Here is a 72089-nt window from a genome sequence, read left to right as displayed (position 1 = left end):
GCAGAGGCACAGAGAACTTTGGAGGCAGCTATTTCTGTCAACCTTCCCCCAGTCTTTCCAGTCCTAACACTTCCTAATTGATACCCAGTGGCTCATTCTCTGTCTGATCTCCCTGATCTTGCTGGTGACCAACACTCCTCCCTAAACCTCTCTCCTCCAGTTGGTTTCTGTGACTCTGCACTATCTTCCTTGCCTCTGGATTACAACTTTTCTGTTCTCACACCTCTGAAATGATAGCATTCTCCAGGGCCCTGTCTCAGGCTTCCTGGGCTTCTCTGGCACATGCCACCCTCTGACTAGCATGTGGACTCTCAGCTTAGAGCATCCCTGCCTATGGTTACCTTAAGCCTTTGCCCTGAGGTTCAGGCCCTGACTTTCCAGACACTGCTCCTGACCTACCCCATGTCCAGCCTGACATTTGCTCTGGAACTCCTTCGTCTTCCTTTCCCTCTGTCTTGATGGACAGTTGTTATTTTGCAGGCCCTTCCTTGTCCTGGAGATAGCCTGGCCAGTGTCGGTTGTCTGGTGCTTTCTTGTTGCACTGGCCTTCATTCCAGAGCCTGAGATGGGCTCTCCCACTGTGTGCACTTGTCCAGTTCCAAGTCCTGGCTCTTCCTGGTCCCGCTCCTAGTCATGCCTGAGAGGTGATATTTTCTATCAGGTTTTATATTCTCATTTAACATTGTAGTCTTTTTAACCTAGCACACTGTCTTGCATATAGTTTATTTTCCGATAATAGTTCTATTTGATTAACAAAGATTCAGCAAATTGAATTGGAGCTATTATTCACTATACCAGGATAGCACCAGGTAATGTGTATAGAAGATTCTAGAAAGAAAGAGTGGGAAAAATTAAATTTGGTAGGAAAATGTCACTTAAGCGCCTCTGGAAACTTGTTTGTATTATGTGGAGAAGATTTTGGATCTGTGTTTTTCATGTAAGGATGTGAGGATGAAGAGAAGTCAAGTAAGTCACAAAGTTTGGTATTTTTCCTCATTCAGAAAATTCATCTTTTAACTAAGTATGATTCCAAGATTAAATTATTAACTGTGTAGAAAGAATCTCTCAACAACAGTGTTCCCTTTTCCTCTGCAGGAGTTTTCCGGGCAAGTTGACATTTTATACTGCACAGTCTGGCAATTGCAATCTAACATTTTTTATTGTCGTAGTTTTCCTTGGTTTTTCTGATTTCTCTTCATTATCTGCATGACTATTCAAACTGATATTCGCTAAGCATTTAATGGACCTGATTTTTTATTGACATTCATTTTATTCTAAAAGAAATTCACTTACTAAATTATTTCCTCTGGTAGAAACAGGTCAATGTTGTGGAAAAAAAATCTATGAAAACACTTTTCTAATTATACTCCACTAAAAAAAATTAATTAAAAACACTTTTCTGTAGTTCTGTTCTCTTTTCAGCTCTCATTTATGATTTTCTAAAGCTGATGTACCTTCCTTGGGAGACATATTAAAGATTTGAAATGTGTATAAAAATAACCATCTGTTTTTCCTAAATAGTTCTATGTCATGCATCAAATAGTTTTCAGACATTGCTGATTTTGAGGACTGATTTCAGGCAACTGTCAGTGGGCTGGCTTGAGACTGTAGCTACTTTATGCCACTTGCAAAAATATTCAACAGAGACATGTATTCCTGGTGAGGAATTTTATTTTTTTAAACTTCAGTCATTGGGACTGCCCAAATCAGCAGCAGTGGAACTAATTTACATTTCCCTGGTGATGTGGGTTGTCATGTGTGGATATCATGTGTGAATTAATTTCCAACCTATTTCAGTGATGCTTTGGTGTCCGTGGTGAATTGACATCCTCTGCAGCTGGCTTGTCTCTTGAATCTGGCTCTAACTTCACCTTGGGTCTCATTTCTGTACTCATTCCTCCTTCGGGACAAACATTCTTTTTCTTCCTACTTGTACTTTGTCTTTTCTCCTTCATAATTCACCATGCCTCCCTTGACGTCTTCGATATTTTGACAATTCTTCTTAAAGCCCATAGAAATTCTCTTCTGTGACAAACCTGTATTAAGGTCTCTGTCCGATTCCTGATTTGAAGTTGCCCCACCCATAGCCATTTCTGAGGCCACGAGACCCCTGGTTCTGTCCAGGACTAATTGAACTGAGTGACAGTCATAGCCACCTGATTCAGGGAAGCCACAGGTAGAGTGGATGAACCAAAGTGATTCTCTCTCAGAGGAATTTAGAATTGTAACTCAGGAATTGAGCCAGTAGGATGATGGCAGACACTTGTGCAAGACCAGGTAAAGTCACTACCGGTACCCAAGGTGGGCCATGCAAAGCAAATGCAGCCAGACTAGGAAAGAAGGAAGGGAACTGGAGAGAAGAAGAGAGGGGAGAAGCCACGTGCTTTCTGAGATGATGGTGACTTCTGTATTTGGAATTCAGTCTATCCTTTTCTTGTCCAAACATGCTTCAGTTTTTCTTTTGATGTTAAGAAATATTACCTTTAATTAACTTTACCTTTCATTTAAATGACCTTGAGATAATTTTTATTTCTTTTAACAAAATATCATTTCTTGTTTCTGCCATCCTACCTGGCTGCCGGAGTGTCTTCTGGGGCTCAGCCTTTTTCCTCATTACCTGCTCCATTTGAGGCAGCAACATTGCCATAGGGAAAACATGGGTGACTGAGGGTCACTTGCCCACTTTGTTAATCAAAGTAATTAGTGATAACTGCAACAGTGCTGTGTGTGTATTAAATCACTTCAGGCATGTCCGACTCTTTCTGACCTTATGGATTCTAGCCCGCCAGGCTCCTCTGTTCATGGGATTCTCTGGGCAAGAATACTAGAGTGGGTTGCCATTCTCTTCTCCAGGAGATCTTCCTGACCCAGGGATCGAAACCACATCTCTTGTGTCTCCAGCATTGGCAGGAAGGTTCTTTACCACTAGCACTGCCTGGGAAGCCCGCCTCAACAGACAATCCCCCCAGTACACCAGAAGTATATTTCTCATTTGCCTAAAATCTGATGTGGTTTTAGAGGCCTTCTTCCATCCAATAACTATATAATCTGGAACACAGGAACATTATGGTTGCCAAAGTAGGAAAAGAGACAGAGATGGAGGAGGCAGAATAACTCATAATTGCATTGGGTTGGATTGACAAATGCCATTGGGGCCTCTAATCACAAGTCATTTTACAGAACTCATCTAACTCTGTGGACATGCAGGATGCATAAAGGGGTACACAGAACACTGGATGAGTCCCAGATGTTTATCCTGTACTCATGTTTGCCTACTATATCCAATGGCCTGGTCAAATGCCCTGACAGCCTGACTGTGGGGAAGCCTGGTGGGTGAGACTTCTTCTGGGTTACTGCAGACAGTATAGCTGTTCAAGGAGATAGCAGGGGAGGCTGCCAAGCCTAGCAGGTAAGAGCATGAGCTGTCAAGGAGCCAGGCCAGACTGGCTTGATTGGATACTTCTTCCCCAGGCCTGGAAAGCTGCAATGCCAGACTTCTGATATACACTCCCAGGTCACCCTGCATTTGTCCACCTCTTAGTCACACTTTCAGCACAAATGTTGTATGGGTCATTCAACAAAGGAATTACTATTAAAGAACATAACTTAAAAAAATAAAAAGTTTAACAGAATTTACAGTTTGAAGTGGTTGTGGATCAGAGGATAATACAGCAAATGATTGTGAACATGGCCTTTTGTATTGGGATCCTTGAGTTGAAGTCTCAGCTCTGCTATTTGCTAGCTATGTGACCTCAGGTAAGATTTTTAACTTCTGTGTGTCTCATTTTCTTGTTTTCTCAAATTTAAAAATGACAGTGCTTTCCCCTAGGTTTGTTGTAAGAATTAAATGGGCTAGGATATACAAAATGATTAGAGTAAAGCCTAACACATGGTGTGATTTTTGCATTATTATTATTTAAAGCAGACATGTTGGGAGGCTGTACAATTATTACATTTCTGCTACTTTGATGTTGAAGTACATTGGGAAATCCCTCTAAGTAGTTCTTTCAAATACAAATCATGATCATATAAGATTAGCATCTCACAACTCTTTTTGAATTGATTAACTGAAGGTGTCATTCATCCATTTGACAACTGTTCTCCTTACATGTTAGGCTCAAGCCTAACTAAAGTACTTCCCATTCTTTCAAGGCACTGACTTCTGCTCTGTCCACTTCCATGTCTCTGTGCCTGCAAATGCTACCTTTTCTCCAGTTACTATGAGAGACTTGCTATGAAAGAGCCTTACTCCTATCTACAGTCAGCTTGTTTTCTTGTGCCTCAGATCCCATCCCTTCTCATCTTTTCAAAGGCTTTGCTTCTTCAACCATCAGTTTCCCTTGACTACTTATTCTTTTCTACTAACAGTAAAATATTTTGTGATATTTCCTATCTTAAAAAAATCTTTCTGGACCCAAAATTTCCCTCTAACTAATACTTCGTTTCTCTGCTTTTCTTTGTTGCAAAATATTGTACCAAATTATCTATATTCACAGTGTCCACTTTCATTTCTCCCATTTTTCCAGTCTAGTCAAGCTTTTGCCCCCACCACCTTACACAATTGCAAAGACCACCAAACAACTCCTTGTTGCTACAACCAATGACCAAGCCTCAGTCCCCATCTTAGATATGTGACACAATTGACAAATTCCCTCCTTTCAGAGATATTTTCTTCAAATGGTTTCTAAGTAATACTCTTGTGGTTTGCACTTATTTTCAAGTGCCTTTGTTAAAACCGTTTCCTCTTCCCAATCTTTACTTATGGCTGGGGTGGGCTAAGACTTAGTTCTTAGGTCTCTCTTTATCTACTCTTGCATCCTAAGTGATAACATCGAGACCTATTTCTCTAAATGCTCTCTTACTTTGATGACTTCCCAATGTATACTCCTAGCCTTGACTTTTCTCCCGAATTCCAAAGTTGCATATCCTAAAAAGTAGCCAAACACTGATGTTCAGTCGGTAACTCCAACTTCACTTATCTAATGTTGCACATGAATGCCAGTCCTTCTCCCTGGTGCTCCCAGACCTGTTTCTTCTTTTCTGTTTACTTCAGTAGTAATAGCAGCCATGAAATTAAAAGACGCTTACTCCTTGGAAGGACAGTTATGACCAACCTAGATAGCATATTGAAAAGCAGAGATATTACTTTGCCAATAAAGGTCCATCTACTCAAGGCTATGGTTTTGCCAGTGGTCATGTATGGATGTGAGAGTTGGACTGTGAAGAAAGCTGAGCACTGAAGAATTGATGCTTTTGAACTGTGGTGTTGGAGAAGACTCTTGAGAGTCCCTTGGACTGCAAGGAGTCCAACCAGTCCATCCTAAAGGAGATCAGTCCTGGGTGTTTATTGGAAGGACTCATGTTGAAGCTGAAACTCCAATACTTTGGCCGCCTCATGTGAAGAGTTGACTCATTGGAAAATACTCTGATGCTGGGAGGGATTGGGAGCAGGAGGAGAAGGGGACAACAGAGGATGAGATGGTTGGATGGCATTGCTGACTCGATAGACATGAGTTTGAGTGAACTCTGGGAGTTGGTGATGGACAGGGAGGCCTGGTGTGCTGTGATTCATGGGGTCACAAAGAGTCAGACACGACTGAGCGACTGAACTGAACTGAACTGAATATCACCATTTACTCAGTTGATTATGTTACAAACATTGACATTTTCATCTTCATGTATTTGCATCCTCAAGATATATCCAGAATCTGACCTCTCTGTTACAACCTTAATCCAAGCCATTATCACTTCTGTTTTGTGATGGTTTAATCACATCCAAACTTACCTTGTCATCTTCTTATATGTCCTGAGCACCACTTCCCTTGCTTTACATAGTACCAAAAGCTATCTTTAAAAAAAATTTTTTTAAACCAGTGTCTATAAAACTCTGTGTGGTCTAGATCCAGGCTACTTTCCTTACCTCCAACCCAACCACATTAGTCTTCATGCTATTCCTCCAGCACATCAAGCATGCTACTGCCTCAGAACAGTACTGTTTATTCCTTCAGGATAGAACACACTTCACTCAGAATATTTTATTTTGTTCTTATGTTATTGTATTTTTAATAGAAGTATATGTGGCGCTAGTGGTAAAGAACCCGTCTGCCAACGCAGGAGACATAAGAGATGTGGGTTTGATCTGTGGGTTGGGAAGATCTCCAGGAAGAGGGCTTTGCAACCTACTGCAGTATTCTTGTCTGGAGAATCCCATGGACAGAGGAGTCTGGTAGGCTACAGTCCATAGGATCTCAAAGAGTTGGACATAACTGGAGTGACTTAGCATGCATGCACAGCACATACTTGATTTAAAATATTATAATAGTTTCTGGTGTACACATAGTGATTCAATATCTTTATAAATTATCCTCCATTTAAAGTTACTATAAAACAATGGGTATATTTCCCTGTATTATACAGTATATCATTGTTGCCTATTTATTATATATATATATAGTTCAGTTCAGTCAATCAGTCGAGTCTGACTATTTGTGACCCCTAGAATTGCAGCACGCCAGGCCTCCCTGTCCATCACCAATGCTCGGAGTTCACCCAAACTCAAGTCCATTGAGTTGGCGATGCCATCCAGCCATCTCATCCTCTGTCGTCCTCTTCTCCTCCTGCCCCCAATCCCTCCCAGCATCAAAGTCTTTTCCAATGAGTCAACTCTTCGCATGAGGTGGCCAAAGTATTGGAATTTCAGCTTCAGCATCAGTCCTTCCAATGAACACCCAGGACTGATCTCCTTTAGGATGGACTGGTTGGACCTCTTTGCAATCCAAGGGACTCTCAAGAGTCTTCTCCAACACCACAGTTCAGAAGCATCAATTCTTCAGTGCTCAGCTTTCTTCACAGTCCAACTCTCTCATCCATACATGACCACTGGCAAAACCATAGCCTTGAGTAGATGGACCTTTATTGGCAAAGTAATGTCTCTGCTTTTGAATATGCTATCTAGGTTGGTCATAACTTTCCTTCCAAGGAGTAATTAGTTTGTATCTTTTAATCCCATACTCCTATCTTACCCCTCTCCCTGATGATAATAATGGTTTCCTTTGCTGTACAATAGCTTTTAAGTTTAATTAGGTCCCATTTGTTTACTTTTGCTTTTATTTATTTTGTTTTGGGGATGGATCAAAAAATCTTACTATATTTTATGTCAGAGTTCTGCTTATGGTTTCTTCTAGAGTTTTATCTTTTCGGGTTTTACATTTAGGTCTTTAATCCATTTTGACTTTATTTTTGTATATGGTGTGAGAAAATGTTCTAATCTTATTGTTTCACATGTAGCTGTCCAGTTTTCCCAGCACCACTTACTGAAGAGACTGTCTTTTCTCCATTATTTATTCTTGCCTCCTTTGTCATAGATTAATTGAATACAGGTGTGTGGGTTTACATCTGAGCTTTCTATTCTATTCCATGATGTATGTGTCATATTTTGTGCCAATATCATTCTATTTTTATTACTGTAGGTTTGCTGTATAGTTTGAAATCAGGCAGCATGATACCTCAAGTTTTGTTCTTCATGTGCAAGATTATTTTGGCTATTCAGGATCTTTTGTAGTTCATACAAATTTTAGGAATAATTTATTTCACTTTTGTGAAGAATGTTATGGGCCTTTTGATAGGGATTGCATTAAATCTGTAGTACAGTTTGTGTAGCATATAAATTTTAACATTATAAATTCTTCCAATCAAAGAACACAGCATGCCTTTCCATTTCTTTTTGTTGTTTAATTACTCAGTCATGTCTGACTCTTTAAAACCCCATGTACTACAGCACACCAGGCTTCCCTGTCCTTCGCCATCTCCTGGAGATTGCTCAAACTCATGTCCATTGAGTCAGTGATGCCATCCAACCATCTCATCCTCTGTTGTGTGCTTCTCTTCCTGCTTTTAATCTTTCACAGCATCAGGGTCTTTTCTAATAAGTCGGCGCTTCTCATCAGGTGGCCAAAGTATTGGAGCTTTAGCTTCAGCAGCAGTCCTTCCAATAAGTGTTCAAGGTTGATTTTTTTTAGGATTGACTGGTTTGATCTTGCAGTCCAAGGGACTCTCAAGAGTCTTCTCCAACACCACAGTTTGGAAACATCATTTCTTCAGTGCTCAGCCTTCATTATGGTCCAACTGTCACATCCATACATGACTATTGGAAAAGTCATAGCTTTGACTAGATGGACCTTTGTTGACAAAGTAATGTCTCTGTTTTTAAATGTGGTGTCTATGTTTGTCATAGATCTTCCAAGGAGCAAGCATCTTTTAATTTCATGGCTGCAGTCACCCTTTGCCCTGATTTTGGAGCCCAAGAAAATAAAATCTCTCACTATTTAAATTGTTTCCCCATCTATTTGCTATGAAGTGATGGGACTGGGTGCCATGATCCTGGTTTTTTTGAATGTTGAGTTTTAAGCCAGCTCTTTCACACTCCTCTTTCACTTTCATCCAGAGGCTCTTTAGTTCCTCTTTGCTTTCTGCCATAAGGCTTGTGTCATCTGCATATTTGAGGTTATTGATATTTCTCCTGGCAATCTTGATTCAAGCTTGTGAGTCATCCAACCTGGCATTTGTCATGATGTACTCTGTATATAAACTGAATAAGCAGGGTGACAATGTGCAGCCTTGACTTACTCATTTTCCAATTTTGAACCAGTCCATTGTTCCATGTCCATCCTTCTTGACTTGCTTACATGTTTCTCAGGAGGCAGGTAAGATGGTCTGGTATTTCTATTTCTTTAAGAAATTTCCACAGTTTTTTTGTGATCCACACAGTGAAAAGCTTTAGGGTAGTCAACAGATGGATCACAGCCTTGTCTAAGTCAATGAAACTATGAGCTATGCCATATAGGGCCACTACTTTTTACCATTTTCAAATTCCTTCAAATTCCTTTCAAAGTTTGAGATGCATAGGTCTTTCAACTCCTTGGTTAGGTTTATTCCACGGTATTTTATCCTTTCTAGCACAGTTTTAAATGGGATTGTTTTCTTGCTTTCTCTTTCTACTGGCTCATTATTAATGTACAGAAAAGCAACAGATTCCTGCATAATAAAATTGTACCCTCCAACTTCACTGAATTCATTTCTTGGTGTAATTTTTTGGTGGAAATTTTAGGGTTTTTTATGCACAGTTTTACCTCTTCCCTTCGCACTTGGATGTCTTTTATTTTTTGTCTGATTGCTGTGATAAGGCTTCCACTACTAAGTTAAACAGAGGTAGTGAGAGTGGACATCCTTGTCTTATTTCTGATTTTACAGAAAAAGCTTTCCACTTTCCACCATTGTTGTTGTTCAATCACTAAGTCCCATCTGAGTTTTTGCATCCTCATGAACCCCTGAAACATGCCAAGCTTCCCTTTCCTTTACCATTTTACTGCATTTGCTCAAATTTGTGTCTATTGAGTCAGTGATGCCATCCAACCATCTCTACCTCTGTTGCCTCCTTCTTCTCTTGCCTTCAATATTTCCAAGTATCAGGGTCTTTTCCAGTGAGTCAACTCTTTGCATCAGGTGGCTAAAGTATTGGAGCTTCAGCACCAGTTGTTCCAATGAATATTCAGAGTTGATTTTCTTTAGGATTGACTGGTTTATTCTACTTGCTGTCCAGGGGACACTCAAGAGTCTTCTCCAGCACCACAGTTGAAAAGTATCAATTCTTCAGTGCTCAGCCTTCTTTGTGGTTCAACTCTCACATCCTTACATGACTACTGGAAAAATGATAGTTTTGACTATATGGACCTTTGTTGGCAAAGTGATGCTTTTTAATACACTGTCTAGGTTTGTCATAGCTTCTTTTCCAAAGAGCAAGTGTCTTTTAATTTCATGGCTTCAGTCACCATCTGCAGTGATTTTGGAGCCCAAGAAATTGAAATCCGACACTGTTTCCATAGTTTGCCCATGTATTTGCCATGAAGTGGATGCCATGATCTTAGTTTTTTGAATGTTGAGTTTTAAGCCGGCTTTTTTACTCTGCTCTTTCACCTTCATCAAGAGGTTCTTTCGTTCCTCTTCACTTTCTGCCATTAGTGTTAGCATCTGCATATCTGAAGTTGTTTATATTTCTCCTGGAAATATTTATTCCAGCTTGAGAGTCATCCAGCGCCGCATTTTGTATGATGTACTCTGCATATAAGTTAAATAAACAGAGTGACAATATACGTTTTTGACATATTCCTTTCCCAATTCTGAACCAGTCTGTTGTTCCATGTGCAGTTCTTGTCCTGCATACAGGTTTCTCAGGAGGCAGGTATGGTTCTTATATATCTTTTAAGTCCAACTTCTCTATTGCGTCATTTATGAACACTGTTGCTTTACGGATATTCTGTCTGGATAATCTATCCATTGATGTAAATGCAATGTTGAAGTCTCCTATTATTATTGTATTATTGTCAATTTCTCCATTTATGTGAGTCTGAGTGAACTCCAGGAGTTGGTGAGGGACAGGGAGGCCTGGCGTGCTGCGATTCATGGGGTCGCAAAGAGTCAGACATGACTGAGCGACTGATCTGATCTGATCTGATCTGATCTGATATTTGTGGCATAGGTTTAGGTGCTCTTGTATTGGGTACCTATATGTTAATAAGTGTAATATCCTCTGTATTGGTCCCTTTGTCACCCTATAATACCTTTCTTTGTCTTTTGTGATAGACTTTAAAGTTTATTTTTGTCTGATATGAGTATTGCTGCCCCACTTTCTTGCCATTTCTATCGGCATGAAGTGTATTTCTCCATCCCCTCACTTTCAGTGTTTGTGTCTTAGCCCTGAAGAAAGTCTCTTGTTGGCAGCATATTGAAGGGTCTTTTTATTTTTTTAAATTTTATTTTATTTTTAAATTTTACAATATTGTATTAGTTTTGCCAAATATCGAAATGAATCCACCACAGGTATACATGTGTTCCCCATCCTGAACCCTCCTCCCTCCCCATACCATCCCTCTGGGCCGTCCCAGTGCACCAGCCCCAAGTATCTTTTTATTTTAATCAGCCACTCTACCCTTTTTGATTGAAGCTTTTAGATCGTTGACATTTAAAGTAATTATTGATAAGTATTTACTTATTGCCACTTATTATTTATTTTTCAGTTGTTTTTGTTATTTTTTTCTGTTTTTTTCTTTTGCTATCTGTTTCTTCCCTTGTTCGCATATTTTATTTATTTTTTAATTAATTTATTTTAATTAGAGGCTAATTACTTTACAATATTGTATTGGTTTTGCCATACATCAACATGAATCCACCACTGGTGTACATGTGTTCCCAATCCTGAACCCCCCTCCCACCTCCCTCCCCATACCATCCCTCTGGGTCATCCCAGTGCACCAGCCCCAAGCATCCTGTATGTGGTACTTCCATGGATTTCACTTCATTTTCATTAATTCTTAAGCCGATTTATGTCTTATCCACTCAGTTCATTCAAATTCTTAGAAAATGTCACCTCCTCAAAGCTATCTTCCGTGATGAGTTTTGTCTAAAATATCAGTCCTCAATCTTTGTGTTCCTCTACTGTGCTTTATTGCACTTACTTCCTAAATTTACATTATGTGTGCTAAGTTGCCTCAGTTATGTCTGACTCTTTGCCACCCTATGGACTATAGCCTGCCAGGCTCTTCTGTCCTTGGGATTCTCTAGGTAAGAATACTGGAGTGGCTCACCATGCCCTCCTCTAGGGGAGCTTCCTGACCTGGGGATCAAACCCATGTCTTCTATGTCTCCTGACTTGGAGGTGGATTCTTTACCCCTAGCACCACCTGGGAAGCCCAAATGATCTAGGAAGAGATGAAACTCCGTGAAACCATTCATATGGTAGTAGATAAAGCACACAGATTCTCTACTGATATGGATACTAGCTAGGAGAATGAGGGAGAGAGAAAAAAATATATATATGTGTGTGTATGTGAGTGTGTATTTACATGCATAATGTAAATATATATATATATATATACACACATCTATATATGTATAAGGAGATAGAGAAAGAATATATGCACACACACACACACATATATTTTTTCTTCCTCATTTTCTTAGCTGGTATCCATATCAGTAGAGAATTTGTGTGCTTTATCTACTAATATATGAATGATTTGCACAGAGTTTCATCTCTCCCTAGATCTTTCCTTTCTCCAATTTTTCTTCTGCCTAGCTCCTTCTCATTCTTAATAAGTCAGTTAATTCACATTTTTGGGGAAATCTTCTTCAGGGTAGAGCTAGGAAAGGATTCTATGGCTTTATAAAACTCCATTTTCAATCCTTATCATGGTACTCATCCCATTATACAGCGGTTTTCTGTTTCTCTAGCTGAGCAGCACACAGGCATGCTTTCTGGTGCTTGGGTATGTTTTCCTCTGAACCATTTCTCCAAGAAGAGTCCTTGAGAAGAGCTCCATCTCTGCAGATAGGAAGAGACTATGCCTTCTCCTTCCTGTGGAAGAAGAGTTGCCTTTTTCTTCTGTGGCTAAGAATCACAACTCTCTGCCAGAACTCAGCCTTCCAATCCTCAGAAAAGCTGGATTTTGTCTACCATATTGCAGTGACTGTCATATGAAAGCCTGTGAAACTGCAGGAAGCGGTAAACACCACGGAACTGTGAAGGGAAGGAAGAGCTGCCTGGATATCAACGCTGTGGCTACCGTAATGACTTACATTAGAGCAGAAGGAAACTCCAGTCATGTTTTAGTCTGTCAGTTTTTCTATTATCCTCAAGACTGAGCATGAAACATTCATTATAACACATCCTCATTGATTCAACTGATGAAAATATATTGATATTAATAACATGAAGCACTAAGGCACTGGAGATAATAAAACAATTGATTGAAAATATAACATGTTTCAGAATATTTTTATGTGGTAGTTCCATGCATTTCATTTCTATTCATAACTAAGCCAGCGATTAGGTAATTTGGGAATTGCCTCATCAAGCTATATAACCACGTTTATTTAGTACTTATATGATTACCTAGAAGAAATAGTTTGATTGGTTGTTACTAATAGAGTTCAGTTTGAGGTCCAATGAAGAAAATCTGTTCAAAATGACTAACTTATTAAAATCATGGAGCTGGGGTTTTAAATAGCTTACATACAGTCACTAAAAATAATGTTCTTTTGGGGTATTTTTAATATTGTGTCCTCTTTGGAAATTTCAAAAATAGAGCATCCTTTGTTTTGCTTGGGGATCTAACTTAGGTCCTTGTCTTTTGATATTTAGATTATTATGATAAGGCATAAGAAAAGAACTTTTTTTCATGTACTTTACTTTGTGGCTTCGCTTTTATCTTGGGAAACATTTTTTTGAATTATTTTCTTGGCTTATATTCAATAAGATGAGATTATCAGCAATAGTGAGCTCACTAAGATATACAATGTCAAAATATACCATTGTTTAATGCATTGAACAAAATAATTATAAAAATTATGATTTAAAAAATCTAAATTTTAATGACCTTCAATCAACTTCTCTCACTTTGTCATATTGTTTTCTGTTTTTATTTCTATGTGTACCTATTTTAGGCCTTCATATTTAGAATGTCATAATGTGTTTAGAATATGTATTTAGAATGGCATTCACAGAATTTTGTATTTTGCTCTATTGTTTTATCATTTTACAAATTTTCTTGCTTTTGTATTAATTTTATAATGCCAACATAATATTTCATATAGTTCTATAGTTGTCTCTTCAATTTTCATCTTGTAAATAATATTGCAATGGAAATATGTATGTCTATTTAATAATATATAAATTATGTCTATTTAATATACTACATGAAGTATAGTTTCACATACTTTATTTTTTTATTAAGGTATTCCTGTGAGTAATCTTGCTGAATCAAATTTTATGAAATTTTTTTAGCCTTATAAAATATATTTCCAAATTACTTTTCAAGAGGATTTGACAAATTAAATTGCCCCTGTTGGTGTATACAGTTAAAAATATATTGATCAGGATTATGGATTTTACTTAAACTATTTGTTAATGTTGTGTGTGAAAAATAATGCCCTGTTTTGGTATTTTTGGTGGTTTCAAAGATATTAAATGCTTGTTTTGCAATTGTGTTTTTCTCTTATGTGAATTATCTTTTCATATCCTTTGTTAACTTGTTGAGGTGTGGGTACTTTTTGTGTCAAATTTTATGTACCTTCATGCTTCCTGGAAATATTTTCTTAGTCTTTTGTTTTCTTTCATATTTTAGTTATGTTAGTCTTTATTGTACCAGGGATTTAAATATTTATTCAATTGAATCTATAGATTATTTCTTGTTTACAGTTGTCATTCCTCCAAAGATGGGTTAAAATTTTTAATCCTATAATCCATTGATTTTCTTTGATTAAAATTTCATATTTGCCTCAATATGTGAAATTTGTTTTGATAAAGGGATGTGATTATTACTTTATATTATGGACTTTTATTCTTACATCAATCATTAAATAACACAAGATCATTTAAAATGCCCTGTTGGCAGTATTAAATTTTTAAAGCTTATTTGATGATATGCATTGTTGTGTCAGTTAATATTCTAGGCACAAGGAAATGAAAAATGATAATAGTGTCATTTTGATCATTAAGGAGTTCAGAGTTTAAGCAGGAAGGAGGTCAGGGAACAGTTCTTACATAGCAATGTTCTGTATTTCACATTGACCACTGAGTCACAATGCTGGGAAACAAAACTCTGTTCTCCTCCTCTTTTGAGTTTCTTCTCTTTCTGTCACTCTCATTTGTCTTGCCTTTGCTCTTTGTCCAGCTGCTCCTGCATGTTCTTTGGCTTGCTTCTCTTCCTCTTATCCTCTCCCGTTTCATCTCTCTCCCACTTTTCTTTCTTTCCTTCCCCCTTTAGTCTTCTTCCTCTGCCTCCTTCAGCACCACTTTCTTCCTCCTATGTCTCTCCCACTACATTTCCTTCACCCATACGTTCAGAAAAAATAAATATTGTCTCTCTCTAAAGAGACATGCATTTCTAAATCAATGGTAAGACAATAGTTAAAGCATTGGTCTTAGGAGCTAAGCCAACTAGAATTCAGATCTTTGGTCTTATGTCTACCAGTTGTATCAACATAAGCAATTGCAGGAAGTCCTTATTTTTCTTAGTTCTGATATCCATGAATTTAAATTCCCACAATTTAACTTACTAATACTAATCATTCAATGACATGGTTCAAATTTAAATTACTCAGCATGTTGACTGTGAATTTCATAACTTATAAAATTCCCTATGAGTTTCTAAGACTACAAACCACAGTGTAAATAATAGATGGACATCATGATCAGTGACATGTTATATGACTTCTTGCAAAGCCTGTGGGTGATTGGTCACTGTTGAATAAACACATCTCATTTTTTTTCATGCTAAATATGGCAATTTAATTTTTTAATGCTTTCTCTAATTTAGTCTGAAACTATTACTTTCAAAAAAAATGTAGCTTTCACAAACCAGGGAAAAATATAGAACATTCATAAAGCCTCCATTTGTGATTAAAACTGAGGGTTCTCCATTGCCAGTGACTAAGTGCACATGCCTGGGCATAGCACTAAGGTCTCTCTTTTTGGGTACCATCTTGCTGATCCAACCTCATCCAATAATCCACCCTATATTTTACAGCTACCTCATTTCCTTCCTGTTCTCCAAACAGTGTTTATTCTCAGCTCAGTGTCCTTACTGTTGCCTTTTCCTTGTTTTAAATATCCTTCCCTCTCTTTTCTATCCAAATGATGCCCACTCTTTAAAGTCCAGATCAAGCCACATTTCTCAAAGAGTTCTTACTTGCTGCTCCTTTTCCCACCAACCTGGACTTACCCTGGCCTTTTCTAGCACTTATTGTTCACACCAGTGCCTTTTGACATTGAGTCTTTCAAGGACTTGTTATATTGCTAAATTGAGGTTTGAGTTTCTGGGGGGGTGTCTCAATCTATGTCAATTTCCATTTAGTTTACAACCAGTTATGCACACAGTTTGCTAATGTGGCTCTGTGAAGGCAGAGGCTTTGTTTTGTCCATTTCTGTATTCTATAAAGCCTAACATACAGTAGGAGCTTCATAAATAATTATTAAATAAGCAAAGAAACAAGTAGGTATGATTTAGCACTTTAAAAATGCTGTTCAATCTGATTTTTCCCCATCCATATGGGGAAATATGTCTCCCTTTATTATTCTAAAACTATCCATCATGTGTCTCTTTTCAGTCTTTTTGGGAGACAATCTTCTCAGAGGGCTATTTTGACAAGCTGGGTAACTATTACATGGCATCTCACAAGCCCCTTTGTGTGGGTTCACAGGGGATTAGCGTTCTTCTTAGGCATGTTTATTGAGTCCTGAACCACAATAGGGCTAATTTTTATTTTAAATTACCTTAAGGTATTGCACAATCAATTGAAATGTGAAAATGTAATCAGTCATTTTTTGTTTCACACAATAAAGATACTTCTGAAATATATATGTATATTTCTTTCTGAATTGATTGGCTATTTTCATATCATTAAGACATAGCATAAACACTCTAATCAGCTAATTCTAAATGACATTATCATCCTAAAATTACAGCCACAAAATGAACAGTAACAGTAAGTCATTCTGTCTTTTAAAAGTTAAATATATTTTTCTGTAAGTGCATATGTGTTTACTATATATATATACCTACACATTTACACACATATGTATATATATTTTATATATATATCCTTGTGTCCATTAACACATTCTGCTATACAATTTCTCCAGAAAATAGTATGTACATTTATATAAATATAGAAAACAGAGAAAGAAAATTTAAACTTCTTTGACGTTTTATATTCAGGAAAGAGCGACAGACAGACTGAAATTTAAAAGTTAAAAAAATGAGTTTCTGAGGGACCCCTGAGTGGACATTTGAATGTTCAGAGGATAACAGGTAGGGAGTGTCTAGGGTGGGATGCTCAGTCATGTCCAATTTTTCAACCTTTCTTACTTTAATACATTTAAATTTAATATATTTAATAAAAAGAGGAGAGAGGATCTTCAAAGTTTTTCTCAGTTGAATGTGTCTGTGTTAGTGGTGTTGTATTTGATGAATGAATCAAGTGAAACTATAATCAGATATCTATCTTGTCATAAATTTCACCTTGTCCTAAAGGATTTTCAAATTTCCAATCAGTCAAACCCCATTTAAATGATGGCTTCCTGCCGTTTCACACATGTCAACCATGGCAGAATCATCCAGCTGCGGCCCAGTCTTAGCTGGTTGATTATACCATGTGCCTTTCAGGATCTTTGTCAAGCGTGCTGCCTCACTGGCTTGATTACCCACCCCATGAAGCCACAATGCTCAGCTTGTGGGGTAACTCGAGAAGAAGAAAATGTTGTCTTTTTTTGTGCTCAATCAGAATGGAGGAGATAGATGACATTGAGATAGAAAGTTCATCTTGGTCAGACAAAAACGAAAAATGAAAATGACCCTGTCTTTGACTTTATGTGTTGGGAGTCTGCACACGACTGTATAGATTTCAAAAAGACACTCTTAATATTCTAAGACACTTGTAGGACAGCCTTACACAAATACCATGTCTTTTTCTTTCTTTTTCCCTCTGTTTGAAGCTATTGAAACCAGGCATATCTGATTTATGAAGCCATTCCAGGTCCACAGAACACAAAGTCATGAGATTTAACATAGTTAGATGGTCTCTCCAGTATGCTTCATGAGACAGTGCTAATCTGTTTCTCAGGTCAAACTATCAATCACCCCCACTACGACCATGCTCGGGTAGGACCAACCTGGAATTCTGAAACATTCCCAGCAATTTTTGATCTGTCACTTAGCATGAACCCTACTTCTCCAAAGAAATTCAGCAGAGCTTAAACTCATTCATATTCACTTGGTGCACTGCAGTTTTTTAGTGAGGCGGCAGCAGCAGGGAACTGCTTGTAACGCGCTTTTCAAAAACTGATTATAATTCAGGAATGGCAGTGAAGATTCTTATGGAGCATAAGAAATAACAGCAATAACCTTTCTAATTACAAGGAAGACTAATGTATTGACTGAGAAAATCACTGGAAAGAAGGGCTGAGCTGTTCCTTGAGGCTGTAGTTGTTCAGTAAGCGAGCAGAACGTGTGCAGAACATGTCTCTGTGCAGAGCGAGAGAGTTCCAGCCTGAGCTGAAGGGAAAGAGTGCCTGAGTCCAGTGAAGCAGTCTTGGGATGGAAGTTTGCATCTAGAATTTGAAGCTTGGCAACATGCCACAACTAAACTAAGGTAGAAAATCAGGCAGAGAAGAGCCATAGTTCTCAACCGGTTTTCTAAGGCCTTCAAAATTGTATTGCCAAATTTTAATTGATGTGCAAAATTTATTTTGCTGCAACCAAAGATATATACAGTTTGGTTATGTACAAAATGATTGTACATTAGAACACTGAGTTGTGTAGCAAGCATAGAGAGGTTATGAAATTGTCTGCCATGTTCCAATGAATATGCAATCGTCCCTTGTTACTGGCTTAGTCTCTTCTTTTGCTCGCTTTAAAAATATATTATTCACTGGGAAATGCTTATGCCCTTCTCTTTCCTACACACTGTCTTGGGCTATCTTTGCTTTGCCTGTGGCTTCATTTAGCATCTAAGTAGGGATGACTTCCCGCAGGTCTTTAGTCTGATTCCGCCACTTATTACCTCTGAGATTAAGTAAAAGGTGCCTTACCTATAATGAGTGAATGATAGCATCTGTCTTAAAGAATTGATATGAGAATAAAATAAAGCAACTGCATGTAGGCAAGTATAAATAAGTATTACTATGGGTGAATATGCCTCTAGCCCAGTTCCTTGGCCTCAGATTCCATATTCATCTGTCTCCCAGACATCTCTGCTGGTTACTTTATACACATATCACTGGTCATGCCCACATTTAACATTTTCTCCAAAAATTTTTCCACATGAATTCTCTGTCATCAGTTAATGACTTTCTTATGAACTTAATAGACAGGCTAATCAAGATCACTCTTGATTTCCTTCCTTTCATTTACCACACTCAATCAATCATTAACTTTAACCAACTTAATTTTGAGTCTGAACCCTTTTTTCCATCCCTTTCTATCATCACCTTAACTCAGGATCTTTGCAGCTGTCAGATTACTCTAAAGTCTTCCAAGCTGGTCTTCTTATTTCAAGCCTTGCTCCTCTCAAATGCATTCTTGACTCTGCTGCCAGATCAATATAGGTGAAAGACAAAACTGACCGTGCATTTTCTTGCTTAAAGCCTTAGAGGATCCACAATTCCTACAAAATAAAGAACACCAGAGCACAGAGTATAAGGTCCTCTTCCCACCTCTCCAGGTTTGTCTTCTTTCATTCCCTGCTGTACACTAACTACACCCTTCCTCCTTCTGCTCTCTTACAATGAAGGTGTTTCATTTCCCTGTCCAAGGCTTGTCCCTTGCTCTCTGCTCAGTAACACTGCTTCCTCTGAATCTTTGCCCATTAACCATTTCCCTTCTGTCCTGTATCTGTAATTTATCTCTCTCTTCTCACTGTTCCCTCAGATCATTTACATGTTCTAATGTATATAATCTTCACCAATAGTCCTATGCTTTCTCCTCTCTATTTCCTGAGAGAGACACCTACATGTATGATTTCCTTCAACTCACTTCTCAATCATCCCTCCTTTCAATTCAACTTGGCTTCCTACCTTACAAACCAGGTGAGCCCACTCCCTCCAGATGCTGCATTCAGTGAATGTCTCCCTGTCTTTGATTTCTTGGCAGCATTTGACACCATTGGTAAGCAGCTTCTTCTAAAACCCTCTATTCATGATATCCTGCACTCCTGGCTTTGCAGCACTTGTTTGGCATCTTCTTTTGTTTCCTTACAAGATGTGTCTTCCTTTACATTTGGTGTTTCTCAGAGTTCTAGCTTTATAGTCTCTCCCTGGGGGATTTCATTTACTCCCGTCACCTCAATAGCTATTTATGTCCTGACAACTCCTGATGTCTGTCTACATCCTGAGGTCTTTTCTAACTTTCTATCATGTAACCAGTTGCCATCTAGACATTTCTACTTTGAGATTTAACCAAGGCATTTAACTCAATATGTCCCAAGTGAACTCACATATGTTCTGCTTTCCCATCTTGAATACAAGCCTAATGACAGGAAGGTCTTTGAAATACTCAAAATGTTTTATTTTCATTAGAACAGTGCCAGGAATTTGGTGGGTACTAGTTAACTCTCTGTTGAGTAAATAAATGACAACTTTATCTCTGTGAATAATATCATATACTTACCTAGGCAGGAAGTTCAGTTTCAATTTTGACTCCTTCATCTCCCTTACTTTCAAATCAATTATCAGTTCATTGGTTTTACTTTCTAAATAAATCACAAAATTGCTGAGCTTGCTTTACTTGTTTGTTATATGATTTGTTAAATTCAACCCCTAGTACAAGAGGCCAGTTATGATGTAGGCCCTTCTTGCTATTTGCAGCCTGTCTTTAGCTCCAGTTGGTTCCTAAAGAAAATTCAAGAAGATCATATGGTACCTGATTCCAGCAGATTCTAAACTGTGAAAATTCACACCATGCTTAAAATTTGTGGTAGGAAGTAGTGACCATGTTGTTCTCAGAGAGCAATTTTCATATGTAAAAATCATCAGTGTCAAGAGAGTTTTTCTTTAAATCTAATCTGAGGTATTCTTAATGTACTTTACACTCATGTTCTTTGTAATACACAGGATGGTCAAAATTAACATTTTTTATTGTAATGTAAAACTAGGATTTCTCTTAGAATCCTTGGCCACCATGATCAGAGAGAAGATCAAAGGAAGTTTAGATTTATAATGACAATGGTTAACATGTATTAAGTATTTACTGTGAATCAGGAACTGAGCTAATTCTTTAAAAATTTTTTTTTTGGAGGATAATTGCTTTCCAATTTTGTGTTGGTTTCTGCCATACATCAACATGAATCAGCCATAGGTACACATATGTTCCCTCCCTCCTGAAACCCCTCCCATCTCCCTCACCATCCCACCCCTCTAGGTGGTCACGAAGCACTGGGTTGAGCTCCCTGTGTCACACAGCAAATTCCTACCTGCTATCTGTTTTACATACGGTAATGTCCATGCTTCCATGTTCTTCTCTCAATGTGTCCCACCCTCTCCTTCTAATGTGTCTGCAAGTCTGTTTTCTATGTCTGCATCTCCTTATATTAGGTCAGTTAATTCATACTCTCCTATAATTCTTGGAAAAATTAAGTACAGTTATTTCCATCTTAGAAAGCTGGGACAGAGAATGTGTACATAGCCTGGCAATGTGCATACCACTAGGTAATGACAGCCTGAGATCTCAATCAGTTTAGAGCAGTGTGGAGCAGTCTAGCTTCACATTCTCTGCCTGGGCCCTGCTATAACGCTTTTATAAATGACAAATTTACTCCAAATAAGGTTGTTGCTTCATTTCAAATCCATGATTTGTTCTTTTAAAAACAGAGCTAGAAAATATGTCCAAGAAAAGGCTACATAATAGACTGATTTTTGGAAGGGAAAAGAATGGTCATTAATCTAAAGCATTCTTTTCATATCCCACAAAACAAACCATGTTCACCATTAATACATCATGAGTACCTGTTGGTGTCAGGGACTGCCTAAGGGTTAGAGATGAAACCAGTGGGAGCTCAATTCTCTGTATTAAGAAATTTGTGCCATGTGCTTAATGGGTTTATATCCTAGGGAAACACTTGAATGAAGTTTTTGCTACATACTCCACATACTATGATTGTTCAAGAGCCTGAAAGGATGTTGGGAGAAATATCATAAGCCAAAATATATAGTTCAGTATTTTCATTTTTGAGTCTCAGGGCTATAATTTGGAAGGGAGAAAGGCCCATAACCAAAGTGGGCCCTGGCCCCTTTACCTTATAGAATGTAATGAATATGACTCCAAATATGAAACGCTATGCCAAATACTTATAAAAGCCAACCCAAATCAGTATAATTATCTAAAATAAAATTATACCATAACACTCTTTCAAAATGTTTCTATGGCATCAACAACCTGAAGGATCAAGTTCATTGTCTTTGAAATATTACTGGTATATAAGACCATGCGTAATCCAACCCCAACCAATATCTCCAGCCTCATCACCTCCCTCTTTCCACGTTGTCAAAATCCTATCTCTTATCCCCTTAAACAATTGCTACTTTGTGACAAGAAACCATACTTTTAGATTTCTGTGCTTTTGAATGTACTGTTTCTTTTATCTAAAGCTATGCTGTCCAGTAAGATAGCTAGCTGTTAATGATTTAAATGTGACTTAAATTTAATAAGATCGATAAAATGAAACATGCAGTTCCTTGGCCACACTATGCACATTTTCAAGTATCCAATAGCCACAAGTATTGGACAGTATGGATATAGAGCATTCTTATCATCATAGAAGACTTTAATGGACAGCCTTGCTTTAAAGTACCTTGATTTCCTCTCAGCTCTCAACTTCTGGGCCCTTCAGAACCTTACTCATTTTCAAGTTTCCACTAAAAAGTGACCCCCTTTGTGAAGCCTTCTTTGATGATTCCCTGTAAGCTATTTCCTGTTGCATTTTCTTATACCTCTGCTACACTGCATTTCAATTCTGTATTTTTTTTTTATGTGGTTATTTTCCCCACTTGAATACTAGAAACATGAGAGAAGGGATTTTACATTCTGGTCTTTATATCCTCATCATAGTTCCTGAACTATAATAATGATCTTTGGATGAGCAAATGGTTTGGGATTAAAGATAAAGGTCCCTGATCTCATTCTTCTTCATTCCTCTAGAGGAGGAAAGAGAATGTTGCATAACCTTTTCATGGTGTTTCATGGAAGGCTGAGAGAGCAGGAGCCCATCTTTCTGACCCATTTATGAATCTGAATTCATAAGATATGCTGGGCCCAGGGGACCTGAATTCATTGCAGTCTGTAACTCTTCCCTGATTTCTCACAGGGGAATGTGGGGATGGAATTGATGATGCTCGCTAATTATTCCCTCAGTCCACATCTCTGTATGGATGTACCTTAGCTCCTGTCTTATCCAATATTCTGCAGCACAACTTATATAGATTTTCAAGGGAAAGGCTTCTACATATAAGATACCAATTAACCTCTGCAAATGCCTCATTTCCTAGAAATTTTATAAAAGAAAAAAGTTTAATTGCATGATTAATGCGGAGCAATTTTGTAGCAGTCACAACCTCTGGGACTATAAAATTATGTTTGTGTGCTTCAAAAGAGCATAATCTTTGACTGTTTTTATTTCAATAAAGTAATCAGTAGAAACAGAAAAAACAGATTCATAATGTAACATGAAATGTTTTAAAAGTTATAAAAAGAATAATTTCCTTACCCCATGGCAGTTCAACACAAGGAAACTATAGAAGGCTATGAATAGATTATGAAAATTCTTTCTAAAAAGGAAAAAAAAATCCATTTGTCATGCTTTCAGGGAAGTCTCTTAAATAGACTAGGGAAAGTAAGACAGCCTTGTATAGCAGAAAGAGAACAAGCTAAAGATACTGCAGGACTAATGTTCAAATCTCAACCCAGCCAATACACAGACCTTCCGGAATCAATTCTGTTGAGAAAAATAGATTCTGGCTTATGGTCTGCTAGGTATAGAAATAAGATAAGCAGCTTAATTAATAAAACCAGGTGAATAAAACATTTCCACAGATGCACTGACACTGATGCACTAAGTAAGATCAAATGCTACTCTTTGGACAATTCACATCAGGATTACTGAAGGAGGCTGGTGATTGTATTAGTTTCCTACAGCTGCCATAATACAGTATCACAAACTGAGTGGCTTAAAACAATAGAAGTTTATTTCACAGTCTGGAGGCTAGACATCTGACATCAAGGTGTTAAAGGGGCCATGCTCTCTCTTCTAGCTTCTGGTGGTTGCCAGGAATTATCAGCGTTGCTTGGCTTGCAGCTGTATAATTTTAATCTCTGCTTCTAAAACCACATGACCTTCATCTGTGTGTATGTGGTGTCTCAGTATGTGTGCTTATCATTGGTCTCCTTTATTTATCAATGAAATACTAAAGGGGATGATTTTAAAAACTTTATTTTGGGGGAGTTACTTTTATTTTCAGATAGCCATGTTTCACAGTTCTACCAAATTAAGTTATAGGCTTTCTGGATTCTTTGTAGTTAGATTACCTAAAAATTCTACATATGTGATGGGAGGCTTAGTCCTTATCAGAATGTTATAGATAAGGAAGATGTCAAAGCAATTGTAGAGGTATTCTAAAAATAAGGTCTTTGTGCAGGTTTAGGGTCTTTTACAATTATGAGGCCTGGAGATGATATTACAACCCAGGAAATGTTGGGCCGATGGAAGTAAAATATTCTATTTATCAGCATTATTTCTAATTCTATTATTCTATTGGATCACTTTCTGTTGAAAAAAATTCACAAATAAATATTTAAAAAGTTAAGCATATTAAAATTGAGTAAAAAGGAAATAAAAGAGTAAGAAAAGAAAGTATTGACTATGCTTAGAAGTAGCCCTTCTCATTATTTATGATACACACAAAACCCTGCACAGCAGGCACGGTATTGAAAGGAAGTCAAACCCAGGGTCCAATTCTGTGATCTTTCACAAAAATCTTAACCCATTGGTTTTCTTATGCGTAATATGGAGCTTTAATACCCTCTTCATGGGTTTGAGCTGAGGACAAGATAGGATGCTCTTTATAATGTTCCTGGTGTAGTGTTTGCATGCTCCTCTCCTCTATAGACTCCAGTGATTATGGCTGTTTCACTGATCTTCCCCCTTAATAGTTTGGCTCTTCACGCATGCGACATCTGACTTTCAGAAAGGCCCACCTTTAACCAGATCCTTTAGTTTATGTTACAGAGAAGCAGATGCAACTCTCTGGAGTTTCTCCAAATGCTTCTCCCCACAGAGTGGAGGCTGGCAGCAGGACAAGGGCTCTGGGCAAGTGAGGTGTTAGGATGCAGAGTTGAAAAGATAAGGAATTTTGGCCCCAGAGAGAGTAGAAGAAGGAGGTAGTCTCTGCATTTCCCAGGGAAAGAATCAGAGAAACTGAATTTACCCAAGCTCTCCTAGACTCTAGAAGCATACGTAAATCTCTTACTCTTTCTAAGCAATTTGGGAATAATATCTAAATTGCTTATCTTAGAGCAATCATGATGATTGAAATAAATAATGCACATGACCATAATGTTTGACATATAAATCTGTATTAGTTAAAGTATATTTTGGCAGCTACAAAAAGTGAATTAAGTAAGATACAGGACAGTCTTAAATAGGCATTTATTAAATGGGTAATTGGATCAAGATACTATCTCTGCCCCCGTTGCTTAATGTTTTCTGTCTTCTTCAACTTACAATTGATTCTTTGTTCTATTCAGTTTTACAAACATTTAGTGACAGTCTACAATGCTAAGTGATAGGGATACAGAAATAATTATAAGCTCCTTCATTCAGGAAGTTAATTGCTTTGAATACATAAATAAACCGATATCATGATAGTCCACATTTTATAACTAAAAACACATCATTCCCCAAATGGAGGACTATTCCATTGCAAACCACTAGAGTACTGGAAACATTTTCTGAAAGTGAGTTAGACATGTATTTCAAGGAGTTTGTGCAGTGTAAATTTTAGCTGTCAGAAAACTAGGAGAAATCATAAAATGAATGGACTGTACTGCTACCAAGGGCAAAATCTTATTGAAAATGGGCTGCCTTTTGGGATCTACCAACTGGACCACACAGTAAATTCAAACTGATAATCCATCACTGATGTCTCCACTTACCAACAACATCACACTCTACTTACATAGCCACTTGTGACTAGGGCCTTACAGCATTTTTGTTACTCAATTGAATGCTTCCATTCTCTCATTGATTGACTGAATATTTTTTTTTTTTTTTGTCTGTGACCCAGGGGGAATGACTAACACAAAAAAACATCAGCCTAGAAGTCCAACAAGAGGAGTTCAAATTAGGTTAATTTGATGTTGCTAAGACTCACTCTCATGAAATCTAGAATTACAAAGCAGGAAGCAGTCACTTTATTAGCTAAACACTGTCACATTCAAACCTTGCCGAAGTATGACCGCCTAAGAGCCTGTGCAAGGGTAATACTTTCCATTTAATTTTTGTTATTTAGTTTCTCACATGGGTCCATGTATAACCAGGTGCTCAATAGAGACCTCTAGCCTCACTGGGTGAATAAAGTCAGGCTTATAGTATTCCTTAAATAAAGATATGACTTAGATCCCATAAATTGACCTGTATACAATCATTATGAAGCTGGTATGGTAATCTATGTTTACCGGGTTCCTTAATATTTTCTAAGTCATTATTTTAATTTTCCTTACTCCTCTACAGATGAAGCATTGAGAACAAGCTTTGCCATGAACATCACTCTTTAAAGGGCTCTGTTTCTGCCAAGATTAAGGATAAGAAACTTCCCCTCCAGATTTTGTGAGATTCTTACATCTGGGTCATCATTTCTGTGGATGTTGCTGCTGGTCCAAAGATACAGTCTTCTTCCTTTTCTTTGGCTTTCAGGACCATCCAGATTCCTAGTTCTCAGCTCTACAAGAGTTACTACTTGAAACAGATATGTTGTAATATTTCACCCATAATTAAAAAAATCAATAATATTCTCCAATTAAACAGGAACTAAGAGGAAAAATAAGAATTTATTATAAGATAATATAGATTCAAATATGTAAATGTGGGGAAATGACTATACTAGAAAACAAAATGTGGTGGTCAGGTGCATTTGCATGAAGAATGCTGTGAATGCAGCAGCTACAAATGTTTTTGATACAACTTTGTCACACTGGTTATTCAAATACTGTGAGTGATGTTGTCAGTGACAACCTTCTCAAGTGATGAAAAACTCTTGGTACAGGTCCAAACAAAATATAGTCTTCTTTCAAATTACATGATAGTGCATTCCAGGAAATACAGCATATATTGAAATGAAACTGTGCAAAAAATACTTTGAACTTACCCATAATACAAAGTTAGACTCTAAGCTTGGAAAATTATCAGTGGTTTTCTTTGCTTATATTAATATCAAAAGGATATTCAAAAGTCATGGACATGGGTTGCATATGACTGTTTTGTACCTTGTAGACTGTCTAGTACCCCTAACCTCAGTTTCTTAAATGCTTTTATGACTTCTTAGTAACTGTGATAACCAGAAGTGTGTCATAAATTTTCAAAACTTAATCCTTCGAGATCTACTAATTAGTCAAAAAAGAGTAAGCAGAGAAGAATCCTAGGAAGATGGTAGTAGGAACAATATCACTTTTGAATTTTTCTGAATTCACCCATAAAAATAGACAGAGGGGCTAGAAGAAATAACATAGGTAAAGAACAACTATCAAAAACAGAGGAGGTAAGGAAGATGAAGAGAGAATTTGAGGTTGCTGATTGCTTTATAGTTGTTAATTTAAGAGTAAAAGGATATTACTTCAAATCAGATACTGGGAAGAAAAAAGGGAAGGAAAAGAAGAGTTGTAACCCAATTTCAAGATATTTGTGGGGGGCAGTCACTAGACAATAATCAATAAAAGAAGGTTTAAGATGGTGAGTAAAAACATTAGTATAAAAATAACCATTGGAACAAAAATGCAAATACTTCTAAATACCAAAAATATATTTAAGAAAAAGAGTACAAAATAGACTATGTTATTAAAATGCTGAGATAATTGGACATGTATAAATAGGTGACACAGTGTCATATACAACCAGGTGCTTAATAAGGACTGTTAACCTCATATGGTGAATGAAATCTGGTTTATGGCACTCCATAAATAAAGATATGACTTAGATGACATTAAGGATGGAAAAAAGTAAATTTGGGCTTATCTCTCATATTTCAAAAAGGAAAAATTGCAGAAGGACCTAAAATTTGAGTTAAGAAAATACAATCCATACTAGAATAGGAGTGAACATAAATTAACTCCTTTATAACCCAGAAATAGGGAAAACATTTATGCAATAAGTCAAAAATCCAGTAACAGTAATAGAAGAGAGAGATAAATTTAATTACATAAAGAATTAGCATGAGGGAAAAAAGTAAATGAAAGAAAAAGACAACAAATCATGGGAAATATTTGCAATCTTATATCACAAACAAAGGATTAAATTTTTAATATAAAATTTTTTCTAAAAATAAAGAGAGGATGACAACTCTATAGAAAATTATAGTTAGAGAAACAGAGTTTAATGAAAAAGATATGCAAATTTCTTATGACGAGATGAAGGATCATCAGCCTCACCCATCACAAGTTCAACCTCGCCCATCACAAAATACAAATTAAAACTGTACTGAGATGTCATTTATCACCTATTAGACTGATAAATATGGAAAGGTTAGACAACATAATCTTTTGGCAAGGTTATGAGAAAATAATTTCAAATATTATAGTGGAAACAGAAGATGGCACAAACCCTATGTAAGAGAATTTCTCAATACCAAGGAAAATGAACTTACCCTTTCGGCCAGAAACCAAACTTCTAGAATTTCATTATAAAGATATACTGGCAAATGTATGAAAAGATATATGCCAAGACTAGTTATTGCAGAATGGTGAATAATAGGGAAAGACCATGCATGCATGTTTGCGAAGTTGCTTCAGTTGTGCCTGACTCCTTGTGGCGCTATGGATCAGAGACCTCATAAATATCTATCAGAGGAGATCTGGACAAATAACTACGGTGCGTCCACCTAATGAATTTCTATGTACCTGTGAAGGAATTAGAAAAGCCCATATACTGCTGTGAAATATGTTCCAGAATACATAGTTGTATGGAGAAAAAGAAAAAACAAAAACAGGAAATTCTTACATAGAATACTTAATCTGATGAAAGAAGGAATATGAATGTGTTTGTTTCTTAAAAAATAAAAGGAAAAGATAAGTTATAAAAAGGAGATTGCCTGTAGAGGGAAAGGAAATAGAGTAGAAGGGACAGGGAGAAAAAGATAGACTCATGTGAATGTTTGTATTAAAGATTGGACTTTGGAACCACTAGTAGATTTTGCATAATTATGAAATAAGATAAAATTAAAAATCAATCCTTAAAGATTTAAAGTAAATATGTATTCAGTTGATGGTGTAACCACACAGAGAACTATTCCAAGTGACCTTGAAGCAGTTATTTGCATGTATTTCCTAGTGGGATATAACCTAAGGACAATATTTGCTGAGAAAACAGCTGAAGTATGTTTACAGTGATCACATTTTTGGTGGTACTGTTGATATTGCTATTGTGAAACTGGTGTCTGTGCATTGTAGGATAAAACAAATGACTGCTTACATACTATTCTATTTTTCTCATTCCCAGTGTTTTTAAGAATTGAAATTCTTTGTGTGGAAGAAGGAGATATAAATGCAAAGTATAAGAAATTGGTCATAAATTTAATCAGACATATAAGGTTAAATCCAAGATTTATTCTAACCTGCACATATGTATAATTTTTTACTGTTTACTGAAAAGGCTACAGTGACTACTCAGTAGTGATATAATATTCCTGACTCCCAGATTGTGGTATTAATAATATCATTTTCCACTATAAGAAACCAGGCCTTCTTGGAGAACTGACTGATTCCACCTTAGGTGCAGAAAATGCACCATATGAACTTGGAGCATTTTTTAATAAGTAGATCAAGAAAACTATCAAAGACTATAAAGTCATATCAAAAGGACTGAGGAGGAAACTTAGACTCCTACTGGCTAAACATGGGATGATTTGAGCATAAACTAAGATGAGAACTATAAAGTATTGGTGCCTATCAATTATAATTAAATCAATGAGTTAACAAAGATATTAAAAAAACACTCTCATTGATCACTGTTAGGAGATGGTAGTGAAACAAATCATTATTTAGATAACTGGCAAATTAGATAAACAGCAAAACATTTATCCTACCATTTCCATTGGAACTAATTCACTGTATGAATGCAAAGTTGATGAAATAGTTTTGCTTAGTAGAAGTTTTCCGCTCATAAAAAAGAAAGATCATGTAATTTTATTAACTTCTGTGATCTCTTGTTAATTAATGAATAGGCAATGATCATTAATGTCTGCCAATGACCTCTAAATAGATACCATGAAACATTATATGTTTTCAATTGGGAGAAAAATGCACACTGTATGAAATAGCCATGCTAAAAATAAAATCTGAAGTTGATCAAAACTCTATATACAATTATGAACTTAAGAAATACAAAGGAAAGAGAAGTATATTAAACCACATTATGGGAATGAATGCGTGAAATGTGGGAAAATCTACACAAAAAATGAGTGGTTTCTTTAGCAATAAATTGGAAAACAAAGGAAAACAGCTCTTTACTTTCTTTATTCTAGCTCTTTAGTTTCCTTGGAGAATACATAGGCTAATAGATACTTAAAACACAATTCACCAAGCTCAAACAGTTTTATTTGGATAGATATTCAAGAAATAGAAGTCAAGTGGGCCTTAGGAAGCATCACTATGAACAAAGCTAGTTGAGCTGATGGAATTCCAGTGGAGCTATTTCAAATCCTGAAAGATGATGCTGTGAAAGTGTTGCACTCAATATGCCAGCAAATTTGGAAAACTCAGCAGTGGCCATAGGACTGGAAAAGGTCAGTTTTCATTCCAATCCCAAAGAAAGGCAATGCCAAAGAATGCTCAAACTACCTCACAAATGCACTCATCTCACATGCTAATAAAGTAATGCTCAAAATTCTCCAAGCCAGGCTTCAGCAATACGTGAACCATAAACTTCCAGATGTTCAAGCTTGTTTTAAAAAAGGCAGAGGAACATCTGCTGGATCATTGAAAAAGCAAGAGAGTTCCAGAAAAACATCTACTTCTGCCTTATTGACTATGCCAAAGCCTTTGACTGTGTGGATCACAATAAACTGTGGAAAATTCTGAAAGAGATAGGAATACCAGACCACCTGACCTGCCTCTTGAGAAATCTGTATGCAGATTAGGAGCAACAGTTAGAACTGGACATGAAGAACAGACTGGTTCCAAATAGGAGAAGGAGTACGTAAAGGCTGTATATTGTCACCCTGCTTATTTAACTTCTATGCAGAGTATATCATGAGAAACGCTGGGCTGGAGGAAGCACAAGCTGGAATCAAGACTGTTGGGAGAAATATCAATAACCTCAGATATGCAGATGACACCACCCTTATGGCAGAAAGTGAAGGGGAACTAAAAAGCCTCTTGATGAAAGTGAAAGAGGAGAGTGAAAAAGTTGGCTTAAAGCTCAACATTCAGAAAATGAAGATCATGGCATCTGGTCCCATCACTTCATGGGAAATAGATGGGGAAACAGTGGAAACAGTGTCAGACTTTTTTTTTTTTTGGGGGGGGCGCTCCAAAATCACTGCAGATGGTGACTGCAGCCATGACATTAAGACACTTGCTCCTTGGAAGGAAAGTTATGACTAACCTAGACAGCATATTAAAAAGCAGAGACATTACCTGCCAACAGAAGTCTGTCTAGTCAAGGCTATGGTTTTTCCAGTGGTCATGTATGGATGTGAGTATTGGAATATATAGAAGGCCGAGCACCAAAGAATTGATGCTTTTGAACTGTGGTGTTGGAGAAGGCTTTTGAGAGTCGCTTGGACTGCAAGGAGATCCAACCAGTCCATCCTAAAGGACATCAGTCCTGAGTGTTCATTGGAAGCTCTGATGTTGAAGCTGAAACTCCCATACTTTGGCCACCTGTGCAAAGAACTGACTCATTTGAAAAGACCCTGATGCTGGAAAACATTGAAGGCGGGGGGAGAAGGGGACAACAGAGGATGAGATGACATCACTGACTCAATGGACATGAGTTTGAATAAACTCTGGGAGTTGGTGATGGACAGGGAGGCCTGGCTTTCTGCAGTCCACGGGGTTTCAAAGAGTTGGACACAACTGAGTGGCTGAACTGAACTGTACCGAACTGAATAAAAACATATTTGTTGTTGTTCAGTCACTTAATCGTGTCTGACTTTTTGTGATCCTGTGGATTGCAGAATGCAGGCTTCCTGTCCTTCATTCTCTGCCCGAGTTTCCTCAAATACATATCTTTTGAGTCAGTGATGCTGTCTTATTATCTCATCCTCTGCTGCCCTCTTCTCCTTTTGCCTTCAATCTTTCCCAGCATCAGGGTCTTTTCCAATGAATTAGCTCTTTGCATCAGATGCCCAAACTATTAGAGTTTCAGCTTCAGCATCATCCCCTCCAATGAATAGTCAGAGTTGATTTCCATTAGGATTGATTGGTTTGATCTCCTGACAGTCTAAGTTACTCTCAAGAGTTTTCTCCAACACCGTAATTCAAAAGCATCAGTTCTCTGGTGCTCAGCTTTCTTTATGGTCCAACTCTCCCATCCATACATGACTACAGGAAAAACCATAGCTTTGACTAGGTGGACCTTTGTTGGCAAAGTAATGTCTCTGCTTTTTAATACACTATCTAGGTTTGTCAGAGCTTTCTTTCCAAGGAGTGTCTTTGAATTTCATAGCTGCAGTCACTGTCTGTAGTGATGTGGTGTTAGTCACGTGGGAGACCCAGATTCAATCCCTGGGTTGGGAAAATCCCTTGGAGAAGGAAATGGCAACCCACTCCAGTATTCTTGGCTGGAGAACCCCATGGACAGAGGAACCTGGTGGGCTGCAGTGATTTTGGAGCCCAAGAAAATAAAATCTGTCACTGTTTCTACTTTTTGCCCTTATATTTGTCATGAAGAGATGAGATTGGATGCTACGATATTAGTTTTTTGAATGTTTAGTTTTAAGTCAATTTTTTCACTCTCCTCTTTCACAGTCATCAGGAGGCTCTTCAGTGCCTCTTCCCTTTCTGCCATTAGAGTGGTATTACCTGCGTATTTGAAGTTGTTGATATTTCTCCCAGCAATCTTGATTCCAGCCTGTGATTCATCTGGGCCAGCATTTCACATGAAGTACTCTGTATATAAAAATCTAAGATCATGGCATCCAGTTCCATCACTTCATGGCAAATAGATGGGGAAACAATGGAAACAGTAACAGACTTTCTTTTCTTGGACTCCCAAAATCACTGCAGATGGTGACTGCAGCCATTTAATTAAAAGACACTTGCTCCTTGGAGGAAAAGCTATAACTAACCTAGGCAGCATATTAAAAAGCAGAGACATTTCTTTGCTGACAAAGATCCATCTAGTTAAAGCTATGGTTTTTCTAGTAGTCATGTATGGATATAAGAGTTGGACCATAAAGAAAGCTGAGTGCTGAAGAATTGAAGCTTTTGAACTGTGATGTTGGAGAAGACTATGGTGTTGGAGAGAGTCCCTTGGACAGCAAGGAGATCCAACCAGTCAATCCTAAAGGAAATCAGACCTGAATATTCATCGGAAGGACTGATGCTGAAGCTCCAATAGTTTGGCCACCTGATGCAAAGAACTGACTCATTGGAAAAGACCCTGAGGCTGGGAAAGATTGCGGGGGAAGGGGACAACAGAGGATGAGATGGTTGGATGGCATCACCGACTTGATGGACATGAGTTTGGGCAGGCTCCAGGAGTTGGTGATGGGCAGGGAAACTGGTGTGCTGCAGTCCATGGGGTCGCAAAGAGTCGGACATGACTGAGCCACTGAACTAACTGACTCTGTATATAAATTAAATAAAGAGGGTAAGAATGTACAGCCTTGTCTTACTCCTTTCCCAGTCTTAAACCAGTCAGTTATTGCGTGTAAGGTTCTAATTGTTGTGATTCCCTGGAGAAGGCAATGGAAACCCACTCCAGTACTCTTGCCTGGAGAATCCCATGGAGGGAGGAGCCTGGTAGGCTACAGTCCATGGGGTTGCAAAGAGTCGGACATGACTGAGTGACTTCACGACGATGACAACGACGACCTGCATACAGGTTTCTTAGGAGACAGGTAAGGTGGTCTGGTGTTCCCATCTATTTAAGAATTTTGCACAATTTGTTGTGATCCACACAGTCAAGCACTTTGGTATAGTCAATGAAGCAAAAGAAAATGTTTTTCTGGAATTATCTTGCTTTCCCTATGATCCAATGGATATTGGCAATTTAATCTCTGATTCCTCTGCTTTTTCTAAATCCAGCTTGTACATCTGCAAATTCTCAGTTCATGTACTCTGAAGGCTGCTGCTGCTGCTGCTAAGTCGCTTCAGTCGTTTCCAACTCTGTGCGACCCCATAGATGGCAGCCAACCAGGTTCCCCCGTCCCTGGGATTCTCCAGGCAAGAACACTGGAGTGGGTTGCCATTTCCTCCTCCAATGCAGGAAAGTGAAAAGTGTAAGTGAAGTTGCTCAGTCATGTCAGACTCTTTGCGACCCCATGGACTGCAGCCTACCAGGCTCCTCCATCCATGGGATTTTTCCAGGCAAGAGTACTGGAGTGGGGTGCCATCTAGCCTGAAGGATTTTGAGCATAACTTTACTAGCATGCAAAATGAGCACAACGGTATGATAGTTTGAACATTCTTTGGCATTGCCTTTCTTTGGGATTGGAATGAAAACTGACTTTTTCCAAACCCGTGGCCACAACTGAGTTTTCCAAGTTTGCTGACTTATTGAGTTCAGCACTTTAACAGCATCATCTTTTAAGATTTTAAATGAATTCCATCACCTCCACTAGCTTTGTTTCTAGTAATGCTTCCTAAGGCCCACTTGACTTGACATTCCAGGATGTCTGGCTCTAGGTGAGTGGCCACACCACTGTGGTTATCCAGGTCATTAAGAACTTTTTTGGATAGTCCTTCTGTGTCTTCTTGCCACTTTTTCTTAATCTCTTCTGCTTCTGTTATGTCCTTACTGTTTCTGTCCTTTATTGTGCCCATCCTTCCATGAAATATTCCTTTGATAGATCCAACTTTTGTGGTGAGATCTCTAGACTTTTCTATTCTATTGCTTTCCTCTACTTCTTTGCATTGTTCATTTAGACACTGATGTATAGAACAGTCTTTTGGACTCTGGGAGAGGGAGAGGGTGGGATGACTTGGGAGAATGGCATTGAAACATGTATAATATCATCTATGAAACAAGTCGCCAGTCCAGGTTCGATGCACAATACTGGATGCTTGGGGCTGGTGCACTGGGATGACCCAGAGGGATGGTATGGGGAGGGAGGAGGGAGGAGGGTTCAGGATGGGGAAACGTGTATACCTGTGGCGGATTCATGTTGATATATGGCAAAACCAATACAATATTGTAAAGTTAAAAAAAATAAATAAAAAATAAAAAAAAGAAGTCCTTCTTATCTCTCCTTGTGATTCTCTAGAACTCTGCATTCAGCTGGGTATATCTTTCCCTTTCTCCCTTGCCTTTTGCTTTTTTTCTTTCCTCAGCTTTTTGTAAGGCCTCCTCAGACAACCATTTTGCCTTCTGGCATTTCTTTTTCTTTGGGATGGTTTAGTCACTGCCTCACGTACAATGCTATGAACCTTTGTCCATAGTTCTTCAGGTACTCTATCAAATCTAATCCCTTAAATCTGTTTGCCCCCTCACTGTATATTCATAAGGGGTTTGATTTAGGTCCTACCTGAATGGCCTAGTGGTTTTCCCTACTTTCTTTGATTTAAGCCTTAATTTTTCAGTAAAGAGCTGATGATCTGAGCCAGTCTGATCCTGGTCTTGTTTTTGCTAACTCTTTTGCTAACTGTTTCCATCTTCAGCTGCAAATATAGTCAATCTGATTTCTATATTGACCATTTGGTGATGTCCATGTGTACAGTTGTCCCTTGTGTTGCTGGAAGAGGGTGTTTGCTATGACCAGTGCACTCTCTTGGCAAAACTCTGTTAGCCTTTGCCCTGTTTTATTTTGTGCTCCAAAGTGAAACTTGCCTGTTACTCTAGGTATCTCTTGACTTTCTATTTTTGCATTCCAATCCCCTCTGATGAAAAGGACATATTTTTTGTGTGTTAATTCTAGGAAGTCTTGTAGGTCTTCATTGAACCTGTCAATTTCAGCTTCTCAGCATCTGTGGTAGGGGAATAGATTTGGATTATTGTGATATTGAATGGCTTGCCTTGGAAAAAAAATAAGACAATTCTGTCATTTTTAAGATTGCACCCAAATACTGCATTTCAGATTCCTTTGTTGATAATGAGGACTACTCCATTTTTTGTAAGGGATTCTTGTCTACGGTAGTAGATATAATGGTCCTCTGAATTAAATTTACCCTTTCCATCCATTTTAATTCACTGATTCCTATGATGTTGATGTTCATGCTTTCCATCTCCTGCTTAACTATGTCCAATTTACCTTGTTTATTGGACCTAACATTCCAAGTTCATATGCAGTATTATTCTTTACAAGACTGGACTTCACTTTCCGTAGCAGACACATCCACAACTGTCATTTCCACTTTGGCCCAGCTGCTTCTTTCTTTCTGGAGCTATTAGTAATTTCCCTCTATTCTTCCCCAGGAACATTTTGGAAACCTGAACTAGGAACTCATATTTCAGTATTATACCTTTCACTAACTAAATAGACATGAGTCTGAGTAAACTCCGGGAGTTGGTGATGGACAGGGAGGCCTGGCATGCTATGGGGTTGCAGAGAATCAGACACGACTGAGTGACTGAACTGAACTGAACTGAACCTTTTCATACTGCTCCTGGGGTTCTCATGGAAATAATACTGGAGGGTTTGCCTTTCCCTCCTCCCATGTACTACATTTTGTCAGAACTCGTCACTATGATCCATCTGTCTTGGGTGGTCCTGCACAGCATGGCTCATAGCTTAATTGAGTTTTGCAAGCCACTTCACCACAACATGATTGGGATCCATGAAGGGTTACAAACATAAGCATTGACATTTATAAGATGATAGAAAAATTGGGCATTGATTCTTTGGTATTATTAGAAATTAGTTTTACACTTTAGATGTGATAATATAATTTGGTTACTTATTTTAAAATACATTATGTTTTAGAAATTCCTACTGAAATATTTGAAATGGTATGATGTCCAGTGTTTGCATAAGAGTAATGCAAGAATGGAGTAATGAGGGTGGAAAGACATCAGCCCAGTTTGGGCCATATATTGGTAATTTTAGGGGTGGAGTATTGCTTCATGATTTTCATCATATTATTCTCTTTATTTAAATTTTAAATGTCCTATAATAACAATATGAAAAGCCTCAAAACATGTTTTAAAAGCACAAATATTTTGAAAGGTAGCAGATGAAATTGTTACCACTATAGCTGGACAGGCGTGGTAACATGCACACCTCCAAATTCTGGAATTTCTTTCCCATTGCCAGATCCTTTGCTGATTCCATTTTCTTCCCAGGGTCTCTTCAATAATATTCTCTGGTTTTCTGTTTTTGTTTTGTTTTTTTTTTTTAATACCATATTCTTCCCTTACTTTTCTGTCTCCTTTTCTGTTGCGTTCACACTGTGCTTTCTTTTCCTTTCTCTACTCTGTCCTCTTTTTTCCTGATCCCACTAACAATTGGCCATGACATTGAACTGAAATTTTTTTTTTTTAAACGGTGAAGAGAATGAATTAAGGTTTGTGCTTTTTGGTCTATTTGAAAAGTAGATGAATTAAATAATTTCCTCAAGGTGAAGCTGCAGCTTCTTACTCAAACCCTATCGTAGACAAGTTGAAATCTAAACAAAAACTACTGCAGCTCCCTCTCCACTTGCAGTAGCTGATCCACACTTACGGGGTATCCAGATGAAGATGAAAGACTAAGAGGTACTGACTCATCCCACCCTATAACCATCAAGTGTGATCTCATAGCAGCTCTCCAGGATGTGCAGAGCTCTGCCCTGACCATCCATCAGGAAACAGAGTTTCTATGGGAGCTGGTGTGAGGTGTGTTTCTGAAACCTCCCTGCCAGCAACATGGTTGATTGCTGCTGATAAACAGCCAAATCATCAAGAAGATGCCTTCTTTTTCTGCTTTAGATCTACTCATGTGAAATCAGTTGAAAGCTGCCCTTGATCAAAGCTGCTGGCAGAGGACTACAGGGCTTTTATTATTTATTATTTACAGAGTGGCACAAGTGTTACACAGCTGTTTGACAACATAAAACACCAGAGAGAAGAGCCATGCTGTGAGGAGGTGACAACGTAGATGAAATGTAGACACCACCGTGGACAAGAGGAACACCCTTCAGGGTAGAAATATGGGTTCTTCTTTAATCTGTGGGGAGTCTAGGCAGAAGTAGATTCTAAGGGGAATACACCTAGCAAAAAACCCATGGTAGAATGTCAGTAAACATGTATTCCACAGACCATGGATAGTTTAATGCTCAGTGAACGTATAAAATCAATGCAAATGAGAATGCAATATTTCTCCTTAAATTATCAAAGGTTTAAAAACTGATATTAAGTAATTCTTGTGAAGGTGCTGAAAGAGTATCATCATCATTCATTTCTGGAGTATTATAAATTGGAAGAACACTTTAGGAAAGCAATTTAGTATTGTGTATCTGTTAGGATTCTTATGTAAGACTAATCCTTTTGCAGTATTTATAACTTTAACATATTGCAGAAGACAGTTTAGGATAATTCAGCTTTTATGCACAGCACAGCAGTGAACATCCTGTATTTCTATTATCAAATGCATTTCTTCTCTCTGTTATATCACACTTCCAGACAATTTATTCTAGTTCTTATGAGCTTTTATTCATCCTAAGTTTTTTTTTTTATAACATCCAGTATCTCCCTATAATATCAAGAGATATAAAAACGGTTTTTGCCCTTTTACCCTGTATTTCAATTTCTAGGATCATACTTTAAAGAAATTAAATTAAAATAAGAAAAAGTAATCTGTATAGATAAAGAGATTCATAGCACTGTTTATAATATATAAAAATAGATATAGCCTAATATCAGTTAGAAGATTCAGTAATTATGATATATTCACTTATTTCAGTATTTTATAGTTTTTTAAATAATGACATAGCAGATTATATAGTAATGTAAAAATACTTGGACTATAATACTATCAGATAAAAGCAAAATAGAAAATTACCTAATGTTATTATAATCAAATTGGAAAAAAATAGATAGGAGGAAAAAGAGAGAAGTTACCATAATAGTTTTCTAAAGGTGATAAGAATAGGGAGTGAGATGGGGTTACAGATGTCTTATTTTTGTCTCTCCATTATTTAATATTTCTTGATATGCTAGTAAATGTGGTTTTTTGCTATATATATATAATATTATTATATTTTTTATGAAGAAAATAAAGGAAGTGTGACAGACTAGGCTTGTGCATCATCTTTTATGTAAATCTTTACTTATATTGCAAAGCTGTTACATCTTTAAAATTGGTCAGAAAACAAACAAAAAAAAAACAACAAAAACCCAATCCCAAGGCTTTCTGGACCACTGTGCATGCAAGGACTCTGTGGAATACTAGGGAGCAGACTTCTCTAGAGAAAGAATTTGATTTTTCCTATTTATAGTTACCTAAAAGTTTATACCAGAAATAAAAGATAATATCTTTTATCCATTCCGTAATAGCTACTTTAGGATTTTCTATGTGTTAACTGTATAATCAAAAATCCATAGTACCAAAAAGTCCCTATGTAAAAAGATGTTATATTTAATAATACAACTGATGACAAAAATAAGAAGAAAGCAGTGAACAAAATTTGTAGAAAATAGTCAAGAAACAATCACAATGAGGTATTGTTAAGCTTAGCCTAAACTTCCTCCTAATAAGCTCCCAGGGGTTTGAAGAGGTATTGCTTAGATTCTGAATGATTAGTCAATACAAGCCAATAATGATTCTATTTTGGTGAAAACAGCACTGCATATTTCCATTTACTGTTCTGACATTGAATAGCATCTGGGCCTCTTTTGAAGTGCTGTGTCCTGGGCAGAATGTGAATTTTGGAGACAGATCTCAGCTCAAGTCTCAGCATCACAATCATACGATGTTGATGTGACACAGTGACTCACAAGAGGCAGCCACAGCCCCCAGCTGCCTTCAGGAATCAGGGTGACAGCTTAAATAGAAGAGGATTTCTGTTGATAGTGAATCCCCTACAGTCAGATAGAAAGTTTCTTGGCCTCTCACACTGTCACTTTAGAAGTGGCAAGAACTGCCCATTGGTGGGAGCAAATATGCTTAATATGACACAAAAAAGTTTCCAAGTGTCTGGGGAAGAACTCCTCCATCACTCTGCTCTGAACTTCCACATTCCCCTACCTCCTGCTCCAGCTTCACTCCATTCTCAGCACTGTTTGATTTATCTGCTTTTAAATTTTCAATCAGTCTCATTTATCAGGATCTCCCTACATTTTCTTGTTTAAATCCACAGTGTTTCTTTGGAATAGACTTGTTTCACCTTTAGTTTTCACTGAAGTTAAATCCTCTAATTAACCTATTTCCACCTATCCATTCACACATTTTCCTTAACAGATCCCATTTATCACTGTGATGTCATCCTCCTCTGGGAAGTTCTGGTCCTCCTATAGGCCCAGCCAGCCTCTTACCTGGCATTTGGCAGGTAAGTCCCACAAACATATGCTGGCAACAACACAAGTCTCTCTTCCTGGAAAAGGAAAAGTCATGATCAGGCCAAACGATACTGATGTTGGTAGCTGTGTGCTAATCACCAGCTAATGAATCAGTCCCCCATCCCTTCCACACCATCCACAGTCCACTCCTTGTGACAATGAGACGGTATTACAAAGTGGATACAAGGTGACGGCTTTGGCATCTATCCCCTAGGGTGAATAATAATGAAAAATGTGAAATTCTTGGTGGCTGGAACTTGGTAACACTCATAAAATGTGACCTATTGTAAGATCTCCACATCCTCTGTGAGGATGTTGTGGTCAGCTGTTGTTTGACCTCCTCATGAAGGTCACTCAGTGCAGCTTCTAAGACCCTCTGTCTTTCACAGTTCTTACCCTTCTTCTCCTCCCTTTTCTGAATTTCCCAGACGACTTGGCCAGAAGCTATTTATTGTGGAATTCTAAACCTCTTAGAACATGAAAAAGGTATGGGTCCATAACTTGGCTTATAAATTTTGAAATTCACAAAACTTCTAAATACTATCTCTGGACCTCAACGTTTTCCCCCAACTTTGTGATTTTATATTTAATTTATTTTTTTATTTTATATTTTTTAACACAATATTACATTAGTTTCAGGTGTATAGTAAAGTGATTCATTTATACATCTACATGTATCTATTCTTCTTCAAATTCTTTTCACATTTAGGTTGTTACATAATATAGAGCAGAGTTCTCTGTGCTAAAGATGTGGTACATATGGTCAATGGAATATTACTCAGTTATTAAAAATAATGAAATAAGGCCATTTGCAGAAACACAGATAGACCTGGACTTCAAGTTAAGAGCCCAAAGTTTTAGGATTAACTTGTCAAGTGGAGATTTTTTTTAAAGTTTTGCAAATTACCATTATTTAATTTAGTAATTTACATCTATTGGCATAATCATGGCATCCGGTCCCATCACTTCATGGGAAATAGATGGGGAAACAGTGGAAACAGTGTCAGACTTTATTTTTCTGGGCTCCAAAATCACTGCAGATGGTGACTGCAGCCATGAAATTAAAAGATGCTTACTCCTTGGAAGGAAAGTTATGACCAAACTAGATAGCATATTCAAAAGCAGAGACATTACTTTGCCAACAAAGGTTCATCTAGTCAAGGCTATGGTTTTTCCTGTGGTCATGTATGGATGTGAGAGCTGGACTGTGAAGAAGGCTGAACGCCGAAGAATTGATGCTTTTGAACTGTGGTGTTGGAGAAGACTCTTGAGAGTCCCTTGGACTGCAAGCAGATCCAACCAGTCCATTCTGAAGGAGATCAGCCCTGGGATTTCTTTGGAAGGAATGATGCTAAAGCTGAAACTCCAGTACTTTGGCCACCTCATGCGAAGAGTTGACTGATTGGAAAAGACTCTGATGCTGGGAGGGATTGGGGGCAAGAGGACAAGGGGATGACAGAGGATGAGATGGCTGGATGACATCACTGACTCGATGGACGTGAGTCTGCATGAACTCTGGGAGTTGGTGATGGACAGGGAGGCCTGGCATGCTGCGATTCATGGGGTCGCAAAGAGTTGGACACGACTGAGTGACTGATCTGATCTGATCTGAAGGCATTTTATATGTGGAAAATTCTGATAAAGATGGGAATACCAGACCACCTGACCTGACTTTTGAGAAACCTGTATGCAGGTCAGGAAGCAACAGTTAGAACTGGACATGGAACAACAGACTGCTTCCAAATAGGAAAAGGAGTACGTCAAGGCTGTATATTGTCACTCTGCTTACTTAACTTATATGCAGAGTACATCATGAGAAATGCTGGGCTGGAAGAAGCACAAGCTGGAATCAAGACTGCCAGGAGAAATATCAATAACCTCAGATACGCAGATGACACCACCCTTATGGCAGAAAGTGAAGAGGAACTAAAAAGCCTCTTGATTAAAGTGAACGAGGAGAGTGAAAAAGCTGGCTTAAAGCTCAACATTCAGAAAACGAAGATCATGGCATCTGGTCCCATCACTTCATGGGAAATAGATGGGGAAACAGTGGAAACAGTGTCAGATTTTATTTTTTTAGGCTCCAAAATCACTGCAGATGGTGATTTCAGCCATGAAATTAAAAGACGCTTACTGCTTGGAAGAAAAGTTATGACAAACCTAGATAGTATATTCAAAAGCAGAGACATTACTATACCAACAAAGGTCTGTCTAGTCAAGGCTATGGTTTTTCCAGTGGTCATATATGGATGTGAGAGTTGGACTGTGAAGAAAGCTGAGTTTTGAACTGTGATGTTGGGGAAGACTCTTGAGAGTCCCTTGGACTGCAAGGAGATCCAACCAGTCCATTCTAAAAGAGATCAGTCCTGAGTATTCTTTGGAAGGAATGATGCTAAAGCTGAAACTCCAGTACTTTGGCCACCTCATGGGAAGAGTTGACTCATTGGAGAAGACTCTGATGTTGGGAGGGATTGGGGGCAGGAGGAGAAGGGGACGACAGAGAATGAGATGGCTGGATGGCATCACTGACTCGATGGACATGAGTTTGAGTGAACTCCGAGAGTCGGTGATGGACAGGGAGGCCTGGCGTGCTGTGATTCATGGGGTCGCAAAGAGTTGGACACGACTGAGTGACTGAAGTGAACTGAACTGAAGTGGTTAATGATTACAGCAGAGCTTCTCTGATAACTCAGTTGGTAAAGAATCAGCCTGGAAAGCAGGAGACCCTGGTTTGAATCCTGGGTTGGGAAGATCTGCTGGAGAAGGAACAGGCTCCCATTCCAATATTCTTAGGCTTCTCTTGTGGCTCAGCTGGGAAAGACTCCACCTGCAATGCAGAAAGCCTGGATCTGATCCCTGGGTTGGGAAGATCCTTTTGGAGAAGGGGTAGGCTACCCACTCCAGTATGCTGGCCTGGAGAATTCCACACACAGTATATTCCATGGGGTCACAAAGAGTCTGACACGACTAAGTGCCTTTCACTTCACTTCACTTTAGCACAGCACCTGGCATATTGTATGTTTTCTAAGTGTTGCTGCTGCTGCTGCTGCTGCTGCTAAGTCGCTTCAGTTGTGTCTGACTCTGTGCGACTCCATAGACGGCAGCCCAATAGGTTCCCTGATCCCTGGGATTCTCCAGGGAAGAACACTGGAGTGGGTTGCTATTAAGTGAAAGTCAAGTCACTCAGTTGTGTCCAACCCTCAGCGACCCCATGGACTGCAGCCTACCAGGCTCCTCCGTCCATGGGATTTTCCAGGCAAGAGTACTGGAGTGGGTTGCCATCGCCTTCTCTGTTCAATAAGAGAACTTCTCAGTTCAGTTCAGTTCAGTCACTCAGTCGTGTCCGACTTTTTGTGACCCCATGACTCGCAGCATGCCAGGCCTCCCTGTCCATCACCAACTCCCAGAGTTCACGCAGACTCACGTCCATCGAGTCAGTGATGCCATCCAGCCATCTCATCCTCTGTCATCCCCTTCTCCTCCTGCCCCCAATCCCTCCCAGCATCAGAGTCTTTTCCAATCAGTCAACTCTTCGCATGAGGTGGCCAAAGTACTGGAGTTTCAGCTTTAGCATCATTCCTTCCAAAGAAATCCCAGGGCTGATCTCCTTCAGAATGGACTGGTTGGATCTGCTTGCAGTCCAAGGGACTCTCAAGAGTCTTCTCCAACACCACAGTTCAAAAGCATCAATTCTTCGGCGTTCAGCCTTCTTCACAGTCCAGCTCTCACATCCATACATGACCACAGGAAAAACCATAGCCTTGACTAGATGAACCTTTGTTGGCAAAGTAATGTCTCTGCTTTTGAATATGCTATCTAGTTTGGTCATAACTTTCCTTCCAAGGAGTAAGCATCTTTTAATTTCATGGCTGCAGTCACCATCTGCAGTGATTTTGGAGCCCAGAAAAATAAAGTCTGACACTGTTTCCACTGTTTCCCCATCTATTTCCCATGAAGTGATGGGACCAGATGCCATGATCTTTGTTTTCTGAATGTTGAGCTTTAAGCCAGCTTTTTCACTCTCCACTTTCACTTCCATCAAGAGGCTTTTTAGGTCCTCTTCACTTTCTGCCATAAGGGTGGTGTCATCTGCATATCTGAGGCTATTGATATTTCTCCCAGCAATCTCGATTCCAGCTTGTGCTTCTTCCAGTGCAGTGTTCCTCATGATGTACTCTGCATATAAGTTAAATAAGCAGAGTGACAATATACAGCCTTGATGAACTCCTTTTCCTATTTGGAACCAGTCTGTTGTTCCATGTCCAGTTCTGACTGTTGCTTCCTGACCTGCATACAAATTTCTCAAGAGGCAGATCAGGTGGTCTGGTATTCCCATCTCTTTCAGAATTTTCCACAGTTTATTGTGATCCACACAGTCAAAGGCTTTGGCATAGTCAATAAAGCAGAAATAGATGTTTTTCTGGAACTCTTTTGCTTTTTCCATGATCCAGCGGATGTTGGCCATTTGATCTCTGGCTCCTCTGTCTTTTCTTTTTTTTTTTTTTTAAATATATATAAATGAGATTTTATTGAAACAGACTCACAATCATGTATGTATAGTCTATGACTATATTCTTGATGTAATATGAGTTAATTAGTTGTGACAGAGACCATAGCTTGCAAACCTAAAATATTATGAGAAGAAATTGAAGTTCTTTAAAATTCCCCCCATTCCTCCCTATGCATATTTGGAGGTTCATTGAGGAAAATTTTAAGAAGATACAAATCCATTTTATGGGTAGCCCTCTAAGTCCTCACACACTCTGCCTTTTCTAAAACCAGCTTGAACATCAGGAAGTTCATGGTTCACATATTGCTGAAGCCTGGCTTGGAGAATTTTGAGCATTACTTTACTGGCATGTGAGATGAGTGCATCGTGCAGTAGTTTGAGCATTCTTTGGCATTGCCTTTCTTTGGGATTGGAATGAAAACTGACCTTTTCCAGTCCTGTGGCCACTTCTGAGTTTTCCAAATTTGCTGGCATATTGATTGTAGCACTTTCAGAGCACCATCTTTCAGGATTTGAAATAGCTCAATTGGAGTTCCATCACCTCCACTAGCTTTGTTCTTCACATTGACTTCACATTCCAGGATGTCTGGCTCTAGGTCAGTGATCACACCATCATGATTATCTGGGTCGTGAAGATCTTTTTTGTACAGTTCTGTGTATTCTTGCCATCTCTTCTTAATATCTTCTGCTTCTGTTAGGTCCATGCCATGTCAATACGTGTTAGCTACCATTAAATCACAAATCTATCTTCTTTTCCCATTTAAAACCATTTTGCTAATTTGACAATGCTGCAGATATTGAGAAGTTGTGATAGCAAATAAAGATTTGGCCAAAGCTTTGCTAAATGGACAGGCGCAAATCTAAGAACAATATCATGGGTAATGAAGTAAATCTCCTTCTATCCTTTCTGATCCCCCCAAAAAATCAATGGGCAAAGATAAATGTAATATTTGCTCAGAGAAACTGACTTTGGGGACATTTTCTTTTCAGCCTTAAATGATTTTGTACCTAGGTAATTATAAGTAAGTTGCCACCATTCTGTGTTATTTAACGGCATGCTTAGATTTCAGCTTTCTATTAACAAGTTCTATTGTGGGGAAGCTGTCTTTGAATAGCAGAAAGGACTACAGTGCCCTGAGTGACACAGTAGCTACCCAGCTCTTGTCCATGGTATCAGCTAATTCTATAATAGGATTATTCCTGCTACGCAGGAATAAAATCTCATGGTTAGTTGATTATTCCTTGTTTAACTTACACTAATCACAGTTTTAAAACAAGACATATGATGTACAGCATGTGTACCAATGGCCCAGGGTCTTCAACCCTCCTCTCCTGGGACAATGCTAAGTCCAGCTTCAAAGTGTAAGACATATATATTTTCTAAGTGAATTAGTGTTTCACACAGTCTGTTTGTGATTTATAAGTAAATTAATCCATACAGGTTGAAACTCTTCTTACTATGAGTTGTATCTATTTTCTAGCTGTAGATTTGTTAAAATTTGAATGGAGAAAGCCTCCCTGGGACTTTCATTTTATTGGCAAGACCTAGAAAGAGCCAAGATAAATCTCCCTGTGACTAAGGAGCAAACTTTTATTTCAGGAGAAATTACTTTACATCTAAATTAGCTTGTATCTCTAGAAATCTTATCTCAGGTGTGATAAGCCATAAATAATTACCAATTTCATGTTAGTAAAATTAAAACCATGAAAAGCTACTCAAAGCAATTTACAACTTGACAGAAGAAGGAGATTCTGTTCAAAAGATAGTATATTTTTCCTTCACTGAATTTAGACTAAGGCTCAGAGAGGATGAAAATTGGAAGAAAACAAACTAAAATTTTGTCTTTTCTTCCCTGGAACTTCAATATTCAGGTTGAGTGTATGCTTCTTTTCCCCCAAGTGAAAAGCCAGCTTTCAAATCCTTTCAAGCATTTTCTTTTCCTTTGAATGCTTTCAGGAACATTGCGAGGTCATTTTCTTTGGATTTCTATTTCCTAATTTTTCTGTTTGGTTTGTACTTTGACATAGGTGCCAAACTACAGTATCTTTGAAGAAAAGCACCTTAAGGCTTATTGCAGGTTCTCATTACATAGTAAATGTTGCTTTCTGGAGCCATCAAACTGTTAACTCAAATGCTAAGCTTCTATCATAAGCCATCCATTCACATAGATGCCAGGCACAGCTGGACAGTGCCTCACGATAAGCAGTGTGGATTGTATATCTGCCCTGAAGGAGACATTTATTTGTCTTAGGTTTCTCCTGCCAACACTCGATTACAAACCAAGCTCCCAACACTGTGGAGGCACTCACTGGAAAGGCGAGCCACCTGCTTAGCTCAGTAATCAGTCTTTTATTCCAATCTGTTCTTGCTGTTGGCATTTCTTCTATTCTTAATTATCACACTTGTCACTTAGACCTTGGTAGGATAAATGGCATAGCTCACATTATGCTGCAGAATCATTTTCTCAGCAAATACTCTCTACAGACATAGAAATACAAAGAATAAAAAGGGGGAAACGTCAGCTAAGGGTAGGCCAGGGAAAGAGTATCTTGAGATGAGTGAGGTAAGCCCTGCCAGCTCTATCCTTGGTTCATTGAACCTTCCTGGGGAACTTAGATCTGCGAGCCTTTAAATTAACTCTGAAAGCTGCAGTGTTGGCAGGAAGGGGTCCCATTTAACTCACTTGGGAATCATGTTCTAGTCTTGTAATGATCTGCTCTGAAAGTTGTTTAAGTAGGTCAAAATGGCATGACAGCCAAAGCTGGTGAAAGAAAAACGTCAGAGTCATAACTGTCCACAAGCTACTTATCTCTATTTGTTATTTTATATACATTTATATTTTATTAAAGTATAGATTTACAATATTGTGTTAGTTTCAGGTGTACAGCAAAGTAAGTCAGTTATTTGCACGATACCAAATATAGTTACTGTGTTATTCATAACAGTATACAGGAGGCCTTAATATTTGAATGAAGATTCATAATATTGTACAGGATGCAGAGATCAAAATCATCCCCAGAAAAAGAAATTCAAAAAGGCAAAATGGAATTGAGCTGTAGGAGTTGCTTGTATATTTTTGAGATTAGTTGTTTGTCAGTTGCTTCATTTGCTATTATTTTCTCCCATTCTGAAGGCCATCTTTTCACCTTGCTTATAGTTTCCTTTGTTGTGCAGACGCTTTTAAGTTTAATTAGGTTCCATTTGTTTATTTTTGCTTTTATTTCCAATATTCTGGGAGGTGGGTCATAGAGGATCCTGCTGTGATGTATGTCAGAGAGTGTTTTGCCTATGTTCTCCTCTAGGAGTTTTATAGTTTGTGGTCTTACATTTACATATTTAATCCATTTTGAGTTTATTTTTGTGTATGGTTTTAGAAAGTGGTCTAGTTTCATTCTTTTACAAGTGGTTGACCAGTTTTCCCAGCACCACTTGTTAAAGAGATTGTCTTTAATCCATTGTATATTCTTGCCTCCTTTGTCAAAGATAAGGTGTCCATATGTGCGTGGATTTTGTTCCATTGATCTATATTTCTGTCTTTGTGCCACTACCATACTGTCTTGATGACTGTGGCTTTGTAGTAGAGCCTGAAGCCAGGCAGGTTGATTCCTCCAGTTCCATTCTTCTTTCTCAAGATTGCTTTGGCTATTCGAGGTTTTTTGTATTTCCATACAAGTTGTGAAATTGTTTGTTCTAGCTCTGTGAAGACTACCGTTGGTAGCTTGATAGGGATTGCATTGAATCTATAGATTGCTTTGGTAGAATACTCATTTTCACTATATTGATTCTTCATCATAATCCCAGGTGACTCAGTGGTAAAGAATTTGTCTGGTACACAGGAGTCATGAAATGCAGTAAGTGCAGGTTTTATCCCTGGGTTGGGAAGGTCCTCTGGAGAAGGAAATGGCAACCTACTCAAATATTCTTGCCTGGGAAATCCATGGAAAGTCCATTGGGTCACAAAACTGTTGGACACAAACGATCGACTCAATGAGCACTTTTGGCATTGTACGTTCCATGGGCTTGGATGAATACATAATGATACATATTCACCATTGTATACCATACAGTATTTTCACAGTCCTAAAGATCTTTGTGTTCTGCCTATTTATTTCTCTCCACCCCTGCAGCTCCTGCAACCACTATGACACCTTGTTTTTTTACAGATTTCCAATCTTTGGTCACTGTGCATAACAAGAAGAATGTGTCACTTTTTGAAAAATCTTTCCAAACCTCTCTTTTTAAAAAATAACCTGGCTGTTTGTATTTATTTACTACTTCATTCCTATCTACTATGGCTGCAGGTCTTGCATCTTATTTTGTCTTACTGGGTAGAATTTTATGAACCTGTCACTTCACTTTCTTTCTTTCTTTCTTTTTTTTACTATAATTGGGAAAAGAGCTGATATATAGCTAGAGGCACATCATTATGGGAAGAGTTATGACAAATTAATTGTGATTAACTAAGATTATGTGGTTCAAAGTTATATTTGACAGTACGTGTTTTTGCCCTTATGAAAATTGTTTTGTAAGTAAAGCATGAAATATTGAATTAGCCGTTAATGGTATTTAACTACCATGAATCTGGAAAGTGCCAAGTTCATTCTATCATCTTACATATGCTTAATTGCTTTTACTAAGAAAAATTAAAGTTATTTTAAAAATGTAGTAATACATTATTACTTCTTCATAATACATCAGTGTATCCTGACATACATATATTTATTCTCTGTATCATTAAACCATGTTAATTTCTTAAAAAATGGGTGATACATTTAATTAACAATATAATTCTTTAACAGGTGAGTGAACTAATGTCTGTTAAACCAGGATTTTTCTAGGTATTTTACATACACTGTTTAATTTAATCCCAAAGCAGACCTGAACATTTATCTCTATTTTTTGGTTACTCTCATTTTCCCAATGATGAAATGCAAGGCGTAGAGAAGTAAATTTCACAGGTAGAAGGCAGTAGGGCTAGGGTCAAAATTCAAATCCACCTAGTTCTTAAACCATTGCCTGCAAACTCATGTTCATTATCTATGCTATCAATTTGGATTTGTGGTTTATCATAATTGTAAATAAGTTCATTCAGATTAACTTGTAACTCTTATTTTGTGGTTTGTCATGTTTGAATGTGGGCTCTATGGATCTAGGTTTATTAAAAAGTCAGGTTGTTGAATCATTTACCTCTCCTGGCAGCCTGGAGAGATTAATTAGTTGTATCCAAAGGAAGAGCCTCTAGTTATTGTAGCAGGCAGCTCAGGCACAGAGAAGGCGAGAATAATTCAGAGGTTTGTGATTTCAGGGAGATCAGAGAAGAGACAGGCTGATTTAGAGAAAAGGCAGAACAAGGAGATTGAAGGCTCTGTGTTGTCATTTGGTAATTTGGAGAAATAACAAGGTAGTGTTTCTTGGTTTTTAAATACTGGGACTTGTTCTATTTGATCGAAAATAAACTTGGAGAGAACCAAAACAGAATAATTAAAATTAAGTTAAGAAGATACAAAGAAGAAAAGAAATAGGACTGAAGGAAAATACTTCAAAATATTATCAGTAGTTATGTCTGGGAGTAGGAGGACAAATGATTTTTATTTTTCTCTTTGTATTTTTTTACTTTACAGTTTCTTTCTATTAAACACGCACTATAAACAGAATTTAGAGAAAATTCATTATTATCATTACTATTATTTTTTCGTAATATAGCATGATGATTGTTAAGTACTTTAGAAACAAAGCCTGACTGAGTTTTAAAACTAGGTTTGAATTTTGTACCTTTAAGGACCCAATCTTCAGGACCCATTTTTCACTAGGGAGTGAGATTACTGGCTTGACTGCTCTCTCTCCCTTTGGACCCTCCTTTTTCTCCACCAGGTCGCCTGTGTCTCCTCCCTAACCCCTCTCTACTCTACCCAACTCTGTGAATTTCTGTGTGTTCCAGATGGTGGAGAACACTTAGGGAACTGATTACTGGCTGGATCTGTCTCCCTCCTTTTCATTCCCCCCTTTTATCCTTCTGGCCACCTCTGTTACCTTCCTCCTTCTTCTCTTCTCTGTATAACCCCGTGAACATCTCTGAGTGCTCCAGTTGCGGAGTGCACATAAGGAAGTGACTACTGGCTAGCCCACTCTCTCCACTATTGATTCACCTCATCTCATTTGGGTCACCTCTAACTCCCTCCTCCCTCTTCTCTTCTCCATGTAACCCTGTGAACCTCTCTGAGTGACCCTCACTGTAGAGAAACTTATCATCTTTAATGTAGATGTTTTATCAATGGTGCTGTATAGAAGGAGAAGTTTTGAAACTACTGTAAAAATAAGACCGATAATCGGAAGCAGGAGACTTAAGTCCAAACCCTGACTCCAGGGAACTCCTGACTCCAAGGAACATTCATTGACAGGAGCTCATCAAATGCCTCCATACCGACACTGAAACCAAGCACCACACAAGGGCCAATAAGTTCCAGGGCAAGACATACCAAGCAAATTCTCCAGCAACAAAGGAACACAGCCCTGAGCTTCAAGATACAGGCTGCCCAAAGTCACCCCAAAACTATAGACATGTCATAACTCATTACTGGACATTTCATTGCACTCCAGAGAGAAGAAATACAGCTCCACCCACCAGAACACCGACACAAGCTTCCCTAACCAGGAAACCTTGACAAGCCACCTGTACAAACCCACACACAGTGAGGAAACGCCATAATAAAGAGAACTCCACAAACTGCCAGAATACAGAAAGGACACCCCAAACTCAGCAATTTAAACAAGATGAAGAGACAGAGGAATACTCAGCAGATAAAGGAACAGGATAAATGCCCACCAAACCAAACAAAAGAGGAAGAGATAGGGAATCTACCTGATAAAGAATTCCGAATAATGATAGTGAAATTGATCCAAAATCTTGAAACTAAAATGGAATCACAGATAAATAGCCTGGAGACAAGGATTGAGAAGATGCAAGAAAGGTTTAACAAGGACCTAGAAGAAATAAAAAAGAGTCAATATATAATGAATAATGCAATAAGTGAAATTAAAAACACTCTGGAGGCAACAAATAGTAGAATAACAGAGGCAGAAGACAGGATTAGTGAATTAGAAGATAGAATGGTAGAAATAAATGAATCAGAGAGGATAAAAGAAAAACGAATTAAAAGAAATGAGGACAATCTCAGAGACCTCCAGGACAATATTAAACGCTACAACATTCGAATCATAGGGGTTCCAGAAGAAGAAGACAAAAAGAAAGACCATGAGAAAATACTTGAGATAATAGTGGAAAACTTCCCTAAAATGGGGAAGGAAATAATCACCCAAGTCCAAGAAACCCAGAGAGTCCCAAACAGGATAAACCCAAGGAGAAACACCCCAAGACACATATTAATCAAATTAACAAAGATCAAACACAAAGAACAAATATTAAAAGCAGCAAGGGAAAAACAACAAATAACACACAAGGGAATTCCCATAAGGATAACAGCTGATCTTTCAATAGAAACTCTTCAAGCCAGGAGGGAATGGCAAGACATACTTAAAATGATGAAAGAAAATAACCTACAGCCCAGATTATTGTACCCAGCAAGGATCTCATTCAAGTATGAAGGAGAAATCAAAAGCTTTTCAGACAAGCAAAAGCTGAGAGAATTCTGCACCACCAAACCAGCTCTCCAACAAATACTAAAGGATATTCTCTAGACAGGAAACACAAAAATGGTATATAAACTCGAACCCAAAACAATAAAGTAAATGGCAACAGGAACATACTTATCAGTAATTACCTTAAATGTAAATGGGTTGAATGCCCCAACCAAAAGACAAAGACTGGCTGAATGGATACAAAAACAAGACCCCTACATATGTTGTCTACAAGAGACCCACCTCAAAACAGGGGACACATACAGACTGAAAGTGAAGGGCTGGAAAAAGATTTTCCATGCAAATAGGGACCAAAAGAAAGCAGGAGTAGCAATACTCATATCAGATAAAACAGACTTTAAAACAAAGGCTGTGAAAAGAGACAAAGAAGGTCACTACATAATGATCAAAGGATCAATCCAAGAAGAAGATATAACAATTATAAATATATATGCACCCAACACAGGAGCACCACAGTACGTAAGACAAATGCTAACAAGTATGAAAGGAGAAATTAACAATAACACAATAATAGTGGGAGACTTTAATACCCCACTTACACCTATGGATAGATCAACTAAACAGAAAATTAACAAGGAAACACAAACTTTAAACGATACAATAGACCAGTTAGACCTAATTGATATCTATAGGTCATTTCATCCCAAAACAATGAATTTCACCTTTTTCTCAAGCGCACATGGAACCTTCTCCAGGATAGATCACATCCTGGGCCATAAAGCTAGCCTTGGTAAATTCAAAAAAATAGAAATCATTCCAAGCATTTTTTCTGACCACAATGCAGTAAGATTAGATCTCAATTACAGGAGAAAAACTATTAAAAATTCCAACATATGGAGGCTGAACAACACGCTGCTGAATAACCAACAAATCACAAAAGAAATCAAAAAAGAAATCAAAATTTGCATAGAAACGAATGAAAATGAAAACACAACAACCCAAAACCTGTGGGACACGGTAAAAGCAGTCCTAAGGGGAAAGTTCATAGCAATACAGGCACACCTCAAGAAACAAGAAAAAAGTCAAATAAATAACCTAACTCTACACCTAAAGCAACTAGAAAAGGAAGAAATGAAGAACCCCAGGGTTAGTAGAAGGAAAGAAATCTTAAAAATTAGGGCAGAAATAAATGCAAAAGAAACAAAAGAGACCATAGCAAAAATCAACAAAACCAAAAGCTGGTTCTTTGAAAGGATAAATAAAATTGACAAACCATTAGCCAGACTCATCAAGAAACAAAGGGAGAAAAATCAAATCAACAAAATTAGAAACGAAAATGGAGAGATCACAACAGACAACACAGAAATACAAAGGATCATAAGAGACTACTATCAACAATTATATGCCAATAAAATGGACAACGTGGAAGAAATGGACAAATTCTTAGAAAAGTACAACTTTCCAAAACTGGACCAGGAAGAAATAGAAAATCTTAACAGACCCATCACAAGCATGGAAATTGAAACTGTAATCAAAAATCTTCCAGCAAACAAAAGCCCCGGTCCAGACGGCTTCACAGCTGAATTCTACCAAAAATTTAGAGAAGAGCTAACACCTATCCTGCTCAAACTCTTCCAGAAAATTGCAGAGGAAGGTAAACTTCCAAACTCATTCTATGAGGCCACCATCACCCTAATACCCAAACCTGACAAAGATCCCACAAAAAAAGAAAACTACAGGCCAATATCACTGATGAACATAGATGCAAAAATCCTTAACAAAATTCTAGCAATCAGAATCCAACAACACATTAAAAAGATCATACACCATGATCAAGTGGGCTTTATCCCAGGGATGCAAGGATTCTTCAATATCCGCAAATCAATCAATGTAATACACCACATTAACAAATTGAAAAATAAAAACCATATGATTATCTCAATAGATGCAGAGAAAGCCTTTGACAAAATTCAACATCCATTTATGATAAAAACTCTCCAGAAAGCAGGAATAGAAGGAACATACCTCAACATAATAAAAGCTATATATGACAAACCCACAGCAAACATTATCCTCAATGGTGAAAAATTGAAAGCATTTCCTCTAAAGTCAGGAACAAGACAAGGGTGCCCACTTTCACCATTACTATTCAACATAGTTTTGGAAGTTTTGGCTACAGCAATCAGAGCAGAAAAAGAAATAAAAGGAATCCAAATTGGAAAAGAAGAAGTAAAACTCTCACTATTTGCAGATGACATGATCCTCTACATAGAAAACCCTAAAGAGTCCACCAGAAAATTACTAGAAATAATCAATGACTACAGTAAAGTTGCAGGATATAAAATCAACACACAGAAATCCCTGGCATTCCTATACACTAATAATGAGAAAACAGAAAGAGAAATTAAGGAAACAATTCCATTCACCATTGCAACGGAAAGAATAAAATACTTAGGAATATATCTACCTAAAGAAACTAAAGACCTATATATAGAAAACTATAAAACACTGGTGAAAGAAATCAAAGAGGACACTAATAGATGGAGAAATATACCATGTTCATGGATTGGAAGAATCAATATAGTGAAAATGAGTATTCTACCCAAAGCAATTTATAGATTCAACGCAATCCCTATCAAGCTACCAACAGTATTCTTCACAGAGCTAGAACAAATAATTTCACAATTTGTATGGAAATACAAAAAACCTCGAATAGCCAAAGCGATCTTGAGAAAGAAGAATGGAACTGGAGGAATCAACCTACCTGACTTCAGGCTCTACTACAAAGCCACAGTTATCAAGACAGTATGGTACTGGCACAAAGACAGAAATATTGATCAATGGAATAAAATAGAAAGCCCAGAGATAAATCCACGCACATATGGACACCTTATCTTCGACAAAGGAGGCAAGAATATACAGTGGATTAAAGACAATCTCTTTAACAAGTGGTGCTGGGAAATCTGGTCAACCACTTGTAAAAGAATGAAACTGGACCACTTTCTAACACCATACACAAAAATAAACTCAAAATGGATTAAAGATCTAAACGTAAGACCAGAAACTATAAAACTCCTAGAGGAGAACATAGGCAAAACACTCTCTGACATACATCACAGCAGGATCCTCTATGACCCACCTCCCAGAATATTGGAAATAAAAGCAAAAATAAACAAATGGGACCTAATTAACCTTAAAAGCTTCTGCACATCAAAGGAAACTATTAGCAAGGTGAAAAGACAGCCTTCAGAATGGGAGAAAATAATAGCAAATGAAGCAACCGACAAACAACTAATCTCAAAAATATACAAGCAACTCCTACAGCTCAACTCCAGAAAAATAAACGACCCAATCAAAAAATGAGCCAAAGAACTAAATAGACATTTCTCCAAAAAAGACATACAGATGGCTAACAAACACATGAAAAGATGCTCAACATCACTCATTATCAGAGAAATGCAAATCAAAACCACTATGAGGTACCATTTCACACCAGTCAGAATGGCTGCGATCCAAAAGTCTACAAATAATAAATGCTGGAGAGGGTGTGGAGAAAAGGGAACCCTCTTACACTGTTGGTGGGAATGCAAACTAGTACAGCCACTATGGAGAACAGTGTGGAGATTCCTTAAAAAACTGGAAATAGAACTGCCTTATGATCCAGCAACCCCACTGCTGGGCATACATACTGAGGAAACCAGAAGGGAAAGAGACACGTGTACCCCAGTGTTCATCGCAGCACTGTTTATAATAGCCAAGACATGGAAGCAACCTAGATGTCCATCAGCAGATGAATGGATAAGAAAGCTGTGGTACATATACACAATGGAGTATTACTCAGCCATTAAAAAGAATACATTTGACTCAGTTCTAATGAGGTGGATGAAACTGGAGCCTATTATACAGAGTGAAGTAAGCCAGAAGGAAAAACATAAATACAGTATACTAACGCACATATATGGAATTTAGAAAGATGGTAACAATTACCCGGTGTACGAGACAGCAAAAGAGACACTGATGTATAGAACAGTCTTATGGACTCTGTGGGAGAGGGAGAGGGTGGGAAGATTTGAGAGAATGGCAATGAAACATGTAAAATATCATGTAGGAAACGAGTTGCCAGTCCAGGTTCGATGCATGATGCTGGATGCTTGGGGCTGGTGCACTGGGACGGCCCAGAGGGATGGTATGGGGAGGGAGGAGGGAGGAGGGTTCGGGATGGGGAACACATGTATACCTGTGGCGGATTCATTTTGATATTTGGCAAAACTAATACAATTATGTAAAGTTTAAAAATAAAATAAAATTGGAAGAATAAAAAAAAAATAAAAAAAAAAATAAATAAAACTAGGTTTGCAATGTATTAGCTTTGTGACATTGGATAAGTTATATATCCTCTCAAAGCATTTTTATTTATTAAGTTGCTACTGAGTACTATTTATTGAAACAGTGCTGTTATTATAATTAACATACAATTAATATGCAATTATTATTCCTAGTATCTAGAATGTGTTGTTAGTTATTACTGGAATTATTTAGTTTTCTTTTTATGCTTATTAGGGTTTCCCCAATAGCTCAGCCAGTAAAGAATCCACCTGCAATGCGGGAGACCTGGGTTGATCCCTGGGTTGGGAAGATCCCCTGGAGAAGGGAAAGGCTACCCACTTCAGTATTCTGGCCTGGAGAAGTCCAGAGACTCCAGGCCATGGGGTCACACACAACTGAACGACTTTCACTTCACTTATGTTTATTAGCTACTTTATTTTAAATAATTAAAAATTTAAAGTGTGATATTTCTTAAGGATTTTTTCTCCTAAAAATGCCCAGATCTCAACTTCAAGATTCACATCAGTACCACTCCCACCCCTATCCCCCCAGCCTCACAAACCAGATACCTACCAGCAGTGCGTAGATGACAAGGGAAGTTTGGACAAAGGAGTACTCTTGCTCAACCAGGAACTGTGTATCTGTGCTATCAGCTCACCCAAGTGGTCTCAGAAGTTCGATTTCTGTCTTAACTTTGTGAAACACAGTAAGCATTTGATGCGTATTTAAATTGTAAGACTTTGTGTGTAACCCAGATATATTCCAGGGTCCATGTGCCCACATTCGTCACAGTGTCACAGGAGAAGAAACACAGTCCTGCCACTAAAAGTAATTCAAGGGGCTCCCATCTTTACTAACTTCTCTTGAAGAACATCTCAATAATCATTCCATGGCACTGACATAACACTAAAAAAGCTATTTTTCTCAAGAGGAACTTCTCAAGACTTAATTTTTCTTGAAATTCTCTCCCCTATTCATCTTGCTGTTCTGCACTTACATTCCAGGGCTTCTTCTAAGACTCTCCCACCCCAAAATTCATACTCCCTTGTCAAAACTGCCTCTCACCTCATACCATGCAGGCTTCCCTTGTTTTTCTTACCCCAACATTTGTATTCTTATTTTTCCTCTGTAGTAAACGATGGCCTTTTTGACTAAAAATATTCTAGTTCTCTCCTTTCCCATCTCCCACAACAGTATGTCCATTTGCTAAATATGACCAGGGGGCCTGAAGAAGATATAGAGAATAAAATAATTTGCATTCCAAATATACATGAGCGCTATATCACATTTAAAAGACACACATGGAGGATCTAACTTCCAAAATACTTGTTATCTTAAATGACTATATATGCAGCAAATTGCCTTAATCCCACTATACTTTACCACTTTCAGTAGTAATAATCAATACAATTAATCAAGCACCTACTATTAGCTGGATACTGTATAAGATACTTTCAGCATATTATATTATCTATTCTTCATAACAAACTTCTGAGACATTAGCTAACTTGCCTATGGTGATATAGTTAATGGTGGTAGAAGTAAGGTTTTTTAAAAAAGGATTTAATCGGGATCTTAGATCTACATAACTCCAAAGCCCATGAGATTAATTACCACACTATTTCTAGATAAATATAATAGAAGAATGTAGCTTCTGGTTAAAGAAAATAATTAACCATGGTCTAAGACTGGGTTAATATCAGAGCTTATTAGCAGCAGTAGACACTATGTTGTATTCACTTGTATAGGATGGAATTGATTTAATGATTTTATGGGTGCATAATCAATATATATCTGTTATATCAGATATAACATGTGTTATATCTGATTTCTCCCCTAAAGGTTTATAACTCTGATAAATCTCTGAACAGAGCAGTGTTAAGGACAAAATGACAAAACTCTTTAGTTGACTGCTTCAGATTTTCTAGTTCTAAATTTTACTTTTAAGTGAATAAAGCCTCCTCAGTCATAAATCCTAAAATATTTGAGCTCCTGGGCTTAGATGCAAGTATATTTGAACCCCGATTGCATAAGCTGGCTCTTGTTTTTTTGTAACACTTTGTTTGAACATTTCCTTATGAGACAAGAATGTAGGACACAGATATGTAAAACTCAGTTATTCTGAGTTCCAAAACATGTGTGGAGGACCAACCAGACATTTCTGATCATGATTAGCTTTGTTACTGTAAATCATTATGTCAAATATGTCAACATCCTTTTGTTCATCCTTTCGGCCAACTGCTACTAAAAGTTAACTTTGCTTTATATTTCAGGCTGCTGTGTGTATGTGTAAATAAAGTATTTAGTATGCACAGCCACAGTCTTACTGTCTATATAAAATACATCAGCCTGGAAATCTTATGAGGATGATTTTTTCCCCTGTAAATTTTGAAGCTATTTTCCTCTCTAATCTTGGCTGGAGGCATTGTAAAAATGGCTTCCTACTCATTTCAGACCTACTCCTGTGTGTGTGTGCGCTTAGTCACTCTGTTGTGTCTGACTCTTGTGACCCCATAGACTGTAGCCTGCCAGGCTCCTCTGTCCATGCGATTTTCCGGGCAAGAATACTGGACTGGGTTGCCATTTTTTCTCCAGGGGGTCTTCCTGACCCAGGAATTGAACCTGGGTCTGCTGCATTGCAGGCAGACTCTTTACTGACTTAGCTATGAGGGAAGCCCTAGACCTACTCCTGGAGCCAACCATAGCAGAAAGTGGAAAGAGCATGGGATATAAATTGCTGAAATAAAATGATTGAAATGCTTTCAGGCCCCAAGGAAAAGCTGGATTCTTTAACTGTATATGAGTCAAAAGATGTCTCTCAATTACTAAGACAGTTCTTTCATCCCTGGTAAGTAAATACAGAGCCATAGATTTTTTTCATGAAAAAAATAAAATGCCCCATGGATTTTACCCAGATGGTTCCAGCAACTGCAGGGAGATGATATCAGATTAATGTAGGTGTTTTAGACAGACTCCAAAAGTTCTTAGTATGATTCCATCTATGTTTACCATTACAACAGTGTCTCTGAGCTAAATCCAAGTTGATATACTGAACAGTAATGATTTATCATGGCAGCAAAAGCATTTCACAGTCTGTCTTTCTGTCAGCTAATACCAAGCAAGGTTAGTTTTTCTCTTCTTATTCTTTTCCTTTCTTTTAGTTTTAAACAGCATAAGATTTCTTCAAATATCCTTGAGTTGTCATATTTCCTCTCACTCTAGTTTAGTGGCTCAGACAGTAAAGAGTCTGCCTGAAGTGTGGGAGACCCAGGTTCGACCCCTGGGTCAGAAAGATCCCCTGGAGAAGGAAATGGCAACCCACTCCAGTATCCTTGCCTGGAAAATTCCATGGATGAGGAACCTGGGGGGCTACAGTCCTTGGAGTCACAAAGAGTTGGACATGACTGAGCAACAAACACTTTCACTTTCAGACAGTCTTAATTAGGTAGGATGAGCCAAAGCTGATGACAGACAGGAAAAGCCCTCTCTGTTACTTTTCCCCTCAACCTTGTATTTGAACAAATAAAGATATTAAATATGAAAATTGCACTGTGTATTTGAAAATAAAATGAGAGGATATTTTTAACAGGGGGGACTACTCTTAAATATTAAGTTAGAAGTACTCAAATTCTAGCACCTATTTTATGAGGACTTGATGGAAACCTAGACTTAACTGGATTTCTGGTTGGGTCAGTCCATGTTTCAGGGGAATGTGTGTGTGTGTGTGTGTGTGTAGCAGATGCAATGTTAGACCAAAGAGTTATAATTACAGTAGAGTGACACAGAAAGGGTAAATCAAAGATCAATGCACATTTGGGATATTTGATGCAATCAGGGAAGAAGGGAAAACACAGGGGTAAATAATAAGTCTAAGGAAAGCTACACGATTCTGGACCCATTTTTAACAACTCCTCTCTCTGCCTAGTCCTGCTTCTTTCACTCCTTAAAGGTGTTTGTCCTAAAAGTTCTTCTTAGTCCACATTCTGCTCACAAATTTCAGTTTATTGTCTCACTGGGAAGATGACCTATAACAAAGCTCTGTCTTTTTGTTCTTATTTATGGGTGATTTCCTCAATTTTATTTTTTAAATCCTTTTATTGAATTTTTTACAATGTTTTCTTTAAGAGCTCCTATGTGTTCATTTTTAAAACAGCACTTTGCCCTTGTTTTATAAATTAGAGAGTTTTGTTTTGTATTGCTTTTGTTCTCATCTGTTGTCTTCATCTTGGCATTTTAACTCTCATGTTAGAAATGTTCCTCAAATGTTTTTTGGAAGCAATGTACACATGTATGGACTTTGTTCCCTGGGAGCTTTTACTTTACAATTGAATGAAAAGGTGTTATTATGTATCCTCATCCCCCAGAGTTTATTTTTCTCTGAGGCCATTTAATCTCCATAAAAAACCCCCCCATTTTCAGCCTAACGAGACTTGTGATCAAGTATTTCATAGAGAGAGTAATCAGAAGAGGAGAATATGTTTTGATCTACAGTTCTACATTTTGCAGTTTAACTGTGCATCTCATTCAGCATTTTTTATCGCATTTTCTTTTTCTGGCTCATTATTAGGTTCCTTGTTAAGGTTTTTTTTTTTTTTTAATAGCTTTGCTGAGATATAATTCACATTATACCATGAAATTCACTCAGTGAAATGTTCTCAGTATACTCACAAAAGTGTACAACCATCATCACTGTCTAATTTTAGAACATTTTCATCATCTGTCTTCAAATCTCAACAAAATAACCCTGGTTGGATGGCGTCACTGACTTAATGGACATGAGTTTGAGAAAACTCAGGGAGATAGTGAAGGACAGGGAAGCCTGGCATGCTGCATTCATGGGGTCGCAAAGAGTTGGACACAACTTAATGACTCAACAACAACATATAGATATACCACATGTTGTTTATCTATCTGTCAGTTGGCTGATATTGTTTCCACTTTTGAAATTTTATAAACATTGCTATGAATATCTGTGTACAAGTTCTTTTGTGAATATATTGTATATTTTCAGTTCCTTTGGGTATGTAACATATCTAGGAAAGAATTGCTAGGTCACATGGTAACTACATTTATTTTGAGGAACTGCCAGACAGTTTTTTCAAAGTGGTTGCACCGTTTTATGTTCCCATCTCTAACATTTAAAGGCTCCAAATTCTCTATAATCTCGCTGACATTTCTTATTTTCAATCCTTTTGATTATAGCTGTCTCATGGTTCTGATTAGCAGAACATCTTATGTGTTTATTAGCCACTATTTTATCTTCTTTGGAGAAATATCTGTTCAAAACTTGCTCATTTTAAAATTAGGTTAATTGCCTTTTTATTACTGAGTTGTAAAAGTTCTTTTTTATATTTTAGACATGAGTCTCTTATCATATATAAAATTTATTTAAAATTTTCCCCATTTTGTGTATCTTTTCACTTTCCTGATGGTGTTTTTTGAAGCAAAATCTTTGAATTTTGGTGATGTCAAATTTAATTTTTTTTTCTTTTGTTTCTCTACTTTTGGTACCATATTTAGGAAAATATTTTTTCAAGGAATTTTATAGGTTTAGACCTTATATTTGATCCATTTTGAGTTAATTTTTATATCTGGTGTGATGTAGCATTCTAACTTTTTTTTTCTTTCTTATTATTTATTTTTAATTTAACTTTATTTATTTTAATTAGAGGCTAATTACTTTACAATACTGTATTGGTTTTGCCATACATCAACATGAATCCACCATGGGTGTATACGTGTTCCCCATCCTGAACCCCGCTCCCACCTCTCTCCCCATACCATCCCTCTGGGTCATCCCAGTGCACCAGCCCCAAGCTTCCTGTATCCCGCATAGAACCTGGACTGGCGATTTGTTTCTTATATGATTTTATACAAGTTTCAATGCCATTCTCCCAAATCATCCCCGCTGCTCCCTCTCCCACAGAGTCCAAAAGACTGTTCTATACATTTGTGTCTCTTTTGCTGTCTCGCATACAGGGTTATTGTTACCATCTTTCTAAATTCCATATATATGCGTTAGTATACTGTATTGGTGTTTTTCTTTCTGGCTTACTTCACTCTGTATAATCGGCTCCAGTTTCATCCACCTCATTAGAACTGATTCAAATGTATTCTTTGTCTAACTTTGTTCTGTGTGTGGATATCCAGTTGTCCCACCCCTTTTGTTGAAAAGACTAGTTCTTGCCTCCTTAAATTGTCTTGATGCTTTTGTCAAAAATTAATTGACCTTAGATATATGGGTTTATTTCTGGACTTCTCATTCTATTCTATTGATTTAAAGGTCTGTCTGTATACCAGCAACACATAGTCTTGAATGCTTTAGCTTTGTAGTAATTTTCAAAATGGGGAGGAGGTGATTCTAATTTAACTTTATTCTTTTTCAAGGTTGTTTAAAAAAAAAATGCTTGCTGTTTTCTTTCCTATCTGGTTGTGTCTTATTTCTTTTTATTCCCCAAATTTTCAGCCTAGGATCTCCAATACAATGTTGAGTAGAAATGGCAATGAGTAGACATCCTTGTCTGATTCTTGATCTTAGGACTACTTGATCAAGTTTGTTTTGGTGGTCCTAGATACCTTGTATTTCCATATGAGTTTGAAGTTCATCTTGTCAATTTCTGCAAAAATAGCAGCTTGCATTTTGATAAGGTTCTCATTCAATCTGCAGATAAATTTGGGGACTATTGCTATTTAAGCAATGTCTTTCCACTTATTTTTATCTCCTTTTTTTTTCAATGAGGTTGCATAATTTTCAGGGTACAAGTATTAAATTTCTCTTGTTTTTCTAAGTATTTTATACTTATTTATGCTAATTTAAATGAAAGTGTATTCTTAATTTCAGTTTTGGATTGTTTATTACTAGTGCATAGAAACACAACTGATGTGCATATAGATCTTGTATCCAACAACCTTGGTGAATCTGTTTATTAGCTTTAATTGTTTTTTGGTGAGCTCTTTAGGGTTCTCTACATACAAGATCATGTCATCTGCAAATAGAAAATGCTTGCTTTTTTTCTTTCCAATCTCTTGCTCCTTATTTCTTTTTATTCTCTAAATTGTCCTGATTAAGATCTCCAATACAATGTTGAATAGAAATGGCAATGAGTAGATGTCCTTGTCTGATTCTTGATCTTAGGAATGCTTTCAATTTTTTCTACCACTGAGTATGGTGTTAGATGTGTGTGTTACCCTTGTATCTCATTCTTGTCCTGGTATGTGGTAAGACCAAATACTATCCATGCCTAGAGTTCTATGGTGTAAATGGAGTTCCCCTCAATTGTATACTCTCCCTCATACATTTTAGGCTGTGGATTCCTCTGCCCTGCCTATAGCAGTCACTATTAATATAATGTAGTATTTATGTGGAAATGTGGGACTTCAAAAAATGTCACAATTATTTATCATTTAACACATTTAGCATACACTAACAATAGACCCTCTATTGTTTTTCACTTTTCTACAGTGTATTGACTTGATACATCATAATTTACATAACTTTAAACGCGTAGTGTTAGTCACTCAGTTGTGTCCAACTTTGTGAACCCATGCACTATAGCCCACCAGCCTCTTCTGTCCATGGAATTCTCCAGGCAAGAATACTGGAAAGCATTGCTATTCCCTTCTCCAGGGGTATTCCAGACCTAGGAATTGAACCCAGGTTTCCTGCGTTGCAGGCAGATTCTTTACTATCTGAGCCAAACCAGGGAAGCACACATAACTAACTTGAAAGTGAAAGAGAAGTCGCTAAGTCGTGTCCGACTCTTTGTGACCCGTGGACTGTAGCCCACCAAGCTCCTCCGTCCATGGGATTCTCCAGGCAAGAGTACTGGAGTGGGTTGCCATTTCCTTCTTGCTGCTGCTGCTGCCGCTAAGTCGCTTCAGTCGTGTCCGACTCTGTGCAACCCCATAGATGGCAGCCCACCAGGCTCTGCTGTCCCTGGGATTCTGCAGGCAAGAACACTAGAGTGGGTTGCCATTGCCTTCTTCATTGTGTGAAAGTGAAAAGTGAAAGTGAAGTCGCTCAGTCGTGTCCGACTTGTAGCGACTCCATGGACTGCAGCCTACCAGGCTCCTCCGTCCATTGGATTTTCCAGGCAAGAGTACTGGAGTGGCTTGCCATTGCCTTCTCCGATTTCCTTCTTACTGCCTTCCAAAACTTAGTCATTGCTCTCTTTTTAATTTGCCTTTTCCCCCCCATTCTTTTAACTGTTTATTCATTGTTGCACTTTTTTTGTTGTTGCATTCCCATTTTAACTTGTTTTTTCCTCAACTTTTTTTTTTTTTCTCAGTTCAGTGGTTTCTGTTAAGCCTAACTTTAAACAGAGCCCTGTGGAAATCTTCATCCTTCATGCACATTACTACATTCTGAATTTAAAAGTCAAGACTCTGGATCAGAAAGTGTGCTTTTAAGATGTGGCTCTGGTACTTAAATTTGTGATCATGGGTGAACCAAGATTCTCTGAGCTTACTTATTTCATAGGCAGTTGCAGTAACTGAATGAGCTTTCATATGCCAAGTTTCTATTACGTTGCCTTACATGATCAAGTGCTCCACTGAATTTTAACTTCCTTCCCTGTCTTGGCTACCAATATACAGTACAGGTATTGTTCTTCTATGTCTCTTTCTCTCTACCGAGTCACAATGGCAGAGTTTAAATGCATTGATTTACTGACTTACCATGATTTTCTTTGGCTTTTCTTTAGGAAACTTCAGAAGGTACTCTATAGCTATGGCTTATGTAGGTTATCTTGGGATGGGAGTGAATCACCCTTTGGTGCATTTTTTTTTTCTTAGTCTTTAACACCTATGGCTAACTATCAGCTTATTTTAGTCAGGGTTTTTGGCATGACTTAGAAACTCATTGTGAATGTTTATCTTCTCATATTTCTTTTGTAAGGTGTATTCACCTCAGATTTAATCTTCATGTTAAACAAGATTATTATTACTGAGTCTCCATCTCCATATTTATTCTCTTGGGAGCTCTGGTCAAGACAAGACTTTTATAAGACTGGTAGCTTAGTAGCTACAAGCAGGACCAGTGATGATATTATTTCCTAGGTTTCAGATGTGTTTTAGCCTTTTTTGCCTCACTGAAAGTCATTTTAGACTTTTATTACAAATTAGAAGCAACTATTTTTCAATTAAAAATGCTTATTCCTTGTGGTAAAAAAACTAGAAATATGAGTAAGATAATGAAGTATGAATTTTTAAGAATCCACTCATTAATTTTACTAATATATAACAATCTTTTCAGATATTTTTCCATAGTTTTATACAGGCCACCTGGTGGCTCAGACAGTAAAGAATCTGCCTGCAATGTGGGAGAACTGGGTTTGATCCCTGGGTTAGGAAGATCCCCTGAGAAGGGAATGACTACCTACTCCAGTATTCTTGCCTGGAAAATTCCATAGACAGAGGAGTCTGGCGAGCTACAGTTGCAAAGAGTCAAGCGTACTGAGCAACTAACACTTCACTTTCATGCTTGATTCAGGTCATTGGGTGGAAGCTTCATATGTCTGTGTGGACATCACCTGAATATGACATATGCATAATTCACTGCCAAATATTCAGAAGTTTTGGTAGAAGGGAGTTGCAGCCTTACTTTTCATGTGCTTTTTAGTACATAGGCTAACTAATAACTCACAACTATATGGTGTGAAAAGGGTTAGCTGTTCAAAATTATTTCTCCTCTAATAATAATGTGTTGTTTATAACACATTTAATGGTTTCTCTTCAGTATTCCTATAAAGTTCCTCTAAATAATAAATATTATACTTGAGTATGTTTATAGCTAAATTCTCAGTTTAAGTTAAATTTTACAAATGAGGAAAAGATAAGAACTGTTAGATAGGATATTTGCTGTCACTTCTGAAGGTTAACTTTGCAAGGTCAGAATATAACACATTATTTTGTTTTTCCAAAACACTATCCTGCTAGCAGATGGATGGTGGTGCCTGATCTGGTAAGAATAAAAAAATTATCTTGCAGGTGTAATTAAATAAGCCAATCTGATTTCATTGAACTACATTTTCTATTAAAATACTTTATTAGTCTTCAAAGCACAGCAGTGAATATTATCTTGTATAAAATAATTTTATATATCATGTATATGCTATTTTCAGCATAATTTTGAGAAATACAAATACTTGGGACCACTTATCTTTCAACTTCACTAAGTTAAAACTTTAAAAAATCACTTTCTAATTCCTCTATTTCTTAGAGTTAGTGGACATTCAGAGTAGTGAGTCTCAGCCTTGATTGCATGTTAGAATCACAGAGCTTTTTAAAATCCCAATGCCTAGGATATATCCCCAAATAATTAAATCAGAATTTCTGGAGATGAGATGCAGGTATATTAATTTCTTAGGGCTGCTGAAATAAATTACTTCAAGCTTGTTGACTTAAGCAATAGAAAGGTATTCTCTGACAGTAGTCTGAAATCAACTGTGGGCAAGGCCATGCTCTCCCTTGAGGCTCTAGGGGAGGGTTTTCCTTGTTTCTTCTTAGATTCTGATGGCTGCCAGTAAGCCTTGGCATTCTTCAACTTGTAGTTGAATCATTCTGGTCTCTGCTTCTGCTGTCACATGGCCTTCTTTCCAGTATTTCCTTTGTGTCTCTGTATCCAAATCTCCCTCTCCTTTCTCTTTTGGGGCAGAATTTAGGACCTCCTTTAACCCCATACAATCTCGTCTTAACTGGATTACATCTACAAAGACTGTATTTCGAATTAGGTCACATTCACAGGTAGTAGGGATTAGGAGCTCAGCATATCTTCTGAGGGGACACAATTTAACCCTTTGGAGGAGGCATCAGCAATTTTGTTTCCCTTGGGGATTCTATGGATCAGTAGCTAATGCAGGGAGCCACTTTTTTCAGTAAAGTACTTCTCAGATTTAATCACTTGGAGATCTTACTAAAATGTAGATTCTGATAGAAACGTTCTGAACTGGAGCCTGAAACCCTGCATTTCTCACAAACTCCTAAATTGTGCCAGTGGTGTGGGTCACACTGCAAGGAGCAGGCACTCACAGTGAAGACTTTATAGGTTTCTTTGTAGCTCCACTTCTGCCTCCTCTTCTAAACTTGGGAGAATCTTAGTATTAAAAATCTTAACGAGAAACTTCCACTTAGTTAAATATCTAACTGAGGAAGGGATTAATTTTCCCTTCTAAATTACATGCTGTGCACCATAAAGAAGTCTGAGCAGCAAAGAATTGGTTTCGATTTGTAGTGCTGGAGAAGACTCTTGAGAGTCCTTTGAACTCAAGGAGCTCAAACCAGTCAATCCTAAAGGAAATCAATTCTGAATATTCATTTGAAGGACGGATGCTGAAGCTGAAGCTCTGATACTTTGGCAACTGGATGCAAAGAGCCAAATTTTTGAAAAAGACCCTGATGTTGGGAAAGATTGAAGGTAAAAGGAGAAGAGGGTGGTAGAGGATGAGACGGTTAGATTGCATCACTGACTCAATGGACATGAATTTGAGCAAACTCTTGGCCATAGTGGAGGATGGAGGAGCCTGGCATGCTACAGTCCTTGGTCTCGCAAAGAGTTGGTATGACTTAGCGACTGAACAACAGCAAATCCTATGAAGGCAAGAATGAATCATAAAAAAACTCAGCAAAAATTCTAGGGCAATTAGGATGTTGCTCACTTTTGCTGAGATAGAGATGATTTTGATACATCGATAAGATGTAGGTAATGGGTGAATCTAACCAATGCTGGCTTGATCACTTCTATTTTCTGTATCGTTTTGAGATGTTCTGGGGGACACATCTTTGAATGTGAAATCTCAAAGGATAGAGATATATTCTTCTTGAAGAATGGGGTCGCCAAGAGTCAGATATGACTGAGCAATTGAACAATAACATGCCTTGCTCCAACTTTTCTCTGTGGCAAAACTGAAATGTGAAAAAGGAAATGTGTAACACACAATGAACATTCACAGAGTTTGCTTTTTAAATGAGAGAGTTTTCTGCAAGCCACTTTTAAATAATTTTCCCTCTACTCTTCCTTCCCTCACCCATTCCCATAATAAAAATCAAGTATGTCCAAATGAGCGTGTATATTTTAAGAATAACAGATTTATCAATCTTTCAACTTACCATCTAATTTTTAAAGGGACTTTTATTCTTATGCTAAAAGCTCAAAAAAAACATTTAAACAGAACAAGATGCAGATTGACTAGAGACAAAAATTGATACAGAAATGCCCTGCTGGGGTTGATTTCACTTATTCTTCTAAAATAAATTTAAATTTCTCTAACTGAGATTAAAAATAACTAAGTGACATAACTTGCTGGGCGCAACAAAGACATGAAATAAACTAATATTTTAACAGATGATTTTTTTTCCTTTTGGATCACAGATGCCATTTTTCTTTTAGGTGACTCTTCTCTGCAATTTAGCCAGAAATAATCTTAAGAGTTGATGAAAACAATGTTAGCCAATTAAGGAGAAATAAAAAAAATCTACTTAGATTTGTGAAGGGTGCTGGTGCATAGTGTTTTTTAATTGAGCTGAAATAAAAGACTTACCAACATGAAGAGTTGAGGTTTTTTTCCCCTAACTTTAAAATTTTGAAATATGTCAAATCTACAGACAATTTAATGAGTAGTGCAAAGAGCACCCATATACATGTCAGCTAGATTCCTCTATTGTTAATGATTTGTCATACTTGCCTTTTTTATCTGTCTCTTCCATCTTTATTTTTGCTGGATGACTTGAATATTCCAAACATCATAATACTTCTTAACTAAATATTTCAACCCATTTCACCTAAGAACAGAAACATTCTCCCCAATCATCACAGTGCCATTATCATACCTAAGAAATTTAACACAGTATTGTCCAACATACGGTCCATATGGAAAAAAAAAAAATCTTTAATTTTCCTATTTTTTTCTATAGCTGGGTTTATCTTTTTTTCCCATTATTTTAGAAATTCAGGTTCTATAGCATTCTTGTATCTAGTTGCTAGATTTCTTTACTTCTCTTTATTCTAGAACAGGTATGTCTACCCCCTACTTCTCACACAGATCTTTTACGACATTGACATATATCAAATGACATTGTGTCAAATGACATATGACTTTGACATGTGATAAATTTGGCCTGTGGTAACCCCTTCAGGCCAGTTCCTGCCCTTTTGATATGTCTCTATAATTCTTTGATTACTTCCTTACTTTTTGGTATAGCACAAGGCTGTATTTTTGTTCTTTACCTGGAATCAACTATTTATTTCTCCAAGGAGCTCTGGAGTGATGAATGGTGTTTAGAAATCAAGATCTGACTACTAGGCATACTCATTGCAACTGAAGATTCATTGCCTCTAAGTCCTGTAAGTGAGCAGAACTGGAGAAATATAAATAAATATCGATATCTATAATTCAAACTTTAATTTCATGTTCTTTCCTCACTTTATGCCATTGCATGTTTCTATTTTCCTACTCCTTCAGTCAAAACTCTGGCTCCTCAAACATCAATACATTTAATTCATTAGTTCTGTATTTTATTACTTTTTAAATTTTAACAGCTTATTGATATATAATTCACAAATAATACAATTCACCCATTCAAAGTGTACAATTCAATGGCTTTTTATATTCAATATTTACTGAATCGTGCAATAATTACAATAATCAGTTTTACATTTTAATCATCCCTGAAAGGAAACCCTTACATTCCTTAGCCACCCCCACTACTTGCCCATCCCTCTCAGCCTTGGGCAAACACTAATCTGCTTTCTCTTTCTATAGATTTGCCTATTATGTATTTCATATAAATTGAATAATTGATACATACGCTGTCCTTTGGGTCTGACTTCTTACACATACTGTAATGTTTTCAAAGTCCAGCATGTGGCCTGTATGCAGGTTGTGGTATGTATCAGTGCCTCACTTCTTTTTATTGACAAATATTAATCCACTGTATAGATATGCCACATTTTACTTATTCATTCACCGGTTGATAATCGTTTGAATCTTTTTCAGTTTTGGTCTATTGTGAATAATGCTACTATGAACATTTGTGTACAACTTTTGGTGTGGAGGTATATTTTCATTTCTTTTGGTTATTCTGCCTAGGAGTGGAATTGCTGGGGATTGCTGGGTTATATGGAAACTCTTTGTTTAGCCTTATGAGAAACTTCCAGATTGTTTTTCAGAGACTGAACAATTCTGCATTCACATTAACAGTTTATCAGTGTCCTAATTTCTTCAAATCCTCAACATTATTTGTTGTTTGACTTACTGATTCTAGACATTCTTGAGGATGTGAAGTGGTATCTTGTGATATTAATGTGCATTCCTCTGATGGCTAATGATGTTGAACATTTTTTTTATATGCTATTGTTCATTTGTATGTCTTCTTTGGAGAAATGTGTATTCCCATCCTCTGTTCATTTTAAAATTGGGTTAGTTGTCTCTCATCTTCAAAACTTGTTATTTTGAAGTGTTCCTTCCAGTTAGAATTGAAGGACAAGCCTCATTGGGTCTAGAGATGGGCTAGATGTCTTCCTTGTTCTTTCATTCCTAAAATCCACCTGCTTTGGGACTCATGTCATCTAATACCTCTCCTTGTTGTAGACATCTAACAGTCTCAAAGTCAATCCTCATTTTTCCTTGAGTATTTTAGCTTATAGCTCATAATTTTATTTCCATATTTTAAAAATGCATTTATAATGGAAGAAATTCAAGGCTGCATTTGTGTTCAGCATATATCATGTTTGGAAGTTACCTTAATGCCAATTATTGGTCAATCACTTAGAAAACTGTCTATTTCATTATTTTAAAAGCTGTTAAATTAATTTGGATCTTTAAGAAGTGGTAGAACAGGGTAGGAGAAGGCAATGGCACCCCACTCCAGTACTCTTGCCTGGAAAATCCCATGGACAGAGGAGCCTGGTAGGCTGCAGTCCATGGGGTCGCTGACGGTTGGACACTACTGAGCGACTTCACTTTCACTTTTCACTTTCCTGCATTGGAGAAGGAAATGACAACCCACTCCAGTGTTCTTGCCTGGAGAATCCCAGGGACGGGGGAGCCAAGTGGGCTGCTGTCTATGGGGTCGCACAGAGTCAGACACGACTGAAGTGACTCAGCAGCAGCAGAACAGGGTCACTCATTTTACAACACAGAAAATAACCTTATGGTTGAATATTGAATTATAGCAGCAAAAAATAGTTGATTGAGAAAAGTGCAGTGGATGGAA

Source organism: Bos grunniens, chromosome 15, assembly GCF_055505025.1.
Source record: "Bos grunniens cultivar Pamir isolate PY7600 chromosome 15, Bosgru_T2T1.0, whole genome shotgun sequence".
Taxonomy (NCBI): Eukaryota; Metazoa; Chordata; class Mammalia; order Artiodactyla; family Bovidae; genus Bos; species Bos grunniens.
This window is presented reverse-complemented; position numbering follows the sequence as displayed.